A 72,089-nucleotide genomic window follows, 5' to 3' on the forward strand; every position below is an offset into this window, starting at 1 on the left:
TGGTTTGCGACAATGGCACCAACCTCCTCCCTGCCCTCCGACAGGGACAAATGACCCATGTGCCCTGTTTGGCTCACGTCCTTAACTTGGTGGTGCAGCGGTTCTTGGGCAGATACCCGGGCTTACAGGATGTCCTGAGGCAGGCCAGGAAAGTCTGTGTGCATTTCCGCCGGTCATATAATGCCAGTGCTCGGCTGGCAGACCTCCAAAAAGGAGTTTAACCTGCCCAAGAACCGCCTAATCTGTGACATGCCCACCAGGTAGAACTCAACGTTGGCCATGCTGCAGCGGCTGCACATGCAGCAGAGGGCCATCAATGAGTACCTGTGCGACTATGGCACCAGGAGAGGGTCAGGGTAGCTTTTTTTTTCCCCACGCCAGTGGGCCATGATCAGGGATGCATGCACTGTCCTGTCACCATTTGAGGAGGCCATGAGGATGGTGAGCAGTGACAGTGCATGCATCAGTGACACTGTCCCCCTTGTCCACCTGTTGGAGCACACGCTGCTTGGAATAATGGACAGTGCCCTTGAGGCAGAACAGAGGCAGGAAGAGGAGGACTTCCTTAGCTCTCAAGGCCCCCTTTATCCAGACAGTGTTCCTGCGTGCCCGCCGATCACACAGGAAGAGGAGAAGGAGGATTGTGTCAGTATGGAGGTGGAGCCTGGCACTCAGCATCAGCAGCAGTCTTTAAGGGATCAGTCCCAAGAAACACATGGACTTGTACGTGGCTGGGAGGAGGTGGCTGCGGACCATGTCGTCCTTAGTGACCCAGAGGACTCCGGACCGAATGCCTCAGCAAACCTACGCTGCATGGCCTCCCTGATCCTGCAAAGCCTACGTAAGGATCCTTGTATTCGTGGTATCAAGGAGAAGGACCAATACTGGCTGGCAACCCTCCTTGATCCACGTTACAAGGGTAAGGTTGCGGACCTTATCTTGCCATCGCAGAGGGAGCAGAGGATGAAACATCTTTGGGAGGCCTTGCAGAAAGGTCTGTGCAACGCGTTCCCAGAGACTGGAAGGTTACAAACTCCTGTTTCTGGACAACGTGTTTCTGAGGCTTCGGTCAGTCAAAGAAGGAGCGGTGGAGAAGGTGGCCGTCTGACCAATGCGTTCAGACAATTTTTTAGTCCGCAGCCCCAAGGTATGATCGGTTCCAGCAACCATCGCCAGCGTCTGTTTTACATGGTGCAGGAATACCTAGGGGCAAGATCGACTTGGACACCTTTCCCACCGAAAATCCTCTGGGTTACTGGGTCTTGAGGATGGATCACTGGCCAGAGCTTGCACAGTATGCAATTGAGCTACTGGCCTGTCCTGCATCCAGCGTTGTTTCGGAACGCACATTCAGTGCTGCTGGAGGCTTTGTAACCGATCACAGGGTGCGTCTGTCCACCGACTCGATCGACTGACCTTCATAAAAATGAATCAGTCTTGGATCACCACCAGCTACCAAGCACCTGATGCTGATGTAACCGAATAATTTTTTTTTGAAATCTCAGATCCCTTCAAAGACTGCCTATGCTGAGTGACTATCCTGAGTAATTATCCTCTTCCTCAATGATCACGCTGATAGCTTGTAAGAACATTTTTGATTCTGGGCGGCGCCACCAGTGCCTAAGGCCCAATTTTTCAGCCCCTGTTTAACAGGGGCATGTAATTACAATTTTTGACGCAATACTTTGCAGCAGGGCTCGTTCCTGCGTTCCAACTAGAGTATCTGTGAGGGGCTGCGGTGTTTTGGCACCAGTGCCTGAGGCCCATTTTTTCAGCCCCTGTTCAACAGGGGCATGTAATTACAATTCTTGATCTAATATTTCACAGCAGGGCCCTGTGAGGGCTTACAGTGTTGTGGCCACAACACCTAAGGCCCAAATTTCTGCTGAGTATATAGGGCAGGCCCCTACTTTCAAACATCCAACTTACAAACGACTCCTACTTGCAAACGGAAGGAGACAACAGGAAGTGAGATGAAATCTACCCCTAGGAAGGGAAATTCTCTCCTGTAAGAGTTAAAGTGGAGTTCCACCCACTTTTACAACTCTTCAGCATCCCTCACTAAAATGTGCACTGTAAACAAATTGGATATTTTTTTATTTTTTTTCTCAGCACCTACTGTATATCTGCTGTATTAATTTTCCACTTCCTCCTCCCTGGCCGCGGCCCATTGCATCATTTCCTGTTTGCAATGCATTCTGGGAAGGGGCGGCAACTTCCTCTGAAACTGCCGTTGCTATGGAAACCTGACCTGAAACCTAGTACACTGCTTGTGCTGCACTGAGCATTTGCGAGATCTGCAAGGATGAGATCCAGGAAGAAATACAGTCTGGCTTCAAATGCCCACACTTAAGATGGCCACGGCCTGCTGTAAGTTTATAAAATAACAAACTACTGCTATAAACTAACAAAACAGACCTTAGTTTACAGACTAACTTTACTAGAATACATTAAGCTTGTGTATTATAGGGGTATTTTTATTTAAAAAGTATAATTTCGGCCGGAATACCACTTTAATATGGGAAAAACATTTCTCCTTTCCACTGATGCTTTATCACCAATCCTTGTTTCACAAAAACCCCAAATTTTCAAAAAACATTTGTCATTGGGACAAAAAGTGAGGTGAAATCTTCTGAAGAGGAGCACAGACAGCAAAACAAATGTCACAGGGGTGATAACCCTTCCCTATGTTTTCCAAAAAGCTTAAAATAGATTTTTTTGGCTGGAGCTAAACACGTTAAAAATGTACCAGTTCAAAATTACAAACGGATTCTACTTAACAAACCTACAGTCCCTTTCTTGTTTGCACCGCCTGTATACTGCTGTTTCCATTTATAATTTGGGTGCGGGGTTCCCCTTAATATCCATTCAAGACCCAAAGGACCTGGTAATGGACTGGGGGGTACCCATGCCATTTGTCTCACTGATTTTCATCCATATTGCCAGGACCCGACATTACATTAAAGCCGCAAGCACTTTTAAATGACTTTTTTTCCTTTAAAAATGACATTTTGTGTAGGGACTGTTCTAAGCACGGGAAACACGCGCCATTTTACAGGCATACTATAGACAACCCCCAGGTACGATATAAGCATCATTAAAATCACTGCTCCCGAAAACGAACGTTTTTAAAAGTTGTTTTTTTTGCATTGATACATGTCCCCTGGAGCAGAACCCAGGTCCCCAAACCCTTTTTAGGACAATACCATGCAAATTAGCCTTTAAAATGAGCACTTTTGATTTTGAATGTTCGAGTCCCATAGACGTCAATGGGGTTCTAACGTTCGTGCAAATTTTCGGTCCGTTCGCAGGTTCTGGTGCGAACCGAACTGGGGGGTGTTCGGCTCATCCCTACTCCTCACACATTCTCAGACACTTACTGATGTGTATGGACGGTAGGGGTGCAAAGGATCGTCATCGATCCGTGATCCGATCCGCGGAGGTTGATCCGTACGGGACACCTCTGTGGCCTCGGCCATAGGAAAGGCCGCGGCTTTGGCCTAGCTCCGGAGCGGCGGCCATCTTGGTACACCCGGAGGCCGTTTAGCACGTCGAATGATGGAGCGATCACTTGTAACAAACCGGCGTCATGTCATGACGCCGGTTCCTCTCTCTCTCCCCTCTGTGTACTGATCTGTACAGTGGAGGGGAGAGATCAGATGGCAGCAGTGCCAATACTCTGCAATGCCCTACCAATACTCTGCAATGCCCTGCCGCAATACCCTGCTGCAATGCCCTGCCAATACCCTGCTGCAATGCCCTGCTGCAATGCCCTGCCAATACCCTGCCAATAGGGAGATTGTGGATATTACTGTGGGGGAGATTTTTTTTTTGTTGATCCGAAAATGATCCGAACCGTGACTCCTGATCCAAGGAACGATCCGAACCCTGAGTTTTTTGATCCGTTGCACCCCTAATGGACGGTGTACTGAGCTGTATGTGTGCTGCACTGTATTTCCTTATATGTAAACAAATAATACATTCTGTATGCAGGCCAACTAATCGGCTGGACAATTAATCGATGAAAATAGTTGACAACTAATTTTATAATCGATTGTGTCGGCCCTATTTATATGTATTTCTTAGTGCATTGTATTTAGCCTGGAGTTCAGTTTTATGTATTGAATAATGAAGATATCTGCTTTTACACTCATAAAAAAAACAAAAACAAAAAAAATCAGCAATGACTAACAGGTTCCCTTTAAGTGACAAGTACCAACATGCACTGGGTGAGCCCACAGTAGGCAAAAACGCAACCAATAACTCGGAACACCAGAACACTCAGAACCCGTTACATATAAGAAGTTGTTCACTCTTTATTTTGGATGACATTTTATACATTAGCTCTTACAGTGAAAGTTCGGTTACATAGCAACCCGTGAAGCCAATGACGAGAACTGTTGCGGCCCTGGCGGCAGGCGGGCAACATACTGAACCTCGGCAATGTAACATTCTGTCCATAGTAGAGTTCTTTTTTTAATTCATATTAAGCCATATATTTAAAAGCATTGTCCCGGCACTGAAGCTCCGACAGAACAAAATGAGATATACAACGTATACTGCTTCCATGGATTGTAAAAAAGGGGAGATACTTTATATGTAGAACTAGTAGCAGCTACCTCAAACACTGAAATACTTTGGACATTGCAAAGACCATCCTTAAAATGAAACTCTACTCAAAACATTTTTTTTTAAATTTTGGAGTCATGTGATGTCGGACTGAACCCTCCAGGGTCTAATACTGCGCATCACCCTGGACGAGATCTCTTTACCCTTGTGGATCCATGCTATCCTTATGTTTGCATACCAATGGTTCAGCTCCACCCTGACCCCTTAGGACAAACATTTCTTAGCCTATTAAATCACCCTCCTTTATAAGACAAGTCAAGGAAGGGTAAAAAAAGAAAAAAAAAAGTATGTGTGTGTGTATATATATATATATATATATATATATATATATATATATATATATATATATATATATATATATATATAGAGACCTGAGGTGGAAACCATGTCGATTCCACCTGAGAACAGAAAAGCCTGCGCACCAAGCTGGAGAGCAGAGAGGAAGAAGATGGGGCAATGATAATATACCAGGCCCACCATATTTCAGGGAACAAAGCTGGAGAGCAAAGAGGGAAAAAATGGGGCAATGATAATATACCAGAGCCGCCATACTTCAGGAAACCAAACTGGAGAGAAGGAGACAGGGCAACGATAATATACCAGGACTGCCATACTTCAGGGAACAAAGCTGGAATGCAGAGGGATAAGATGGGGCAATGATAATATACCAAAGCCGCCATACTTCAAGAAACAAAGCTGGAAAGCAGAGGACGATGGGGGACACGGGTAATGGAGATATACCAAGACTGCCAAGATCTGCCATGGAGAAAAAGAGGCAAAAGGGGATATACTGGGGTCATCATGAGACATGCATGCAACCATGGGCCACCATTTGAGGTCAGGCTTGTGTCCACCACCTCAGCACATAGAGGGCCCCTTGGATCAAGGAGATTTACTCCCAACTACCAGGTCTTTCACTCAGATGAGCAACACCTGATGGGGAAAAATACTTTAGGGGCAAATCTTTTTCTCAAAACTTTTCCTAGTGACACAGAAAAAAAAAAAAAAAAAAACACAGGAAGGTGATAAATCTTTATTACATCTGTCTCTTGCCCCTCTGCTTTCCAGCTTTGTTCCTCCAAGTATGGCAGTCCTGTTATAGCCCACTACTACCGTCACTTCCCCCTCTGCTTTCTAACTTGGTATTAGGATTTGCTGTACATAAACACAGGGTACTTTTGGTTTTCCTAGGTGGCATCTGACTTCGCTTCTGTCCCGGCTTCTCCCTACGGCAAATTATTTTACCTTCCCTGATGGTCCCATCATGATTTCAGATGGGAACACAAGGAATGAGGGTTATTTCACTCTAGGAAAGGGATGTCTTAAGGGGTCATAGCTGGCCCACTGGTATGTGGACAAGATGAGGCAGGAAAGAGGATTATCTTATAAAAGACAGAGCAAGTCTTTCAGGGTAGAAATCAAGGACACCAAGACATCGCCTCCCAGGATAGGAATAAAGATCCCCAATGGATCAATCCTACCTGACTGCAAAAAGAATGTTTTGGGCGTAGTTTCGCTTTTAAATTCCATATCAAAAAGAATAGATACAACAGCAAAAGAAACTGAAAGATTGTGACAAACAGCCCGTTACTGGCTTAGAAAAGACCAAAAAAATATAAGTAGAGGGTTTTATAGAAATGTTTAGGTACACTCAACGAGAACCAGATCCACTTCTCCCAGGCATACAATGTAAGCAGGGCTGCTAAATAGGAAATACAATCAAAACCTTCAAAAACAAGTCAAAACCTGTAAATAAAAAGAATGGGAAGATCTGCATTTGTCAATTGAAATTCGAGCAGAAAAAGACATAAACCAAAATATAAGTTAACACTAAGTTTAAGTCAGTTTAAGTTTTCAAGATCTTTCTACCAATTTGTTGGAAATGGGCAAACTACTGAAGAATTCAGGAGCCTTTTAGTTGAATCTAAGAGCCAAACGGCAGGTCATCCCTCATACTTCAGGGATATTGAATTCTGATAGTCCATCCACCATCATCCTTGTTTTTGTTGCTTCATCCACCTGATTAAAAGCTTTTTGAGGGCTTAAAGTTATTGTAAAGTCGTTTTTTACCTATAAAAATAAACATGTTATACTTTCCTGCTCTGTGCAGTGGATTAGCACAGAGAAGCCCGGATCCTACTCTTCTTGGGTCCCTCTTTGCTGCTCCTGGACAATCCCTCCTATTCAGTGCCCCCACAGCAAGCAGCTTGCTATGGGGGCACCCGAGTCACAGCTCCCTGTGCCGATTCAGAAGCCAAGCCTCAATCCGGCCCTCCTTCTCCCCTGATTGGCTATCTGACTTTGATGCGTCTCAGTCAACCAGGAAGGAAAATCTGAACGGCTGAGACACTCGTGGACATCGCTGGACAGAGGGGGGCCTCAGGTGTTAAGGGGGGCTGAGGGGTTCTGCTGTATACAGAAGGTTTATCTTAATGCATAGAATGCATTAAGATAAAAAACCTTCTGCCTTCACAACCCCTTTAATTTCACTTTTGGGGCTAAAACGTGTTAATGCACTACAATGCAGGGCAATGTACTGCAGATGCGTTGCCTCAGCTCACTGGAGTTCCATTCAGAATGATCACGCATTGCGACACCTGTAACCATGCATTATTGTTTTGTACGACCACTACCCAATTTTTTTTTTTTTTTGTACTAAAACGTATTTGCTTTTAGAAGGCTTCATTTGGAGAACATATACAAATTACCACATAATGCTCCAAATGTATGCTTATAACCTTCCACAAAATCAAACCACAAGTAGCTTAAAACAGATATGGTTCAGGTTTAAAGAAGACCCTTTGTGCTTTTTTTTCCCCTCTAATAAACAGCACTATAAACTACCCCCTCCCTCCTCCCCAAGAGTATAGAATAACTGATGAATTGTAGATAAAAAGCCTGAACAGGGATCATAAAATCTATTCCTTCTCCTTTCCTGATCAAGTTTTAAAAAAACAAATTAAAAATAAAAGTAAAATCAATCTGTTGCATGTACCCAATAAACATACGGGCATCTCCATCAATAAGAATGGCCAATATTAATTGCCAAGGAAGTGAAAGATGTGAATGCCTCCTGCATAAGTTATCAAATTATGGGCAGTCACATTTTTAGAAACTACAGCCCAAAAAATGTAAATGATAAAGAAAAAAAAAAAAAAAAAAAAAAAAAAAAAAAAAAGGAACCAGCATGTCAATGCGTAAAAGCAAAATTCCGGGTTCCCTCCTCCCCCCAGGTGCTTTTTGCGTTCTTAACTTTCCTTTTTTAACCACTTGCCGACCGGCTCACGCCGTTATACGTCGGCACAGTGGCATGGGTGCGCAGAACAATGTACCCGTACATCGATGCGTCACCCGCTGCTGGCGGCGTGCACACCTGCTGCGGGTTCCGCGGACTCGATGTCCGCTGGTGGCCCGGAGAGGCAGGACGGGGAGATGTAAACAAGGCGTTTCCCTGTTCTGCTTAGCAACATGACAGGGATCTACTGCTCCCAGTGATCGGGAGCAGTGATCTGTCATGTTCTAGAGAGCCCATCCCCCCCTACAGTTAGAACATGCTGAGGGAACACACGTAACCCCTTGATCGCCCCCTAAGGTTTAACCCCTTCCCTGCCAGTGACATTTACACAGTAATCAGTGCATTTTTAATAGCACTGATCGCTGTATAAATGCCAATGGTCCCAAAATAGTGTCAAAAAAGTGTCCGATCTGTCCGCCGCAATGTCACGATAAAAATTGCAGATCGCCACTAATAAAAAAAAAAAAAAAAAAAATTATAAAAATGCCATAAATCTATTCTATTTTGTAGATGTAGACGCGATAAGTTTTGTGCAAACCAATCAATATATGCTTATTGCAATTTTTTTACCAAAAATATGTAGAATACATATTGGCCTAAACTGTGGAAGAAATTTGTTTTATATATTTTTATATTATAGCAAAAAATATTGCTTTTTCAAAATTGTCGCTTTTTTTGTTTATAGCGCAAAAAAATAAAAAGCGCAGGGGTGATCAAATACCACCAAAAGAAAACTATTTGTGGGAAAAAAGGAAGTCAATTTTGTTTGGGTACAGCATCACACAACCGCGCAATTGTCAGTTAAAGCGACGCAGTGCCTTATCGCAAAAAAGGGCTTGGTCAGGAAGGGGGTAAATCCTTCCGGGGCTGAAGTGGTTAAATGTCTTCAGGTCATGCAATTCCTCTCCCCCCATGCCTTTGCTTTAAGCTAGGTGGTCCTTCATGATATAGTGAGCTGCGCTGACATGACCCCAACGATGCTCTGCACAATTACATAGTGAATGCACAGTGCCACTGTGATGCCCTGTACGCACAGTGTACTCTCATGTGTGGGAGTGTCGTCATCACAGCTCGGCCAGAGCCCGCAAACCTGGAAGGAAGACTAGGTGAAGGTGGAAGCCATGTCTGCGTTGACAGCGCACCGCTGGAGGGATTTGTTTTAAGGTGCGATGCATACTAGTACATTATGACATCCTGCAGGGGCCCAATTTCTTATTATATTTTCTAGTGGTTTACTACCACTTTAAGGAGAGCTAGCCTTTGGGTTGCAGATGTCACAACGTAGTTTAATACAATCAGTCCTACAGCCTTGGGAATACAGCATTGCAGAAGGAGGACTCATCTGCACGCACAGCCCAGCAACTTTACTTCCCCCAACTACTAGGTAAAGAGGGTACAGGGCAGACTTAAATTTCAGTAAGAAGGCCTACTTGACAGGTACGTGAAACTGACTGGTTCCCTTAACCACTTCAATACAGGGCATTTTCACCCCCTTACTGCCCAGGCCAATTTTTAGCTTTCAAAGCTGTCACGCTTTGAATGACAATTGCGCGGTTATACAACACTGTACCCATATGACATTTTGATCATTTTTTGTCCACAAATAGAGCTTTCTTTTGGTGGCATTTGATCACCTCTACGGTTTTTATTTTTTGTGCTATAAAAGACTGACAACTGACAGATTTATGGCATTTTTATTTTACTAGTAATGGTGGCGATCTGCGATTTTTGTCAGGACTGTGATATTGCGGTGGACAGATCGGACAGTTGACACTTTTTGGGACCATTCACATTTATACAGAGAACAGTGCTATAAAAATGTACTGATTACTGTATAAATGTCACTGGCAGGAAAGGGGTTAACACTAGGGGGCGATCGAGGGGTTAAATGTGTTACCTAGGGAGTGATTCTAACTATAGGGGGTGGGGACTGATTTGGTGTTCCTCTGCGCTGGGAACACACGATCGGTCTCCTCTCCCCTGACAGAACGTGGATCTGTGTTTACACGCACAGATCCACATTCCTGCTCTGTGACCAGCAATCGCGGGTGCCTGGCGACCATCGCGGCTGCCAGGCACATGCACCGGCTCCTGAGTGGCGTGGCGGGCGCCCGCCCCCTAGTGGCCGGGAAGCTGAGGACGTCATGACGGCAGGCAGGACTCAGGAACGCGCCCGCACGGGTGTCCACCAAGGAAAGCGCGGACGTGGACACCTGTTGCGGGGAGGAGCTGCCAGCGCCGCCGGGGGACCCCAGAAGAGGACGATCAGGGCCACTCTGTGCAAAATGAACTGCACAGTGGAGGCAAGTATGACGCTTGTTATTTGTTTTTTTAAAACAAGGGTTTAAAAACCCTTTAGGTAAATCTGCCTTTGACAAAAAAAAAAAAATTAAATTAAAAAAAAAAAAAATGCGGCAAATGTGACCTATTGATCAGTGTGCATTTACCAATTTGGTGCAATGAAGCCCGAAGGGCATTGCCCTATGATCAGCACATCATGGGTGCAGCTTTTGAGAAGTCTTCTCCCAGCCTCAGATCTGAATGGAGGTAGGGACCTGCTGGAGGACGTGCAGCTAAAACCACAGAAAAGGGAGGTGGGATTGCCAGCACATTATTATTATACAGGATTTATATAGCGTCAACAGTTTATGTAGCGCTTTACAACTTGAGTGTAGACAGTACAAATACAATACACTTTAATACAGTAGGAATCAGAGCACATTGTGCATAGTCCCTCTGCTGTAGTGGCACTTGCAATAACGGTTTACAATCCCAAGCTGAACAATGCAGCTGTGTGTGTGGAGCCACACTAAAATAAATAACAGACTTCTGCAGGAGGAAGCACCCCGATATTCAGGTAAGAAAGGGAGTAGGTGTAACATCACAAATGTGGATTTGGCCTTTAAAATCTGCTTACTGCCACCTAGATTGGACTCCTGAATTCTTCAGATAGCTTGCTGACTCCTATGCTGCTAACACAATAACGAGAGTAAATAGTTTAAGAAAAAAAAAAAAAAAAATGAATGTTAAGATTTTAGGTTTTTCATTTAACGGCCTTTTAACATATACACACACTCACGCTTCTGGATTTACAGTTCATAGGCTCTTAGTATCGGTTTATAATAGTTAAAATTCATGTTTAAACTTTAGTTTAAATTTTAAAAAAAATCTAATCCAGTATGGTAGGTACTCAGGACAATATATGTAGTGAAAAAAGGCACTGGGATCAATGTCTGGTTTGCAAGTGTTATACATAAAAAGGTATTGAAAGAATTTTCTTTGCAAATATTCTTCAAAAGAAGGAGATTACAGCTACGTGTATGGTGGCTTCTGTTCTCCCACTGCCATTCTTTATGTATAAAAAAAACGGAGAAAGATGCAGTACAGAGTAGGACTTGAATAGATAAAAACATTTCCTTATAAGAACCACTGTCACCACTGCACACCTGGCTAATTCAGAAACAGACCATAGACAACGAGTGGCGGGTCACGCTCATCTATGGTGCATTCTTTTGTGTTTTATTTCAGCAGATCTACAATTAAGGTGTTACATCCAATTGATAGTCCAGATACAATTCTATTTTAGTATATAGTGTCAGATAAAAGGTCAAAAGGGGAAGCCGATGCGTTTTGTAGGTCCAAGAAAAGCCGCCCTCGTTATGGCTTGCAATGGGAAACAATGACTGAATAATTAATAGTATTTTAATAGTTAATAGTATTTTTAGTTGCTCTACCAGTCACAGGTCTCAGCAGCAACTGGTTTAGCTAAACCTGGTTCAGTTCATATACATAGTTTTTCATTTTTAAGCCCTGATGAAAGTCAGCATATTTTTGGACCCACAAAACTCATTGAAATTGACTCACTAAAGGCAATTATACCACGAAGTGTACTGCAAGTGAGGTTGCTCTAGATCTGGGGGGAAGCTCTGAAATGAGGAGAAACTCTACGGATTTCTATCATCCAATTATGTGCAAGCAAAATGTGTTTACATTTTTCTTGCATGTGATTGAGTAAATTTTGCAAAGTGAAGCTTAACCTCTTTTACTAAGCTCTGTAGCAAGTGCAGAGTAGATTTGCCTTTAGTAAATCAACCCCATTAGCTTTTACCTGATCCTATACTGCACGTGTGTCAAACACAAGGCCCGTAAGCCAAATCTGGCCCACCAGGGCATTTCATGTGGCCCCTCGCATCTCTAGTGCAGCTGCTACAACCCCCTCATCTCTGCCCCCACCTTGTCTCAGCAGTAGAGGATGACAGAACTCCTCCACCAGATCCTGCGCTTCTCCATGCAGCCACAGAGAGGCTCATCTCTGCCCCCCTGCCCTGCCTTAGCAGCAGAGAAGAGGACAGAACTCCTCCTACAGATCCTGAGCACCTCCGCAACACCCCCCTCATCTCAGCATTCAGCAGACTGGCAGCTGACTCTATCCCTCCTCTAGACCCGGCACTTTTAGCTTCCCAGCTCCGCCACCAGCTTCTTCCCAGCAGCAGCACAAGGTAAGGGGGGAGGGGGTCAACTATGATGTAAGGTAGGGTTGGGAGACTCTTGACATCTGATCCAAGACATCTAGGTCTTACAGATACAAACTGGCCCTTTGAAGGCAACTTTGACACCCATGCTATACTGGAACAGAATTGCATATGGACTTTGATTTGTAACTTCAATCTTAGACCTGCTGTTCTGTAATACAAACCCAGGAAACTGTGGGAACCCCCTGGGTGTAGAAGCTGCCAGCTCAGAAACCAGACCATCTCTATTAACAAAATTATAAGACTACTGGACAGCAATACCAACAGGACAACCATAGGGTCCAGGGCTATCTATTGTCTTTCAGCTCAGTGTTGGTGGCCACAGAAGATCTGTTCATACATGAAATTATTATTCTGCATAAAGGGTCTATTCGGCACTGCGTCGCTTAACAACTTTAAAAACTAAAATAAAAAACACGACAGGGCGTCTCGCTTGTGTGTGAAAAACATCAAAATTGTTTATTTTTGGGGCTTTGCTAAAAAAAAAAAAAAAAAAATAAATAAAAAAAAGGTGGTTTGTGGCACACTCCAGTTCAAAAAAGCAGCTGACCAAAAATTTGGCTTCTGGTTAACCAATAAAATGACTGATTCAGGTCACGTCATTCATATTCCACATTTTGTAAGGAAAATGCCAGCTTTAGCCTAAAACGTGGGCTGTCTATAATGCCATAAAATGTCAACTACGAGAAAAAAAACAAAAAAAAACAAAAAAAGGAAGAAGAAAAACACAAAATTCTGTACTTTAACCATTTTCAAAAAGAGATATGGCAAGACGGCTAAAAGTGAATACAGTACATCACGGGAAGAAAAAAAAAAAAAAAGTCTTTGCAGGCAACACTGGCTGGAAATAGTAAAAACACTTAATGGGTAAAAAAAAGTGATTATCTAAATTATGTACAATATTATCTAATTCAGCCACTCTCAACCAAGGATCCTCCAGAGGTTGCGGCTGATTGGAGGATGGTAGACTGCCGCTGTAAGGGGGCATTTTTCCCAATAATCCACAATGGGCTGATTTTAGCAGGGTTTCCCCGAGACCCAGAAATAATTTAAGGGTTCCTCTGGGTTAAAAAAAAAAAGATTGAGAAAGGCTGATCTAAATTGGTTCACGACGCAAACCTGATCACGTTCGCAAGGCTGTGCGTCGTCATTCATTACGTTTAGTTTTTACTCCAACACACGAATAGATATGTAAAAATGAAAAACGTGAAAAAAAAATTACAGTATTTCCTTTTGAAAATGAAAGTATAAGCTATGTCCAATGTGGAATGTACTTACAATAACTGGTAACAGGGCTCTACAATAAAATTCTTTTATAAAAACACTATAATGCCCCCCCTCCCCCCCCCCATACACACTTTATCAACTTGCCACAAAAGATCGTCCAAACCCGATGAGGAAAGGGAGAGACGATTCGTTCGAACATCAGACAAGTTCTCTCCATCATAGACAATATTCATTCATGGTTCAACAGCAAACCCTGGCAGAAAATGCAATACAAGTCCGTAGAAGCCCGAGTCCTTATAAAGGACAAGAATCACTTGTTGAATTTTAACGGGTACCCAATGGCTTTTTCCAGGCACTCTACTAAAGAACCTGCAGAAAGGAAATCTCTCTCCACTTCAACAAACTTGATGTAGATAGTTTTTGGGGAGACGCCCGGCTCCACCTTGCAGTTCTGCGCTAAGAATCCGTTGATGCTTGCCCACTCTTTGCTCTGGTTCTTGACGGTGGACTGAAAGTGGAAAAACAAGCACTGCTGCAACGTGATGCTTTCGGCAATGCCGAGGTAGCAATAGTTAATTTTTGGAGGTACCAAGTCAGACTCCGAGGGACTGTCACAATTCCCATCGTTGACTAAATCCACCACTGCGTTGTCGGTAACCGGCTTGCTCCGCAATTCTTCATAGCCGATGGCGTAGAGACCCGGACATTTTGGAATGCCCCCAGGCAAGAGGTATTGGACGATGTCTCCTCCGATAGGCTTGGAGTGAGCAATGGGAATCCACTCTGTCTCTATGTGCAGCTCCAGACATCGAGCTTCGCTGATTGTGATCTCCAAAAATTTGTAATAAACGTTTTTCCAATTCATCTTCTGCACTCTGGTCATGATCACCCTCCCCTCCGGCTTCTCAGGATTGAAGTACTCACGGAGCCGCTTACCCAGCGGGACCTGGGAGCTAATCTCTGCGTAATGGTACCGTATATCCTCCTTCCACCTCGTGTTATAACCAATTCCGAATATTGCCAGTTTGTTAGAGAGGTGTAATCTGGAAAAATCTGTCCAGCTCTGAAACAGCTCCCACTTCAGCTGGACGGACTCCAAGATGTGCATTATAGTCTTCAGCATATCTCTTTTCCTGGAAAGAAGAAAACAGTAAAGCTAAAGTATAATGTATGCATACAATACCTTACTTTATTCCCCATCCCCTTGGATAAGCATGCTATTAAAATGTTTCAATCAAATAAAAAAAAAAAAAAATTAAGAAATACATTTTGAGACCCAATGATGTTATCATTAGGTCTTTCTGCTGGTCCTTGCTTCATGTGAAAAATGTAATCTGGTAAGAGGGTCCATCAAGCTCCTGTAAGTGGCACATTACCCTGTCTCCAGTGTTATATGAAAGTATATATCCCTTGGTCACTGGCTGCTGCAGACTTTAGCTGAACAATCTGCTGATCATTTGTTTGATTACACTAAAACAGAATGTAATCATACAACTTAGCAGACTGTACAACCAATTAGCAGCATGCATGTCTAAATGGATGCCTGGGATATGTTCTTTCATACAATGTTCAGCAAAAGCAGAACAGTAACTGATGTCAGCGCTAAAGATTACGCCCATACATGATGAAGAGCAAAAGTGATTAATGGCAGATAAAGTCAACAGCAGTGAGACCTAGATCAACGACCATATGAATAACTCAGGAGGGAGAGGGGATTGAAGCCGTTCAGATAGGAAATGAAGGTGAGCTCAAGACAGCTGTTATATTTTGGAGATGCGAGGTACAAGAAATTGGTAGTAATAAGTTCAAAAACAGGAGAGGACTTGCTACAAGTGTGGGGGGGGGGAAGGTAAAACTGGTTTGAGATTTAAGGTCTCAGTAAAAAAATCTAAAAGTTACTCGCTATACTAAAAAGGGTATACAACATTGTGTACTTTTTTTTTTTGCACTGAACTTATAAGAAAATACATGTTGATCCTGTTAGTAACTACTTCTTGCTTGTTAGCCATGGCAACAATCTGCAGGCTTGTCTACCCTCTGCAGCAATGCCACCACTCCAGATCATAAAAAAAAAAAAAAAAAAAAAAAAAAAATGCCTAAGGTTTATTCTGCTTTTACCAGCTTGGGTAGGGGATTGGTCTGCCCTGCCATGAAATGACAGGAGGAGCCAGTGTCAATCACTATGGGAGCTGGGTGGGGTGGGTAAGTGTTTGACAGTGACACCTCCAGTCCCATAGCTCCTGCACCAACAACTGCGATTAACATTGGTTGAACCCGCCACGCGTTTTTTGCGGTCTTCACCCCTAGCCCTCCAAGCTGCAAGGAGAAGAGGGGGACCAAGCAATCATGTGACATTAATGAAAAAAAAAAAAAAAAAAAAAAAAGTAAGTCTGCCTCTTTTTAATACATGAAAGAGCAGCAGAAAGGTAATGTCAGCGCATATGTGTTCACTGATCTTTGGCCTTTTTTACTCATCCAAAGCAGCACTAAAGTGATGTTCCAGTTCTGAGTCTTCTCCTGTTTACAGGAAGCAGGGTCTTTCTTGGGGTGTCCATGTCACTGCCCCCATAATGAGGACACTTCCATTTGGCAGTACAGTGACGGGGTCCTATCAGGATCCAGAAGAGGATTGACTGTCAGGGACCAGCCGGTATGCACATCTGCAGCTTTGGATTAGCGGTCCCCTGCACCCATAAAAGGCGAAGAGGGACAAGGACAGCACTGTTTTGTTTTTTTTTTCTGAAGCAAGATGTCCAGGATGATTTCACTGATAGACACGAAAGTTGCTAAGGACACAAATACAGGGATCAGTAAAAATACTGTACACCGACACTGTACTAATAAAACTGGCTGAGACAGTTAGCATTTGTCCAGGGATAGGCTTTAAAGAGATGGGTAGTTTGTAGAACGAGGGAGAGTGTCAAGGGATTTTGTGAGGAAAGTGTGGTCTGCTTTACACAGATCCTGTCAGTTTACCTCAAGGACTCCTTCACTCCAGTGTATTGTACTAAAATGCATGAGTTACTACAATGCACTGTGCAAGTGTTGAATTGCAACCCAAAGCACCTGTTCTGCAATGATTCACAAAGCACAGCAGTGCATTGCAAAAAAAAAAAAAAAAAAAAAAAAAAAAAGGGAGGAGGAGAGTTATGTCCCACTCATTTTAAATAGGAAGCCTAATGCAACATGCCCCAACAATGACAATATCTACGAGAATTGTGTAATACATAGAACATTGGCGATTTTGGCTTTGCTTCTTAGGAAGAGTGGACTTCTATGTTAACAGGGCATGAACACAGACACTTACATGACACTAGGCATTTTTCCCTTAATAGTACACCTCACGCATAGTTAATAAAAATATACAATTCTGGCACAGTAATGCAATCTGGGAGGCTGGGGTGCTACCACGGGAGATCAAGGAGATTAAGCAGAGCTGGGGCACTGGAGAATAGTTGCCAGCAGTGGAGCGGGTTACACACTGACTTTGACCAATGGATGACATGCGTTCATCAAAACTTCTAGAAGATGCATAAAGCAGCACTTTATTACAACTACTTACTGTATCTCCTCTACAGAGTCTTTGCTCTTCGGCGGTCTTTTGGGAATACTGATTTCTTCTAGATGAAAAGGCAGACAAACATAAAAAAATACATCAAGTTAACAAAAACTTTGAAAAAGAAGGTCATCTCTGCAATTTTTCTGTACCACAACTGTTATTTAGAAATTCTTCTAAATCTGAGCTTTTATCAGTTGCATTTCAGAGAACAAATGGTTTTATTGCTCATATTTCGTATTCTCTGCTTCCTCAGCCCTTTCCCCCAATCAACACTACAATTTTAAATAAAACCTCTCTTTTAAAAAAATTATGTTTTATGTATATATATATATATATATATATATATATATATATATATATATATATATATATATATATATATATATATATATATATATAAATATATATAAAATAGATCCAGTGACATCTCCAGGTCTCTGTGCTTTTACATGCAATGCAGGCAGATCATGGCTGGTGGGAGGGGCCAGCAGGGTGCTGTACAGAGCTTCCTGAAAGCATCACATCACCATGCCTCAGTACTCCTCTCAAGAGTCTTCAGTCCTGATGCAAGCAAAGGGCTGGCTCTTGGGAGGAGTTATACAAATATCAAAATGCCTAGTGGATGGTAATCTGGAGGCAGGGAAGTTCCTATGCAGGCTGTATTTGCATGAAGACCATCCTAGATGTCCTACAGCCAGAAAATGGGGGGGGGGGGGGTCTGACTTGCTGCAACTTCTACTGCACATTGTGAAATGCTCAGTGTGCAGCAAAATCAAAGTAAGCAATTTCAGTCCAGGAGAAGCCTGTACTAGGGAAGGTTTGAGGTCAGAATTTAAGAATTTGGATCAGACTCTTTATGCCAAAAATGATTTATTTGCCGTTTAATCTCCTTATGCGTTTGGACAAGGTTGCAGGCAGCTCAGAGCTTGTACCTAGGGAACATATTGACCTGAGTTTTCTTAGTCTTGGATTTAGGTCTACTGTATATAGCAAAGATCAACAGGTTTCTGTAAAACACGTGCCATTCCATGTGCATCCACTCATTTTACAAGTCACCCCAACACACTAATACAGTAGCAGACAACGTTCTAGGTTAGTGAATCAAAACCATCCAAGTGAACAGCCAGGCAACTAGCATGCAGGGTGCCACTTCAATTCTGACTATGCCCCACGCAAGTCTAGGAAGGAGAAAATGTCAGCTGCACCCCAGGAAACAAACTCTGACAACTTCCAGACAAACAAGCAGTCTCACCTGGGACCACCTCCTCAAGAATTTGTATCTTACTGGTGTTTAGATCCTGAAAACCTAATAAAATAATTGTAAAAGGCGGTGCCAGGCATGGACTCTGAAGTCACCAGTGGGCAGTCTGCCCATTTTTCTCCATAGCTCCCTGTACACATTGCTCTTACACAAAGCTCAGGCCCATGAAAACAGCCTCCAAACACTGTGTAATGCAACATGAATGGGGTACTCTATAAACACTGGAAGTACTCATAACATTCTAAAAAGAACAGCAGAGGTAATAACAGTGCAGTACCGTCATTAGGGGGACATGGCAATGGCTTCTTCTGGACCATCCAAGGTCCTAAAAGACAAAAAGAAAAGAAAGACGACTTAACAATGCTCATTAAACAATGCATTGCCAAGAGTACTGAAGAGGAAAAAAGTGCAGTAAGCTATTAAAACAAACCCACTGCATCTATCGTCATTTTAGGTTTTTCAGGACAAAGAGGCGTTCTGGTTGCTTAGCAAAGACAGCTCTTGTTTTATATAAGCTGAAATAAAAAGCCATACCCCTCCCAAGGATTAAATGTGCATTATTTTTGAAGCACATCATTAGCACCTGAGGCTCCAATTAGCTTCAAAAAGGTTGGGCTAGGGGTGTACCTGTGACATTAGCGAATCCACATTCGCTATTGTCTTCTTGCTTCTCCTCCTGGCCAATCAGGACAGGAAGTGGGTTCTAAGACCAGATTGGCCAGAAGGAGCAGCCAGGGAAGCCACCCGCAACCTGCATGGGGTAAGTGCAGACCTGGCAGCCAGGATTTGTCACCTCTTCCCTCCAGCTGGTGGGTAGGCCCTATAGCACCCTCACTTACACTGCAGGATAGATGGCCCTGCGATGCCCATCTGCAGTGCTGAAGAGAAGAGGCTTCATGGCGACAAGCACATGAAAGGAGAAGCCTTGCTAGCATGAGGGGGAAAAGGTGACAAAAAGTGATTTTTACTGTAAACCAAAGGAAAAAACTAGCTAGTCAGTAGTAGTTTTTTTCTTAAATATTCTCTAGCTCAGCTTTAAAGTGATTGTTGCTTCCCACAAAAATTCCCAACAATTGCTCCCTGCATTGGAAGACTAAATACTTACCACTAGGTGGCAAGTCCCAACTCCTGTGTTGCCCAGTTGCACCATCTGGAAAAATCTTCCACATTTGACACTTCCAGGAATAAAAAAAATGTTGAAGACTTTGCTGGATTGCGCAGCACTGACAGAAGTTATTGAACGTTTTCAGTCTTCTAATGCAGGGGTCAATTTTATTTTTTGGGTGAATCAGTCACATGAAATAAGTTGACTTGAATGTACAATAATCACTCTAGAACAGGTCAGGAAGTGCTAAAGGCAGGATCTCCAGGACTACACTAGTAAGCTGCAATATACATTTTGTTTTTGGTTTTAGCAATGCTTTAAGACTTTTAAGAATTTGAATGCGTGTTTGTAGCGCAAATTTACGCTCCTCTAGCGCACTTTAAATCAGACCTTGCATTTCATTGGTCCACTTATTCAAGGTGCCGCCACCCATTTAAAACACTGGATAAGAAAATATACTTACCTTTCACCAGCTTCCTCCACCAGCACCTAGGAGAGGAGTTGTGTTATCCGGCCACATCTTGGAGAATGTTCAGTAGCCCAAATCTCACAGGATTTGGAGTATTTTGCATTCCCATGGATCTTCTTGGCAGGAGAATGTCGTCACCTTCACTATGGAAGTATATTATTTAACCATTGACCCCCCCCCCCCCCCAGTGCATTTGAAGAGGGAAGAGGGGAACCACATTGAATAGATAGACCATGCCTGAAGTGCCAGGCACCAGCCCAGCACAGGCATCTGCCCCAGAGACGGTACTCTATAATTGGCAGTACTAGGTAACCTCTGAAGGTATGGGCTGCTGGGGAGGAGGGATACTCCAAAACACAGGACAGGCGATTTTAACATTTTGCTATGGGGCCAATAATGCGGTGTCAAAAAAAGGCATATTTCTTGGGGCGTTCAAAAATGACTGGACCACAAATGGCTTTTTAAAATTATTTCTGCAATAAATTTCACATATATCAAAAGCAGATGTCAGCCCTACACATTTCTGGTGCGGCTTGTTTTCTAGCAGCACAAACATTCCAATAATGGAAGAATCACCACACTCATTGGAATAGATGAGAATCTTTATTCATTCCAATACAACAGGATAAAAAGTTTTTATAGGTTTCATTCCGCTCTTATGACTAAACGCCTTGAAAAAGCAATGGAGTGTGAAATGCATAATATTTTTATACATTTAGCTGCACTGAAATAACTGAACATTCCCAGTTATAACTACTGAGCCTGTTAATTTTTTTTTTTAACACATCAGCTAGTTCCCCAATACATACCTATCCTGCAGTCTTTATGGCGGTCCGACGCTTATTCCTTAGCAGCAGTAAGCGGTCCCTCCTCTAGAGCTGAATGGTGCTCACGTCATTAGGGGTGAAAGCAGCCCCCTCGTCAACATTCTGATGACATTAGGTAATAAGATGTAATGAAAATGGGAAGTTTTATTTGAGACCAAGCAATGCTATCACTAATTTCTGGGATTCTCTTTGCAAAATCTCACAATGTGCATTAGAAGTTGCAGCAAATCAGAGCCCACCTTATTTGCAAAATCTCATGGTTGGTGGGAGGGGATGGCAGGGTGCTGTACATAGTTTCCTGAAAACATCACATCACCGTGCCTCAGCATTCCTCCAAAAGTCCTCAGTCTTGCTGCAAGCAGTGCACCGGTTCCTGAGAGGAGTTATGCAAGTATCAAAATGCCTTGATGGGAGAAAGTCAGTCTGAAGGGGTGGGCATTCCTGGGCAGGATGCATTTGCATGCAGACCACCCTAGGTAATATCCACATGTGAAGTGGAGCCTCCATGATTGAAAGAACTGAAATTCAATGAATGCAAGAGGTGAACAGTCGAGCTAAGTAGAAAAGACTTAAACAATGTTGGAAGTCCTCCAGCCATGAAATAAGGTGGGCTCTGATTTGCTGCAACTTCTAATGCACATTGTGAGAAGCTCGGTATGCAGTGAAATCAGTAATATCAGTACAGGAGAGGAGCTGGTACAACTGTGCAAGACTGAAGTGAAGGCTGGAGGTCAGATTTAAATGAGTAATCCTTATTTCACATGTGAACAGGGCCTCATACCATCAGCTGACCCATTATATATTTTTCACTGTGCATATAAAAGGCCAACACCCTAAACCCACTTAGGCCTGTATGCATTGCATACTAAAACTGGGAGGATGACAACAAACTGCCCATAGCAACCAATCATCCTACAAGCAATGGGAAAACAATCGCCTATCATTTGGAAAGCATTTAGGGCTCATTTACATGGGTGCACAGGTAAGTACACCCATGCAGAGGGCCATGTTTATCCACCTGAGCCCCACAGTTGATCGGTGCAGCCAGCCTGGTAAAATCAGTGACAGGCGGAGGGCTACACAGATTTCCATTGATCTTCATGCACGGCTCTGAACACAGCCTGTCTGTGTATATCAGTGCATTGGTCCTGCGTGGTTATAAAAAGGGATGCATGTGAAGATCAGTGAAGATCTGTGCAGCCACAGCAGAGACTTCTAAAGGATTTATTTCTCAGAGCTATAGTACACTACTCCGCCAGTACCTCACAAAACACCCCAACAGTAAAAAGGAAATGGGAAGTGGAGGTGGGACCCCTAGATGAGGACTAGTGGGAGGAGGCTTTACAGTCAGTGGCTATATGTTCCCTAAACGTAACCCAAAAGGCTGACACAACTATACACACTCCTGAGAGTATAATACACACCCCATAGACTGCATAATATGGGACTGCTGCCCACACCAACATGTACTAGGTGTAAAAGGGACCATGGGCACCATACCAGAGAAGCCCTTAAGAGGGCCCTCTTTATGGCCCGCAAACTGATAATGTTACATTGGAAGTCTGACTCACCCCCCCACGGTCAAAGAATGGATTACTGCAGTAGGTAATTCACTGAGAATGGATAAAGTCATATCAACATAGGGGATGCTCTGGAAAATTTGAAAAACGATGGGACCCAAGGTTGGGAACACCAGGACTTGCTCCGAAAGATCTGATCATGGATCATCTTTTGAGACTCAATGTGGGCTAAATGCACTGGTCTTACTGAACTACCAATAGATCATGGTGGACGTGGTGAACTGTCCCAGATTTTGGGTGTAAGGTACTATGGGATCTGACCTCAGGATGTATGCTAAATGATGATGGTGACCATAGTGAAAATTGAAATGTTTCCACTGTATACTGGAATGTATATAATTGCTGTATATGGACTAATTGTTGATCTTTGGACTTTATGTATTCAATTCTAAATAAAAACTATTTGTTTGGATAAAAAAAAAGGGATCTGTGCAACTCTAAGCCTGTCATTGATTTTAACAAGCTGGTTACACGGACCACCTGTACCTCCCCGGGCATCTATACATTTTCCCAACAAGGTTGTTAAAGTGGAACTTTAGTCAGAAAATTAAGTCCTGCTGGATCACTTCAGGTTGGCCCCTTTTGCAGGTATAGCCATGTAAAACATAACAAAATAAGTGCTTATACTGTTTAAAATCCAGTAATACACGGTCTCACCCTGCTCTGCATATGCTCACTTGCTCTTCATTTTTAGGCACGGCGGAGTTTGTAGAGGCCGATCTGCTGACAGCCTTAAAGCGGAATTAAACCCTCCTATCTTTTACAGCCATGGAAGCTGCTTCTATTTGATCTGCAACTGCCATGGTGCTGCATATGTCATCAGTTATGACACCAGCCATTGGATGGTTTTTACAGTTTGGTTGAGGAAACAAGCAAATGTGACGACAATGTAATTTTTTTTTTTTTTAAACTGTTAAATTGATGGGTTTAGTTGCACTTTGTGATTTACTGCTGTTCAGGGGCTCTGGGCTTCAACAAAATGGCAGCCTCCAGCATAAAGAAACAGAAGCAATGCTGGAGGCAATATACAGCAGACACTAATTTTGGTAGAATAAATATTAATGTGGAATGTATGTTCCTTGCTAAAGAACATTATTTTTTATTAAGTTCCACTTTGAAGCTCCATTCACATGTGTGCTACTTGTCATGCGACTTTGGACATCAAAGTTTCATGACAAATCGCAGCCTATTCTTTTCAATGGCACCTGTTCAAATTTCTGCAACTTAAGTCGCAGTGACTTTGAAAAGGTGCCTGCACTACTTTGATCCTGAGAATTTACAGTGGGATTAAAGTCGCATCAAAGTCCGTTCCAAGGTCACACTGGAAATCGTGTGAATTTGGAGTCGCTCTAATCTGATAGTTCTTTTGTAGTAAACATACACTCTGGGACCGATCACCCTACCTGCGCACTAAACCCCAGCGGATTAGTGTGCGGGCAGCTCACAGTTTGGGCTTCAGAGAGTCTCTATTGGGGAGCAGTGTGATACAGATGTTTCAGCACATCACACAGTTCCCTTTTTTTTTCTTGTCAACTTTATTTGAAGAGCAAAGTGACACATCATTCATGTCACCACACAACAGGGTGGTGCGTTGTGCTGATGTATGGTGGGTGACATGTGGTGCCTTCCTGTGCACGGTGATCAAATGAAGCATGTCTGCATTTTATCACAGCTCACCGCACCTCTGGGCTGTGTTGCAGTATGTATGGAACAATATGTGAAGAACGTGAGTGTCAGATCCCTGCCCTCCTCGCTAACTTGCAACGAAGGACCGGCCAACCTCACACCACACTGTCACTTACATAACAATGCCACTCTCAGCTGCGCCCAGCACAAAGATTTTCCAGCTTGCGGGACCACAATCTAGGTGCGAGCAGCCTGAGAGTGATTGTCACTGGGCTAATTACACAATTAACCCTTTCACTGCCACCACCCCCGACTTCTCTGCCTGGCTCCCCTACTTTCTTTCTTCTGAAATCCCCACTATCATTCTCAGGGACTTCAACATCCCTATTAATACTAACACTCCTTCCACTTCCAAACTTCTCAGCCTAACATCCTCCTTTGACCTGAAGCAGTGGATACATGCTCCAACTCACTCAGAAGGCAATATCCTTGACCTCGTGTTCTCTCACCTTTGCACTCCATGCAACCTCTCTAACTATCCATTCCCTCTCTCTGATCACCACCTTATTAGTTTCACTCTCTCCCTCTCCTTCACCTCCTCTCCCTTCAACCACCTTAAAGTTACCCGCAGAAACCTACGGCATCTCAACCCTTTTCTTCTCTACTCTGCTATCAACAACCTCTATGACAAAATCTCACCCCTATCCTGCACCAACCTAGCCACTTCTGTGTACAACGCTTCACTTAACTAGCCTCACTGAACTCACTTGCCCCCCTCACTACACACAGAATGAAGCCCAGACCTCTTCAACCTTGGCAAATAGATGATACTAGAAGTCTGAAAAAACGTAGTCGTGCTCTGGAGCGCCTGTGGCGTAAGACGAAGTCCCAGAGAGATTACTACCAATATAAATCTGTCCTCCAAAAATACAACTCCAGCCTCCTCTCTGCCAAGCAGACCTATTTTACCACTCTCATTAGCAACTTATCATCCTGTCCCCGTCAACTCTTCTCCACCTTCAACTCTCTACTTCGTCCTCCACCCGCCAACTCACTCACTGCACAGGAGATCGCCAATCACTTCAAACAGAAGATTGATACTATTCGCGCTGAGATCTCTACTGTGCCGACACCCTCCACGCTTTACACTTCATGCCCACAGGCACAATCATTATTTCCCTCTTTCAACCCCACCACTACAGACGAAGTTGCTAAACTACTTGCTAATGTCCACCTTACCACCTGCCCTCTGGATCCTGTTCCCTCACAAATGCTTCGTTCACCCTCTGGCCCTATACTACACTCTCTAACCCACATCTTCAATCTCTCCCTCTCTTCTGGCATCTTCCCTAACTCTCTAAAACATGCACTTGTCAGACCCATACTTAAAAAGCCCTCACTGGACCCATCCAATCTTAACAACCTACGCCCCATCTCCTTGCTCCACTTCTTATCCAAACTCCTTGAACGTCTGGTCTACAACCGACTGAGCGTCCACCTCGCTGATAATGGCCTTCTCGATCCCCTTCAGTCTGGATTTCGTCCTCAACACTCCACAGAAACTGCTCTCCTAAAACTAACAAACGATCTACTAACGGCCAAAACCAATCGACACTATTCTGTACTCCTACTCCTGGACCTCTCTGCTGCCTTTGATACGGTTGACCACCCCCTCCTCCTCAAAAAACTACACGCCTTTGGTCTCCGTGACTGTACACTTCGCTGGTTCTCTTCCTACTTATCCAACCGCACCTTTAGCGTTTCTTATAACTCTACTTCCTCCTCTCCTCTTCCTTTCTCTGTTGGGGTCCCTCAGGGTTCTGTTCTTGGACCTCTACTATTTTCAATCTACACTGCCTCCCTGGGTCAACTGATAGCCTCCCATGGCTTCCAATACCACCTCTACGCTGATGACACCCAAATCTATTTCTCTACCCCTCAGCTCACTCCCTCGGTCTCCTCACGTATCAGTAATTTACTCTCAGATATATCAGTCTGGATGTCACACCACTTCCTTAAACTCAATCTAGCCAAAACCGAACTTATAATTTTTCCTCCCCCATATGCCTCTTCCCCTGATCTCTGTCAAAATCGATGGCACAACTATAAGCCCATCCCCACATGCCAAGGTTCTAGGTGTAGTCCTAGACTCTGAACTCTCCTTCAAGCAACACATTCAATCACTGTCCAAATCCTGTCGCCTCAACCTCCGCAACATCTCCAAAATACGCCCCTTTCTAAGCAATGACACAACAAAGCTCTTAATTCACTCGCTGGTCATCTCTCGTCTCGACTACTGCAACTCCCTTCTCATTGGCTTACCTCTACATAGTCTATCACCTCTTCAATCCATCATGAATGCCGCTGCCAGACTCATCCACCTTACCAATCACTCGGTGTCTGCCACTCCTCTCTGTCAATCCCTCCACTGGCTTCCGCTCGGCCAAAGAATTAAATTCAAAATTCTAACAACTACGTACAAAGCCATCCACAATTTCACCCCCAGCTACATCACTAGCTTAGTCTCTAAATACCAACCTACTCGCTCTCTTCGTTCCTCTCAAGACCTCCTGCTCTCTAGCTCCCTTGTCACCTCCTCCCATGCTCGCCTCCAGGCCTTTTCCAAAGCATCTCCAATCCTATGGAACTCCTTACCCCAATTTGTCCGCTCATCTCCTACTTTATTAGCTTTCAGAAGATCCCTGAAAACCCTGCTCTTCAGAGAAGCCTATCCTACCCACACCCAACAACTGTACTTTCATTTTTTTTTCCATCAGCTCATCCCCCACAGTTATTACCTTTTGTCTCCACTTGACCCTCCCTTCTAGATTGTAAGCTCTAACGAGCAGGACCCTCTGATCCCTCCTGTATTGATTTGTATTGTAAGTGTACTGTCTGCCCCATGTTGTAAAGCGCTGCGCAAACTGTTGGCGCTATATAAATCCTGTATAATAATAATAATGGTAATATATTGTTTTCCCTATCGATGACTGCCATTCTTCCAGTGCAGAAACTGCACTGCACATGTATGAACAGGCACTAAACCTGCCAATAGGTGATCTTTCAAGAAGATAGGGGAAAAGAAAAACACAAGCTACACATTTTATAAGGTAGAGATATGTATAACAAGCATTGTAAGACTTCTAAAAGCAGTATTCTAACATTGACCAAATATTTACTGCAGGCCAATCAGGTGCATGTGTTGTAAATGACTCGCCATGAGTGAATGTTTGGTGAAAGTCACATTCACTGCTTTATTTAAATGCAGTACTGTGTCTAATCTGTGTTCGAGTTCACACCTACAGTATGCATGGGTTATTGTTGTGCCTGTTATGCATTTTATGTGCTTAAATTGGAGTTCCACCCACTTTTACAACTCTTCAGCATCCCTCACTAAACTGTGCACTGTAAACAAATTGGATATATTTTTTTTTTATCAACACCTACTGTATATCTGCTGTATTCATTTTTCACTTTCTCCTCCCTGGCCGTGGCCCATTGCATCATTTCCTGTTTGCAATGCCTTCTGGGAAGGGGCGGCAACTTCCTCTGGCACTGTCGTTGCTATGGAAGAAACCTGACCAGAAACCTATTACACTGCTTGTGCTGCACTGAGCATGTGCGAGATCTGCAAGGATGAGATCCAAGAAGAAATACAGTCTGGCTTCAGATGGCCACACTTAAGATGGCCACAGCCTGCTGTAAGTTTATAAAATAAACTACTGCTAAAAACTAACAAAACAGACCTTAGTTTACAGACTAACTTTACTAGAATACATTAACCTTGTGTATTATAGGGGTATTTTTATTTAAAAAGTATAATTTCGGCCGGAACACCACTTTAATTTCAACTGCCCCCAAAAAGTATAGATGTGAACCCAGCATTAAAGAGAACTGTTCTTGTTACTTACAACCAATTACATTGTTCCTTGCCAAAACACCTGATAATTGTCAAAGCCCAGGCATTCATCAAGCACTGGAGGCTGCGACTTCCCAACCAGTGGAAGAATCAAGAGATCACTTACCCATGCTAGTGCATAAATTAAAAAAAATATCCTTCATTACCATAATTCAGCGGTCAGCAACATTTTCCACATGAAAAGTCAATTCACCAACATTAGACAACCTGTATGCTGGTGAACAATAGTGCACTTTAGCGGTTTTTCAACCCCAAATCCTGCATCTTCACACCTCAGATCAGCCGCAATTCCTGCACCTTCACCCCTCAGATTACCCCAATTCCTGCACCTTCACCCCTCAGATTACCCCAATTCCTGCACCTTCTCCCCTCAGATTACCCCAATTCCTGCACCTTCTCCCCTCAGATTACCCCAATTCCTGCACCTTCTCCCCTCAGATTACCCCAATTCCTGCACCTTCTCCCCTCAGATTACCCCAATTCCTGCACCTTCTCCCCTCAGATTACCCCAATTCCTGCACCTTCTCCCCTCAGATTACCCCAATTCCTGCACCTTCTCCCCTCAGATTACCCCAATTCCTGCACCTTCTCCCCTCAGATTACCCCAATTCCTGCACCTTCTCCCCTCAGATTACCCCAATTCCTGCACCTTCTCCCCTCAGATTACCCCAATTCCTGCACCTTCTCCCCTCAGATTACCCCAATTCCTGCACCTTCTCCCCTCAGATTACCCCAATTCCTGCACCTTCTCCCCTCAGATTACCCCAATTCCTGCACCTTCTCCCCTCAGATTACCCCAATTCCTGCACCTTCTCCCCTCAGATTACCCCAATTCCTGCACCTTCTCCCCTCAGATTACCCCAATTCCTGCACCTTCTCCCCTCAGATTACCCCAATTCCTGCACCTTCTCCCCTCAGATTACCCCAATTCCTGCACCTTCTCCCCTCAGATTACCCCAATTCCTGCACCTTCTCCCCTCAGATTACCCCAATTCCTGCACCTTCTCCCCTCAGATTACCCCAATTCCTGCACCTTCTCCCCTCAGATTACCCCAATTCCTGCACCTTCTCCCCTCAGATTACCCCAATTCCTGCACCTTCTCCCCTCAGATTACCCCAATTCCTGCACCTTCTCCCCTCAGATTACCCCAATTCCTGCACCTTCTCCCCTCAGATTACCCCAATTCCTGCACCTTCTCCCCTCAGATTACCCCAATTCCTGCACCTTCTCCCCTCAGATTACCCCAATTCCTGCACCTTCTCCCCTCAGATTACCCCAATCCCTGCACCTTCTCCCCTCAGATTACCCCAATTCCTGCACCTTCTCCCCTCAGATTACCCCAATTCCTGCACCTTCTCCCCTCAGATTACCCCAATTCCTGCACCTTCTCCCCTCAGATTACCCCAATTCCTGCACCTTCTCCCCTCAGATTACCCCAATTCCTGCACCTTCTCCCCTCAGATTACCCCAATTCCTGCACCTTCTCCCCTCAGATTACCCCAATTCCTGCACGTTCTCCCCTCAGATTACCCCAATTCCTGCACCTTCTCCCCTCAGATTACCCCAATTCCTGCACCTTCTCCCCTCAGATTACCCCAATTCCTGCACCTTCTCCCCTTAGATTACCCCAATTCCTGCACCTTTTCCCCTCAGATTACCCCAATTCCTGCACCTTCTCCCCTCAGATTACCCCAATTCCTGCACCTTCTCCCCTCAGATTACCCCAATTCCTGCACCTTCTCTCCTCAGATTACCCCAATTCCTGCACCTTCTCTCCTCAGATTACCCTAATTCCTGCACCTTCTCCCCTCAGATTACCCCAATTCCTGCACCTTCTCCCCTCAGATTACCCCAATTCCTGCACCTTCTCCCCTCAGATTACCCTAATTCCTGCACCTTCTCCCCTTAGATCATCCCAATTCCTGCACCTTCTCCCCTCAGATCACCCCAATTCCTGCACCCTCACACCTCATATTACCCCGATTCCAGCAGTTTGAGATTTTTATCTCTCTACCTCTCAGGTGCAAAAATTGTCCTGAGGACAGGAAGTAATGTGGACCTAAATAGCATGTATGAGTATGAAAAATGGGCCCTGCCTTGAACTAGTTTTGGCTTCCAAAGACACAGGAAGTGGTGGTCTCTAGCACTGGATGGAAGTGTCAGCAGTGGTAGTCGCTATTTTGACAGGGCTGCTTTAATTCTCTTGGATGCAGGGGGCAACAAGAACAGTTCTGCTAACAAACACTTCAGCACATGATTCCAGTTACAGTCAACCAAGTCACCGAAAACGTGTAGAATAAAAAAAATATAGTGTGAAAGCCAGCACCGTTTTATCAGAAAATTAAAGAGTGGGAATCACCTGGTAACGTCTGGCCTGGCTCTTCGGACCTCTTGCCAATCTCCTCCACTGCCTCATTGACTCCATGGAAGACTTCACTTTGCAGCTCTGGTCGTGTGTGTAGCTCGCCAGCATTGCGGTGTGGCGCAGGTGCCAAGTATGAAATGTTAGACTTTTCTACTCCTGTGCAAGTGTGAGAATGTTTTTATACCATTTTATGTTAACTACTCTATTCCCCTTTCTAAGGGCAATTTATTGATATATATATATATATATATAGTCAGTTTGAGCATAAACAGTTTTGTAGGGTCGCCTGGCAGGATGGACATGGTTTGGACCATAATGCCATTTGAAGATTGTTTAATAGTTTGGTGTTGGCAAGACACAGAAAATGTGCATGAACGCACACCAGTGAGTCTGGCAACTAGTGGACTATGTACAAACCAAACATAACAAAACTGTCTAGTAATATTTTGTATTTAGACTTGCATCTTACCCAGTTCCTCCCCTGGAAAGCCCTGGAGCTCTTGGCTGTGATTGCCCCAATCCTCCTGGGAATAGTCCTCCATGGTGCTGCCGTCAGACTCCATCTCCTGGTACAATCCACTGCTGTTTATTAGCACTGGTTGGCATGGCTGTGTGTCCCATCCGCCCTGGCCAAACACTCGTTCTAGCTGTTCGAAGGTGTAGCTGCTTTTCCTTTTCCCAACACCACGCTCTTTCACACGACTGTAGCATCTGCGGAGAGTCTGAAGTAACAAACAGATTTCAAACTCTGATATCTGTACAGAGGAACTCCATCAATTAGATCAGAATCTGAACATTCATGATTCAGAACACATGCACCCTTTAAAAGAAGAAGCACAGCCAAAGCTTGTTTGGATGTACTTCTCTCCTGTGGATCACATCAGTGCAGTTTGTTACGCACTCCTAAGACCCATTTTCAGCAGACAGTCGGCAGAAGCGCACTGTCGGCCCGGTGTCACAGAGCCAGTCAAGGCTAGGGAAAGATCGCGACCAAATGGTTGGGACACACCCAGAAGCCTGGACCGGCACCCAGTTTAGCCGCTGGAAGCCTGAGTCGGCTACTTCCACCCCCTCCACAGCCCAGCGCTCCAGTGAATGTGGGGGACAGAGCAGAAAGCAGAGACTGACAGGCACCTGCTCTCTGCTCCAGGGAGCACTGAGCGATCAGCAGTGTTTGATCGCTCAGTTCTCAGCCTTAGAGCAGGCAGGGGACAGATGCTGCATCCATCTAGGTAGGTATGATTCCAAAACAAAAAAAAACAAAAAACAACACACACAACCCTGAACTTTTTACGTTTCAAATTAGCAATAAATAATAAGGGACAGAATCTGACTGTTACTGCAAATTAACCCATTAGCCAACCGGAAGCCTCTGCCAATGTGGAACTTGCATTTCCACTGACGGTAATATTTATAATACAAGGTAATAGATACATTTATATGATGGGTATATAAACTAGGTGCTACACTTAAAACCTGAAACTTCATGAAGGTGGTGACAAGTCATCTCCTCTCTCTTTTAAGTGGAAGAAAGCCAACTATAACTATTCTTAAAATTTCACTCTCCTTCTCTTCACTTTCTAGCCAAACCTTTATAATAAAAAAAAAAAAAAGAAAAGGTGCGCGCTCACCTATTTTTAATAAGCTCCGGTCCGGTCACGTGATCCCGCAGCTCCGGCTCCTCTGTGTCAGTAAGAGGCTGCTGCAGGGGAGAGGAGGGACCGCCGACAATGGCTAGGCCATGGGAGCCTATGGGTGACATAACTGCTCCCGGAATTCACATCCGTTGTAGAGTGCTCCCAGAAGCAGATTGAAAATAGGTAAATACATAGATTTTTTTTATACAGGTTAGGTAGGAGGAGGGTGGAGGGATTGTTTTTAGGAATAGTTATAGTTGGGGTTTTCTTCCACTTTAATCAGTTTGAGAAGGGACACAGTAAGGCTTAGAGCATTACCACATTGCACTGCAACATGTTCTGGTGTGGTGGGGTGCCATTAATTCTGAATGATACCCAAATGTACCTTGCAGTGCAGCTCAAGACAATCCACTAACATGTTGCAGTATGCTGCTAGAAATGGTGCGTGTCAATGCATAGTCTAACACACCTGCTTTTAATGCACCACGGTGTGAATGGACCCTTACATACATTTTTTTCAGAGCTGACAAAAAAAAAAAAACATGACAAATCCACTGAATTGTTGCACTACCTCCAAATTCTGGTACTTGATTTATACAAATGCTTCATTTAAAAGCCAAAATAAGGAAAAAAAGACAAAAACAAATCTAAACTCAACAAAAAATGTCATATTGCAGCTTACCGGAGATGTGATAGCTGCATTCACTTTCTCTGTTCTGCTTTTCTTCCTTATTTGCACCTGGTGATCCTGCCAGTAACACTTCCTGCCCTAGGGTGACAACACTCACAGTATTTGTATCTAGGACTGCAGAACATCTGCTCTTCTAATCTCCCGGCTCACAGAGAAAACTAAGAACAATTCTGACAAGAGTGCAAAGTCAGAGAGCACAGGAAGTTATTAGCTGGCAATATTCCTGCAGGATCAACCGTTTTTTTTTCTATTTTTTGCACTTTTCAAACAGATAAGAAAATGCTTATTTGGTATATTTAACAAGTAAAAAGTTATAAGGCCTGCCATAGACTATGCAATTTTCTTTCCTTCAACCACAGGTTGAAGGAAAGAAAATCTCTCGATCCCTCCATCAACACAGTCAAGTGCTGATGTGAAAATCCCACCCGTAGCGCTATTGTGTTCTAATAGCCGGAGGTTTCTCAGCCGTCTGAATACAAATGCTCACTGCTGGCAACTAACCACTGGTAATGATCGTATGAAAGAAAACTTGACAGGCTAGTTGTACTGAAGTCGACTGATAAATCAATTTCAGTACAACCAGCTTGCCCGTGGATGGATCAAAATTCAATCCTTCTGGCCAGCTTAACTGTTTATCGTTCGTATTTAAAAAAACAAAACAAAGACACCATAGACTAGGTCCATGAAGCATAAATTCTATAAAACTACCGAAGAGAAGTGCATTTAGTTTACAATTGTTTTTTTTATGGCACAGCGGCAAAGTGGTTAGTACCTCCACCTAGCAGCACTAGGGTTGTAGGTTTGAATCCAAACCATGACACTACCTGTCTGGAGTTTGCATGTTCTCTCTGTGCCTTTGTGGGTTTCCTCCGGGTACTACGGTTTCCTCCCACACTCCAAAGACATGTTGGTAAGTCAACTGGCTCCTGTTTAAACTGGCCCTAGTATGTATGACTGAGTTAGGGACCTTAGATTTGCAAGCTCCTTTAGAGCAGGGGCTGATGTGAATGTACAATATACAGTATATGTAAAGTGCAGTGTAAATTAAAAGCGCTATACAAGTACCTGTAAATCAATAACTAGGCCCTGCATGTAGAATGCAGTCATCTTCAATAAAGTTTGGTCATTTTTTAAAATCCTTGCAATGCATAAAAGGTTCACCTGGCAGTTCTTTCCCAACCTAAACTGGAGATTAAAGTGTTACTAAACCCAGGACCTGGCATTAACTATATCTGGTCTCCCAAAGTACACAGAACATGGAAAAACAATTATTTTTAGTAACTATAAACTGCTAAATACCTTTTCTCATCAGCAGTATATAGCAGTCTTGTGACTTCTATCAGTGTCTGGCTTGTAGGAGTTTTCATTCTACTCTGACTGTCCTATGAGGCTGCAGGACTCCTGACCCTCTGTCTGAACAGTGCTGATCACATGCACTCTCCCATGGGGAAAAAACAAAACAAAAACACACACACACTAGCAATACACACCATACTGAGCATGTGCAGCTTGTCCCCAATGTTCTGTTCTATCAGGAGATTTGGGGACTGTGGAAGAAGGGAAGGATCAGAGAAGAAAGGATCAAACTGCCTTTTTAAACAGAGGATTAACCCCTTAGGTTCCACAGTGAGTATAACAAGCATGCTTTACTGCATATACAGACTGATTTTACTGTTGAGAGTTTTAGTAACACTAACTGTAAGGGCCCTTTCACACTGGGGCGAGGGCGGCGTCGGCGGTAAAGTGCCGATATTGTTAGCGGCGCTTTACCGTCGATATTCGCCCGCTAGCAGGGCAGTTTTACCCCCCCTGCTAGCGGCCGAGAAATGGTTAAAAACCACCGCAAAGCACCTCTACAGAGGTGCTTTGCGGGCGGCATAGTCGCGCTGTCCCATTGATTTCAATGGACAGGAGCGGTGAAGGCGCAGTGTATACACCACTCAGAAGATGCTGCTAGCAGGACTTTTTTTCCCGTCCTGCTAGCGCACCGCTCCAGTGTGAAAGCCCTCGGGGCTTTCACATTGGAGAGACTGCAGCGGCTGTTTCGGGTCAGTTTGCAGGTGCTATTTTTAGTGTGAAAGGGGCCTAAAGGATAACTTCAGTTTTACAGAAGTTGTCCTTTAAGAACATTCCTATCTCCCCAGGTGCAGTCCATCTGGAATAGCATCTTTAGTCCCAGATTCAGCATTGTCGTTCCTCCAACAATGGTCCAGGCTGGCTCCTTCTCATACTGTGCCTTGGCCCCAATCCCTATGGATAAGCTGTACTCATTACTAAAAGGCAAATAGGCAGTTCACTTTGTAAGGGTAGGGCATCTTAGCAATCTAAATTTTACCCAGAGCCTAGTGAGCGTGGTGAAATGTCACTTAGCAAGCAATACCCAAGTACACGTATGGGAAAAAAAGAAAATTTTGCTTGCACATGACTGCACCATAGATGTTAGCAGAGCTTGAACTCATTCACCAAGATCTGGGTAAAATTCCCTTGCAAACCCATGGTGTCATGCAACGACTTAGCCATAGGAATGAATGGGGTCACATAGTACATGAGCATTTTGAAAAGGAGCTGGATGGAACCTGGTCTGAGGAAAGTTAGCTGGATCAAGAATGAAGGCAAGTATAATTCCAAGAGGGCTGCATGTAAGGATGGGGGGGGGCGCTAAGTGTAACATTCTAATAATATTTGTATAATGACCTTTAGAAGTATTGACTGCTTTAAAGTGAACCTGTGCTTTGCTCACACCCCCCACTGCTCCATTTAGCCATAAGGAAAGTCTTGTGTAAACTAAGTCACTCAATTGGCCCAGCTGTGTTAGGGCTTGTTCCAATTTGCAACTGGTGGGCATTAAAACCAGGAGGTTGAGTCTCGGTTTTACCACCTCCTAAACATACAGCCCCCTTGTGTCATTACACATGCAGGCAATTGCAATATTTAAAGGGTAGAATCATGCAGTGAGGGAGTAACATCCTCACTGCCTGTCACACACCTCTGAAAAGTGGTGTAGATCACTTTTCAGAGGAGCGGCATCTGAACAAGACCTTACACCACTGGAAGTACCAGGGATTTTCTTTGGCTTCTGGCAGAGAAGCAAAGGTAATTATATGTTGGGAGAAAGTGGAGGGAGCCAACATACACACACACACAATTTGCTTTGCTCTCAAAGGGTCAAGTACAGATTTGTCTTAAATATTCTGGGGAAAAAATGTGTGCCAACACTACTCACTGCTTGAGAGCAATTGTTACTTATTCTTTTAGCCTTTTCCAGGTTGTTGAATTTCAGTTGGATAAGAACTGCACAATGTTTCTCAGTGTCAGCTTGTCAAATGGATCAATAATCTACAATACCAGTGAATGAACTAGGAAAATGGTACCAGTGTTAGAAGATGCTAGTGTGCACAGTGGTTGATGCCCTGACCGGAAAATGTGTGAACCCCCCTATTAGTTGAAGCACCGAGGACAAGGAACTCCCAGGGAAGACCATCGGCTGGGACTATATGGTGGTTGTTCATTGGTATAGCTAGTATGCTAATGGGATGAGAGAGTTCTGTATAATGTAAATACAAAAGACCTTGAAAAGCTCTAGAGAAGGACTCTTGCAAAGACACGATCCAACCCTAGTCTGAAAGACGGCCGTCTCATTTACGGGATCATTTAATCCACGTCATCTTGAACATCCTTGTTGTAGAGCCTAGACAAATACGGAAATAGCTTTACAGCGAGGGAAGAAAAGTATTTGATCCCCTGCGGATTTTGTACGTTTGCCCACTAACAAAGAAATGATCAGTCTAAAATTTTAATGCTAGGTTTATTTTAAACAGTGAGAGACAGAACCAAAATATCCAGAAAAACGCATTTCAAAAAAGTTATAAATAGATTTGCATTTTAATGAGTGAAATAGGTAGTTGGTTCCCTATCAGCAAGATTTATGGCTCCCAGGTGTCTTCTATACAGGTAACAAGCTGAAATTAGGAGCACTCTTAAAAGGACTGCTCCTAATCTTAGCTTGTTACCTGTATAAAAAAAAAGGCACCTGTCTACAGAAGTAATCAAATTCCAATTTTTCCACCATGGCCAAGACCAAAAAGCTGTCCAAGGATATCAGGGACAAGATTGTAGACCTACACAAGACTGGAATGGGCTACAAGACCATCGCCAAGCAGCTTGGTGAAAGGGTGACAACAGTGGGTGTGATTATTCGCAAATGGAAGAAACACAGATTAACGGTCAATCTGACTCGGTCTGGGGCTCCATGCAAGATCTCACCTCGTGGAGTTTCAATGATCATGAGAGCGGTAAGGAATCAACCCAGAACCACACGGGAGAATCTTGCCAATGATCTCAAGGCAGCTGGGACCATAGTCACCAAGAAAACAATTGGTAACACACTACATCGTGAAGGACTGAAATCCTGCAGTGCCTGTAAGGTCTCCGGCTCAAGAAAGCAAATGTACAGGCCTGTCTGAAGCTTGCTAATTAACATCTGAATGATTCAGAGGAAAGGTGGGTGAAAGTGTTGTGGTCAGATGAGACCAAAAATCGAGATCTTTGGCTTCAACTCAACGCTCAGTTTTTAGAGGAGGAATGCTGCCTGTGACCCCCAAGAACATCATCCCCACCGTCAGAGGTGGAAACATCATGCCTTGGGGGTGTTTTTCTGCTAAGGGGAAAGGACTACTTCACTGCATTAAAAGGGACGATGGACAGGGCCCATGTACCGTCACATCTTGTGCAAGAACCTCCTTCTCCCAGCCAGGGCATTGAAAATGGGTCATGGATGGGTATTCCAGCATGACCATGACCCAAACCACACAGCCAAGGCAACAAAGGAGTGGCTCAAGAAGAAGTACATTAAGGTCCTGGAGTGGCTTAGCCAGTCACCAGACCTTAAACCCATTGAAAATATTTGGAGGGAGCTGAAGGTTTGAGTTGTCAAACATCAGCCTCAAAATCTTAATGACTTGGAGAGGATCGGCAAAGAGGAGTGGGACAAAATCCCTCCTGAGATGTGTGCAAACCTGGTGGCCAACTACAAGAAATGTCTGACCTCTGTGATCGCCAACAAGGTTTTTGCCACCAAATACTAAGTCATGTTTTGCAAAGGGATCAAATACTTATTTCACTCATTAAAATGCAAATCAATTTATAACTTTTTTGAAATGCATTTCTGTATGTTTTTGTTATTAGGTCTCTCGTTGGTAAAATAAACCAGGGTATGAGGGAGTAACTGACAGCACTGGGTCAATCACACAGCACCAAAACCGTCATATAGGGAGGCGTACATAGACCAGCGTAACTGGGCACCAGACCATTTTTCACGTTTTCTACAAACAGATTACAATCTAAGGCACCTTTCATATGGGGCAGAATCTGATTTGCTCAGCAGGGGATCTAACCACGGATCCTATATTGAGCAGAACAGGCAAATAACTGGTCAGTTTCCGGTTAGTTTCTGCAGAGCAGACACGGACAGAGCCTGCTCCGCTCTATAGGTGGCTGGGTGTAAAAGGACCGGCTGTAAACGTTTACAGACGTGGCCAAAAGTTTTAACAATGACACAAATATTCATTTTTACAAAGTGTGCTGCCTTGGTTTTTATGATGGCAATTTGCATATGCTCCAGAATGTTATAAAGAGTGATCAGATGAATTGCAAAGTCCATGAAAATAAACTTAATCCCCAAAAAAATAAAGTTTCCACTGCATTTTAGCCCTGCCACAAAAGGACCAGCTGACATGTCAGTGATTCTCTCATTAAAGCGGAGTTCCACACAAAAATGGAACTTCCGCTTTTCAGAACCCTCCCCCCCTCCGGTGTCACATTTGGCACCTTTCAGGGGGGAGGGGGGTGCAGATACCTGTCTAAGACAGGTATTTGCACCCACTTCCGGCATAGACTCCTATGGGACGCGCAGCGCGACTCGCGACCACTTGGGACGCGCAGCGCGACTCGCGCATGCGCAGTAGGGAACCGGGAAGTGAAGCCGCAATGCTTCACTTCCTGATTCCCTCACCTAGGATGGCGGCGGCAGCTGCCGAGAACCGAGCGGGTTCTCGGCGTCCCCTGCCGACATCGCTGGACACCTGGGACAGGTAAGTAGCCATGTATTAAAAGTCAGCAGCTGCAGTATTTGTAGCTGCTGGCTTTTAATATTTTTTTTTTTTTGGCGGTGTGGGTGAACCCCCGCTTTAACACAGGTGTCAGTGTTGACGAGGACAATGCTAGAATCCACTCTGTAATGCCGACAGAGTTAGAATAAGAGACTGGAAGCTTTAAAAAGGAGGGTGGTGCTGGAAATCATTGTTCTCTGTTAACCATGGTTACCTGCAAGGAAACACGTGCAATTATCGATTTGCACAAAAAGATCACAGGGAAGGATACTGCTGCTAAGATTGCACCTAAATCTACCATTTATGGGATCATTAAGAACTTCAAGGAGAGAGGACCAATTGTTGTGAAGAAGGCTTCAGTGAGCCCAAAAAAGTCCAGCAAGTGCCAGGTCTGTCTCCTATAGTTGATTCAGCTGCGGGATCGGGGTACCACCAGTGCAGAGCTTGCTCAGGAATGGCAGCAGGCAGGTGTGAGTACATCGGCACGCACAGTGAGGAGAAGACTTTTGGAGGATGGCCTGGTGTCAAGAAGGGCAGCAAAGAAGCCACTTCTCTCCAGGAAAAACATCAGGGACAGACTGATATTCTGCAAAAGATACAGGGATTGGACTGGGCTAAAGTCATTTTCTCTAATGAATCCCCTTTCTGATTGTTTGGGGCTTCCGTAAAAACTCTTGTCTGGAGAAGAAAAGGTGAGCGCTACCATCAGTCCTGTGTCATGCCAACAGTAAAGCATCCGGAGACCATTCATGTGTGGGGTTGCTTCTCAGCCAAGGGAGTGGACTCACAAATTCGCCTAAGAACACAGCCATGAATAAAAAAAATTTTTTAAAAATGGTACAAAGACATCCTCCAAGAGCAACTTCTCCCAACTATCCAAGAACAGTTTGGTGATGAACAATGCCTTTTCCAGCATGATGGAGCACCTTGCCATAAGGCAAAAGTGATAAAGTGGGCTTGGGGAACAAAAATTTGAAATTTTGGGTCCATAGCCAGCAAACTCCCCAGACCTTAATCCCATTGAGAACTTGTGCTCAATCCTCCAAGATGTGGGTAAACAAAAAAAAAAAAAAAAAAAAAAAAAAAAAAAAAAAAAAACGCCACAAATTCTGACACACTCCAAGCATTGATTATGCAAGAATGGGCTGCCATCAGTCAGGATGTGGCCCAGAAGTTGATTGACAGCATGCCAGGGTGAATTGCAGAGGTCTTGAAAAAGAAGGGTCAACAGTGCAAATATTGACTCTTTGCATAAACTTAATGTAATTGTCAATAAAAAGCCTTTGACACTTATGAAATGCTTGTAATCATGCTTCAGTATACTATAGTAACATCTGACAAAAAGATCTAAAAACAAAGAAGCAGCAGACTTTATGAAAATTAATATTTGTGTCATTCTCAAAACTTTTGGCTATACAGCCAAATGCCCTTCGATCCACCTAGACGAATGGTGTTAGAAATGTTATCAGCACACCAATGATTCCTCAAAAGGGTCCAATGCTTTACTCACATGGTACAAATACGGCAATGTTTTCGGAGCCACGCAGGGCCCCTTTGTCAGGCAAGTGATGTTTGGACCTAGACGGAGGGATCCCCTTCCATTTTTTCTTTTAGTGGACCAGATTGGAGATAGGTGGGTATAAATGGTTTCCATCAAACTAGGTCGATTGAATGTACCCAAGTCGTTCCATCAAATCAATTTGGTTACAACCAGCATTTTGAATTTTTACATGCAATTACTGCCAGCAGCTATAGCCACTAGCAATAATCATTGTGTTCTCCTGGTAGGGATGGCTTCCTGCGCCCCCCCCCCCCCAGGAGAACACAATAGCACAGCAGAAGAAATGCCCCATCAACACTGAATGTATTAATAGGAGAAACGTGCAATGTTCTCTTCTGCAACCGTGGTTGTAAGGTCTATTTATAAAGGCAGTGAATGTGACTTTCCCTAAGAGCCCTTGCACACTGGGGCGGTTTGCAGGTGCTATTGCGCTAATAATAGCGCCTGCAAACCGACCTGAAAGTGCCGCTGCTGTGTATCCAGTGTGAAAGCCCCGAGGGCTTTCACACTGGAGCGATGCACTGGCAGGACGGTAAAAAAAAAGTCCTGCCAGCAGCATCTTCGGAGCGGTGAAGGAGCGGAGTGTATACCGCTCCTGCCCATTGAAATCAATGGGACGGCGCGGCTATACCGCCGGCAAAGCGCCTCTGCAGAGGCGCTTTGCGGTGGTATTTAACCCTTTCTCGGCCGCTAGCGGGGGGTAAAACCGCCCTGCTAGCGGCCGAATACCGACGGTAAAACGCCGCTAATAGCGCGTTTTACCGCCGACGCCGCCTCCGCCCCAGTGTGCAAGGGCTCTAAGAATTCCCTGATGGAGAATCAATTACTGTCATTTAAACCAAGTGAGCCTAGAAAGATTTTCCTGCAGAGTGTTAGCTGAAGGTCTGATTCACAGCTTTATAAATTGTGCCCATAGATGTTTGCCCCATTCATGTTTCCAGGTTGCAGCTCATGCACACATTTGCAGCATTTATGACCTTCTACCTCTGCTTGCTTCTGGCTGGATTCACCAATTAACATTCTAACCGGCAGAGCCTATTATTTCCAAGACAGTTACATACAGCACCTTGCAAAAGTATTCTCATCTTTTACCATTTTCTTAATTTTACAGAAAAACAAAGCATTGTCTCCCTGCATTACTTTATTCAGACCTTGAGGTCATCCCTCTAAACCTCAGCGAATCAGAGGAAGATTTGTATTCACTGATGAATTAAAGGCTTCCTGTGAATGGTTGAGCTGCACTTAGCCTGACTTGATTGTATTCCAGGAGCGGGACAAGAAGTCCCCATCCTGATGGTGACCACAGTGCTGTATACTGTATGTAGCTGATCCTACGGTTTATACAGCGCTCACAGCGGGCCCATCAGTTAGTTCTACGTTTCTCAACTCCAGTCCTCAAGTACTCCCACCAGGCCATGTTTTCAGACTTTCCATTTTTTTGCACAGGTGATCTGATCAGTGTCACTTCCTTAGTATTACCACAGCTGTTTTACCCGAGGGAAATCCTGAAAACATGACCTGTTGGGGGTACTTGAGTTGAGAAACATTGCATTAGTGAGGCAAATAGTTGTTTGAATCAGTTTTTTCCAAATGAAGGAATTTAAAGTCATGAGAAATCCGGCGTTCTGCTCTAAGTGAACTCTGTGCTTTGTCAGGGAAATCCACAGGTTCATTTTAATGCGCCCCCTTCAGCCGCACCTACCTGCTTTCCCATCACACCTCTGCCCCTCCTATATGAGAGGACAGGGTGGGACCCAGTGTAATATGAAGAGAGTAGTATACAATATGCAGGGAGGAGATACCTTCATCCTCTCATAACACTGACTGGGAGTCCCTAATGGAGGAGAGAAGGAAGGTAATAAAGAAACTAGTATGTACTACTGCCGCTGGTTGTTGGCCTATTAAGAGGCTGTAATATAGCAAAGAGGGTAGATTAAAAAGTTTTTCATCCACTGGTGGCACCGGCTGGGGGTCTCATGCATAGGAGGGTGGTATGGAGGGGTACTAATAGGTCACCTTAATCCTCTGGTGACACTGGCTGGAGTCTCTCATGGAGGAGAGGGTAACTGTGGGTATATATCCATCCTATCACATCACTGACTGGGGGTCTCTGATGGAGAGGTGGATGTTTTAGAGCACAGGGGTTACTATGGTGGTATCCCCAGTAATTGGTACTATAAAGGGGAGGGGGCACATTCAACCTATCACACCACTGGCTATTATAGGGGTACCGTAATCCTCTCATGGTGGAGAGACAATCTAATGCAGAGAAGGGGTTATATACACAATGTAAAGGGATACTGTGGTGGATGTGTAAAGGAAAGGTATACTGTGGGGGGGGGGTGCCTTTATTTGATAAAGGTGTGGGGGGGCTTTCATCCACTTTTAGCCCTGGCTAGGAGCTTCTTATAGAGAAGGTGATCCTATTTGGGGGGGGGGGGGGGGGTATACTACTGCAGTACCTTCATACTCTAGAGGCACTGGCTGGGGGGGGGGGGGGGGTGTCACAGAGATATCTTCATTCACTGTTGGCACTGACTGGGGTCTCATGTATGGGGTAAGTTCATCCTCTGACCAGGGGTATAGACAGGAACGTATTATACAATAATGGTGGTACTACAGAAGAAAGGAGTACTATGTGGGTACCTTTATCCTCCCGCAGCATTGGCTGGGGGTTTCTCTTGGAGGAAGGGCATATTATAGAATGAAGAGGGTAGTATAAGGGTACTATTGGCATCCTATAGAGCAGTGGTCATCAACTCCTGTCCTCAGGACCCTCTAACAGGCCAGGTTTGCAAGATAACTGAAATACATCACAGGTGACATAATTTGCTGCTCAGTGATTGCAGTATTCTAGTCTGTATCTCCCCAAGGTAATACATAAAACCTGGCCTGTTAGTGGGCCCTGAGGACTGGGTTGATGACCACTGCTATAGAGGTATCTTTATTCTCTTGCAGCACTGTGTGGAAGTCTCATGGTGAAGGTAGTGCAGAGGGGAATAGAGTACTATAGGGCTAAATTCATCTTCTCAGATGTGGGTGGAGCAGAATAGGGGTATTGTACTCCTCTTGTAACTTTGTCTGGAGGCCCTGGTGGGGGAGAAGGGGAGGTGGTAGTAGTAGTACAGGGGTTGGTACCTTCATCCTCAGGGCACTGCTTGGGAGTACCCGATGGGGGGAGTAAATAGTATAGGGGTACTGGGGGGGGGGGTGCCTTACTCCCTGGTAGATCTGGTTGCTAGACCCTGGTGGGGCGGGACACTAGTAAAGAGAGGTAGTAGTAATAGGCGTGTTGGTAACTTTATCCTTTTGCAGCACTGGCTGGGGGCCCCCAATGGGATAGCAGCAGTATGATGGGGGGGGGGGAGAATAGTATAGGGGTACTATGGAGGTCCCTTCCTCTTCTGATAGCCCCTGGCTGGCAGTCCCTGATGAGGAAGGGGTGGTAGTAAAGAGGGGGAGGGGTGTGTATCATTATCCTCTCACCACACTGACTGAGGGTCCCTAATGGGGGGATGGGATAGTATAGGGGTACCTTCCTACACTAATAGCCCTGGTGGGGGAGGGTGTAGTACATAGGAGGAGTAGCAGGCGGGTTGGCACATTCATAATCTCATGGCACTGGCTTGAGGTCCCCGATGGGGGGGGGGGGATGCAGTATGGGGGGAGGGGGTAGTATAGGTGTACCTTCCTTCTCTTATAGCCCTGGCTGGCAGACCATGGCTGGTGAGGGGTTAGTAGTAATACAGAGGGGGAGGAGGGGTAGTAGTACTTGCTCGGTGTCCCTGATGGGGGAGGGACATAGTACTATGGGGGTCCCCTCCTCCTCTGGTAGTCTTGGCTGGCAGTACAGAGGGGGGGTAATATAGGAGCACTATGGGGGTCCCCGCCTCCGTTAGTCCTGGCTGTGGGGAAGGGAATAGTATAGGAGTAGTATGGGGCCCCCCCTCCTCTGGTAGCTGTCTGGCAGACCCATGTGGGGGGAGGGGATAGTATAGAAGTATAGTACTATGGGGGTCCCCTCCTGTGGAGGGAGGGGATAGTATGGGGGTCCCCTCCTGTGGAGGGAGGGGATAGTGTGGGGGGAGGGGATAGTATAGTACTATGGGGTACTAAGGGGAAAGGGATAGTAGTATGGGGGAAGGGATAGGGGTACTATGGGGGTCCCCTCCTATGGATGGAGGGGTGGTATAGTAGTATGGGGGTCCCCTCCTGTGGGGGAAGCGATATTATGGGGGTCCCCTCCTATGGGGGGGGGAAGGGATATTATGGGGGAAGGGATAGTATAGTACTATGGGGGTCCCCTCCTGTGGGGGAGGGGTGGTATAGTAGTATGGGGGTCCCCTCCTGTGGGCGGAGGGGATATTATGGGGGTTCCCTCCTGTGGGGGGGGGATAGTATAGTACTATGGGGGTTCCCTCCTTTGGGGGGAGGGATATTATGGGGGTCTCCTGTGGGGGAAGGGGTGGTGTAGTATGGGGGTCACCACCTGTGGGGGGAGGGATAGTATAGGGGGTCCCCTCCTGTGGGGGGAGGGATAGTATAGGGGGTCCCCTCCTGTGGGGGGAGGGATAGTATAGGGGGTCCCCTCCTGTGGGGGGAGGGATAGTATAGGGGGTCCCCTCCTGTGGGGGGAGGGATAGTATAGGGGTCTCCTCCTGTGGGGGGAGGGATAGTATAGGGGGTCCCCTCCTGTGGGGGGAGGGATAGTATAGGGGGTCTCCTGTGTGGGGAGGGGTAGTATAGGGGGTCCCCTTCTGTGGGGGAAGGCATATTATGGGGGTCCCCACCTGTGGGGGGAGGGATAGTATAGGGGGTCCCCTCCTGTGGGGGGAGGGATAGTATAGGGGTCTCCTCCTGTGGGGGGAGGGATAGTATAGGGGTCTCCTCCTGTGGGGGGAGGGATATTATGGGGGTCCCCTCCTGTGGGGGGAGGGATATTATGGGGGTCCCCTCCTGTGGGGGGAGAAGGGATATTGTGGGGGTCCCCTCGTATGGCCGTGTACCTTCATCCTCTCCCGGCACTGGCTGGGGGTCCTCTCGTAGCCCAGCTCGGCCAGGGCCCGGGACACTCGGTCATACATGGCGGGCCCCGGGGCTTTGGTACCGAAGATGGTGCCGGCTCCCTCCAGTTGTTGGTAGCGGGCCTCCACCAGCCTCTCGTTGCCCCACACGGCGATGAGCGCGTTGGTCTCGGCGGGAGTCCACGACATGCCGCGGCAGGCGGTAGAGAAGGAGACAGAGGGGGAGGGGGCCGGGCCGCCTGTCACGCCTGCGGTGAGTGGGGAGGAGCGGCTCGGGGTGGACGGGTTGGACAAGGAGCGCTGGCCGTCGCTTAGACCCGGGGAGGCCGGAGATAAAAGCTCGCTCTTGGGGATTTTCAGACAAGACGAAGCCTCGGACGGAAGCTCCGAATTACAGGGCGCCGCCATCTTCCCCCTTGTGTGCGGCCGGAAGTGACGTGGGCTGAGGGGCGGGGCCCGGGCCTATCACCGCCAGACCAAAGGGAGCCGCTGAGAGGATGGAGTGGAGCTGAGGACCAGGAGGATGGCCGGGGGAGGCCCCGGAGTACTCAGCACACTACATCCACTCTCCCGCCAACACACTCATGTCCTTCAATCACTGAGACCATCGTTATATCACAATACATGATGTATACATTACCTCACACCAGTATATCACCAACTACCTCACACTGATCCCCTGTGTGCTGGTTATATCAATACCACTCCATAACTATCATATCTAGATACTCAGTAGATCTGATATCCCCTCATAAATAACCATTTGTTTTATCAGTATTACCTCAGAGACATTATAGGACATCAGTGTGATCAGCATATGAGAACCTTCTATCACCGATTACCTCATAAACATCTATCAGACCCTTTTCATATGGAGACGGTTTTTAGGCGTTTTAGCGCTAGAAATAGCCTCTAAATAGCGCCTGAAAAAACCGACTCCCATTCATTTCAGTGTGTCTGTTCACAGTGGGGGCGGGGCACTTGCGGGACGTTCGGAAAAATTCTACAAGCAGCATCTTTGGGACGGTTTGGGAGAACTGTATTTAGTGCTTCTAAAACGCCCTGCCCATTGGAATGAATGGGAAGCACCACAACACAGGCATTTCTTTCTTCTTTTGGGGTTAAAAGTGCCTTGCTAGTGGCCGAAAAGTGCAGCTTAAACAGCGCTAAAGCCCCGCTAACGTGCCCGCGGCCCCCAATGTGAAAGGGGTCTTATTACCTCAGAATAAGGCCTAGTTCGGACAGACATACTTAATGCGGCATTCAACCCGAAAGGGGAAGCTCCCGCTCTGCTTGTTTGCTTCTCCCCCCCCTCCGCTGCCACATTCGGCACCTTTCAGGGGGGAACAGGTACCTGATTTTGACAGGAACCCATCCCCCCACTTCCGGGTGACCTCGCCGCGGCAAAGTCCCTGCAAGTTCGCCCCCCTTCCTCCTTACCCACCTCTGGGCCATTCACAAAGCACAGCGAGCTTTGCATGCGCAGTAGGGAACCAGCTGTGGAACCGTAATGCCCCGTACACACGGTTGGACTTTGTTCGGACACTCCGACAACAAAATCCTAGGATTTTTTGCCGACGGATGTTGGCTCAAACCTGTTTTGCCTACACACGGTCGCACAAAGTTGTCGGAATTTCCGATCGACAACAACGCGGTCACGTACACCACGTACGACGAGACTAGAAAAGGCCGGTTCAGAACCAAGCGTGGCACCCTTTGGGCTCCTTTTGCTAATCTCGTGTTAGTAAAAGTTTGGTGAGAGACGATTCGCGCTTTTTCAGACTCGTGGCTTTCAGATCGTTTTCTGCCGTTCAGTTTGTGCTTGTGGGTTTGTATCTGCTCTTCAGTGCATGCAGTCAGTTCGTATCGGAGTTTTCTGTGTGATCTTGCCTGCTCGTTGCTATTTTTCAGGTCGCTCTTCACAGGCCTTGCTGTTCTTCAGTGCGTTCTGTTACTTCGTTCTGAGCAGCCGACCGTTTTCTAGCCATGTTTCGTATGCGTACTCCTCGTACAGTTCGTGCTGTGCGGGGGCTTGGTGTTGGGGTCCTGACCTTGACACAAGTCCAGTCCATGAACAGGGTGGGAAGGAGTTCATGGACCAAGAATTGGTTGCTTCAGCGTCACCAGTTCTCTCATATGCCTTTGCTCCGGGAGATCCGTGAGAATAATCCTGATGATTTCAGGAACTTTCTCAGGATGACGGACCCCGTGTTTCACCGTTTGTTGGCTTCGCTGACCCCTTATATTAGCAGGCAGGATACCTGCATGAGGCAAGCCATCACTCCGGAGCAGAGGTTGGTCGCTACCCTGCGGTATTTGGCCACAGGGAGAAGCCTGCAGGACCTCAAGTTCTCGACAGGCATCTCCCCCCAGGCTCTTCTTTGTGGACATTTACTGCTTGTGTTTGTTTGAGCTGACCCTGACAGAAATGTGTGGAGTGCAGAAAATGTCGTGATTGTGTAACCTTATACAAAGCACTGTTGGCTGTTATTTACTAAATGCAAAGACACTTTTCACTACAAGTGCACTTGCAACTGCACTGAAACTGCACTTGTAGTGCAAAGAGGATTTGCCCTTAGGAAATAACCCCCATTTTCTCATAAAACAACAATTACATCACCCCAAAAGTGTTGTAGCGTGAGACAATAATCCACACATTCTTGATGAACAATCTTTGTAATACCTGCACAATCACATGTGCATTTACCAAAGGTTTTTCTGACAAACCAACATGTTTGTTGTATAACAATTTTTGTGGTGTCATTATCCAAAATCAAAATGTGCATTTTATAGAAAACAGGCCTGTGTAAAACCAACAAGAAAGACACAAATCTTGATCTTACAAAGTTCACATTTGGTAGAACTGGAAGGCAATATCAGACATGAGTATTTAGGAACTGTGTTTGATATAGCGTTCAGATGGGGGGAAATCACTCCAGGAAAAGCCAAATTTGGAAGATGCACACAAATTTCACAATGTCAACATGTGCTATCTGCAATCACGGGGGATCAAGGGACGTGTTTTGGGGGAGAAAGCCCTTCCTCACCGCTACTTTGTTGAGGAAGGGGTTGCACCCCCAAAACGCGTCCATTGATCTCCCGTGATGGCATATAGCACATGTTGGCACACTGTGTGCATCCTCCAAATTTGGCTTTGGGAAAAATCACAAAAACATTTTGCACATTGTAGCACACAAAAGAAGAAAGTGATTTGGAGGGGTTTTAAACTCGCCCCAAAACATCAATGATGTTTTTATATTTTGGAATAACATCATTGATGTTTTGCTTGATGTTTTCCAATTGTAAATTACACCCCATGATCTCCCCGATCAGGATCTGGGCACTTTCGGATGTGAAAGGATCTTCATCCACAACCTCACGATCACCTAAAAAGAGAGGAACCCCAAAATAAATTAGGTTTCAAAAAAATGCCGCAATCCATCTCTTATCTGAGCCTGTGGTTCCAGACACTCACCTGTTGTGGTGACTAGTTCCACCACGTCTTCTTCCTCCTGCTCATCTTGTGTTGGGGGGATTTCCCCTTCTTCCAGAGGGGGGGGGGCTCTGGTCTCCTCGGATGAGGGGTGTCCTCCTAGTCTTTTCTCCCCTATGTAAAACAAAAATGGTATAATTAGCACACAGATATTTAATGTCAGAACTATAAAGATGAAACATTGCTTGGAAGTGGGGTACAATTGTCTATTTTAGCAGAGTTCCAACATGTAGCTTTTTTAGTGTCCTTTGTCAAGCTGCAATACTTTACCTGTTTGGTAAAAGCTTCACAGATGTAGCCCCCCCTATAGTATACACTGGAGCACCTGTGTGGCCCCCTAATAAAAATGGTGTTCTGGGGTCCCACACTAGTGCTCCAGTGTCCAGATGTGAAAACAGCTGCTCAGTGTCCTCTCCTTACACAGAATCTAGTTTGCATTTCATTCTAGTAACAAAGCCATCTACACAACCCAATTCTTTGAAGACAAGTATAGGGCGTCAAAATGGTGGCCAAATGCATATGGCCTAAACAATGGTATTTTATCGTCCGAAATAAAAATGTTTGATCCGAACGAATAATGTGCCCATGAACATGAAAGTTGCCATTTTAAACTGTACAACAGTTCCTAAAAGCACATGGAGCAGCACGAACGTCATAAACATAAAGAATAGGAACACAGCACAACTACTTACTTTTTTGCAGCACTCTCCGGATCTTTCTGTACTGCTCGTGTTCTCGTAATTTCAGGTCCGACCACCGCTTCCTGAGCTGATCTTTCGATCGTCGTACCCCGAATTTCCGGTGCAGACTCCTGACCACTTTCGCCATGATCTTGGCCTTGCGGACATTGGGGTTGGGGTAAGGCCCATACTTTCCATCATAGTCGGCCTTCTTCAGGATGTCCACCATCTCCAACATCTCCCCAAAGGACATATTTGAGTCCTTTAATCTCCTTCTGGATCAGGACGTTTCAGGCTCCAGCCTTTCCTCCTCCTCCTCCTCCTCGTTGCTACAATTAGCACGATCCTGCTGTCTATCCGCCATGTGCTCTTCCCCCACTGTGCCGAACGAAAAGGGGCGGGGAATAGACTAGAAAGAACGTCAGGGGCGGGCGGAGTTATACGCATGCGCAGTGTGTATAAATCGTAACGCGCGCGTCTTACGTACGATCTGTGAGCGGAGGAAGGAGCATCGGAGACGCCGATCGTGCTAACGAAGGTAGGATCTAAACTTGGGCCTATACTGCTTCGAAATGGAAGCCTATATTGTAACAAGATTAGGGGAGTTTGGCCTGACATTAGGCTTTGTCTTGTGTTGTGTCTTACAGAGAAAATGGATGGGTTCAACGACCACAATTTCCTGCCCCTGTTCATAGACAAGTACAGGGAGCTGCCCTGTCTGTGGCAAGTGAGACACCCCCACTATAATCACAAACAGAAGAGGCAGGCAGCGCTGGAGAAACTGCTGGAGTTAGTGAAGCCGGTGGTCCCCACAGCAACCATCCCTTATTTGAAAGCTAAAATTGGTGGCCTGAGGAGCACATATCTTAGGGAGCGCAAGAAGGTCACAGATTCCCAGAGGTCCGGAGCTGCAGCAGATGACGTTTATGTCCCCAGGCTGTGGTACTATGAGAGACTGCGATTTCTGTCAGACCACACTGAAGTCAGGGAATCCCTCTTTACTCTTCCTTCCACTCTTCCTTCCACCCCAGCTGAGGCTTCCGATGTCCAACCTGGGCCTTCCAGCCAGAAAGAAGTGGAGGAGCCCAGCTGGAGTCAGGTATAGCATTCTTCTACTGATTTCTGGGCAATAAATAAATGATGTTTATTAGATGTTATTATTGATCACTAATTGCTGATTAAAAAAAGTGCTTTACATATCAATAGACAGTAGTGAGCACCCAAAATTGGGAAAAGAATGAAAACTGCTGGGCTCAGAAGCATAGTCTGTTATATTTGTTAACATTCAATTTGCAGCAGTCAGGAGGTGAAAATTGTGTGTGATTGATGACTAAAAAACTAAAACTATGTCCCTTTTTCATACACAGGAAGACCTCAGCCAGGAGGAGGCTGTGGAATGTGGCAGTCAGGAGGAGGCGGGGATTATTAGTGTCAGCCAGGAGGAGGCGGGGATTAGTGGCAGCCAGGAGGAGGCGGGGCTAAGTGGCAGCCAAGAGAAGCCTGGGACAAGTCGCAGCCTGACTGAGTCTCAGATCCCTCCCCTCCGCCTGCCATATAAACGAGCCAGGAAGGCCACTCCGAGTCCCGTGCAGGATTCAGCGTACAGGCTGATCCAGGAGGCTTCGGCATCCCTCCGAGCCTTCCCCAGTCCTGAAGAGGCCTTTGCCTGCATGGCTGCCACAAAATTGCAGGGCATGCAGGAGGGTCAACGCAAGATCTCTGAGGACCTGATTTATAAAGTCCTTCGTAAGGGGGAGAGTGGGGAACTAACACACAAGACGGATGTCATGGAGAGGGACGATCCTCCTCCTCCTCCTGCTGCCACAACTCCACCACCACAGCCAAAGGCTGTAAGGAAGCGTGGAAAGAAGACCAAAGAGTGATGGCCCTGGGTTCAGTCTGGTCTGACAAAAGCTGCAGTCTCTCGTATGACCACAGCCTGGGGACACAGATGTCATCTGCTGCTGTTCATGATCTCTGGGACTTCTGGACCAGACTGCCCTCCCTTAGATAAGGACTCCTCAGGCCACCAATTTTGCTTTTAAATAATTGATGTCTGCCCTGGGGGTCCAAGGCTTCGCCCACTTCTGCAGTTTCTCCAGCGTTGCCTCCCTCTTTGTTTAGTTGTGAGCCCTTGATAAAATTTTTGGGTAAATTCTACTCTCCTGTGTGTGTTTTCATCCAAAAAGGACAGTTTGTTGGTGACGATTCAGGTACATTTCTAAAGTACAATAAGGGACAACAACACCAAACAATCTCCTACAGATTAAATAGAACAACATATTAGTGGTGTTGTGGGAACTTGTCACCAAAAACACACACAAACATTTTCGGGAATACAAATCAAAATCACCAAAAAAAAAAAAAAAAGAGAAACACAAAAAAAGAATCTACATTAAAGTCCAAAAAAAACAAAAAATTTTATTGTCAGATGTGAGAAATCAAAATATATTGAGGGAATCCCGATAAATAGTAACGAAATAAGTTTGTGAGAAGTGTGTGTGAATATGAGCAGCAAAACTACTTAATTCTTGTCACATTATAAAGAAGAAGAGAGTGCGCTGTATTAAACCATTTTAAACATTGCAGCGTGACGAAAGTGCTGTATCCATTCCGAACGCTACGTTTACCAGAACGAGCTGTCCCGTGTCGGAATTTCTTCTGAGCATGCGTGGCACTTTGTGCGTCGGAACAGGCCACACACGGTCGGAATTGACGCGATCGGGTTTTGTTGTCGGAAAATTTTATCTCCTGCTGTCCAACTTTGTGTGTCGGAAAATCCGATGGAAAATGTCCGATGGCGCCCACACACGGTCGGAATTTCCGACAACACGCTCCGATCGGACATTGTCCATCGGAAAATCCGACCGTGTGTACGGGGCATAAGGCTTCACTGCCGGTTACCCTTACAAAAAATGGTGGCAGCACCCGAGAGCTGACTGAAAAATCGGCTGAGGTGCTGACATCGCAGGATCCATGGACAGGGAAGTGTCCTAATATTAATACTACAGTATTTGTAGCTGCTGACTTTTAATTTTTCGATGCGGGGGATGGAGCTCCGCTTTAAAGTGGAACTAAGCCCTTCTATTGTTTTCAGCCAAGGAGGCTGGCTGCCATCTTGGCCTCTGTTTAATCTTGAACTGCCATGGTGCTGCACATGTGATCACTTATGATACCAGCCAATTGATGGTTTGACCATTTTGGTTGAGAACACAACCAATGTGACAGTTACATTCCCAGTACTTGTTGGGAATGTAACTGTTATTTTGAAACTCTAAAGTGGGGTACACATTATAAGAAAATCAGGCGAATGTTCATCCGATTTTTCTTGTTGTTTCACAGCAAGCAAGGAAGAAAAGAATGTACGAAAAGTCTCGTAGGACAAAGGCTTTTTTTTTGTTGTTGTTTATTATTTCTGATCATGCGCTGTCTGTCTTTTCAGTTTTTTCTTTTACGAAAATCGCACGAAAATGACACACATTAAAAGAAAGTCATTCATTCTATTCCCGTACGAGAAACATTTTGGAGTTTGTCCCTTTGTAAATTCTCATTTGGAAGGTCAGAATCGGTAAGTACCATTAGTACATTATTTTTCACTGATCAATGTTTTAGTGTCACTTGCGACATCAGATAGCATCAGGGTCAGTTAGCGTCCTTCCCAGCCTGGGTCAGTTAGCTTTAGATTTCCTGCACACTATTGTAACCATGCTATAGGGTGCTGATCACCGCCATTACTAGTATAGTATTTGTACAGATCAATATATTGATCACAAACAGAACTATACTGGTGTCCCCAAAAATGATGCATTAGCAGGATCAGCCCCAATAACTGCTAGCACTTGCATTTAGCCCCCCCTCAACAAGTGTGGTGTCAGTCGATCGCTGTCACCTGTGATACATTGCACACAAAACCACTGCGTTAGCAGAAACAGGACTGATCTCTGCTAGCACTAGCAGGTAAAATGTATTTGTAGCGGTTCAAGCAGTCCCTGACAGCCAGGTGTTTTTTTTCCCCGTGAGTTGCACTAGGTACCTGTAAATGTAGTGGCCAAAATGTCCAGAGAAAGGTACACTAGTGAAGAAGCCTACAAGATTCTGAGCAAGACAATTGAGAGCGATGGGGAAACCTCTCTGACAGAATCTGCCTCAGAATACGAACCTGTAGAGAGCAGTATCACCCTGACAGATAGCTCAGACGATGGAGAAGAGGTTCTTGTTATGATCAGGCGTATGCGACCCAGGTAGCCGAAGTCCTAGGAATGCATGACAAGTATTATTTAGTACTGCACTACCTTTTGGTGAACTGGCAGGCACCAGCGGCCTGGTACATCCTGGCATTTTACACATCAACGTTGCAGTATCTCATGGTGACATGGCAGGTCCCGGAAGTGCAGTCCAAGCTGGTGCGATGACTAGCACAAGTAGTGTCCCACAGCCACCAAGAATTCGCGCACAGGCCAGTAGAGCCCATAGTGTTCTTTTAGATGTGCTTGCAAATCTAATTTCAGATGTGCTTGCAAAACCTGGAATTCAGGTGTAAACAGCAAATGTAATAACTCCCTTGATTTTTTTTTGAGCTGTTTTTCACAAACAAACTATATAAATTGATTTTGGATAAAAGCAATTTATATGCACAACAATGCATTACCGCCAATCTAAATTCAACTCACAATTTGCATGGAAACCTATCTCAATTTCTGAATTTAGGACTTTTTTGGGCTTAACCCTCAACATGAGCATTACAAAAAAAAGTAATTGCCTGGCATATTGGTCCACAGACCCGATTCATCATATGCTTATGTTCTCTGATGCAATGGCCAGGCATAGATATGAGACAATAATGCATTTTATGCATTTTAGTGCTAGCACACCAGGTCGTCCTCAGGGTGACCCTGAATATGATTGGCTCTACAAAATTCGGCCCCTCATAAACTACCTCTCAGAGAAATTTGCAGACATGTATACGTCCCCAACAAAGTTACTGCGTAGACAAGTCCCTCATACATTTTACTGGCCACCTTGCAATCAAGCAGTATCTCCCTAGTAAGTGTGCCAGATATGGGGTCAAACTGTATAAGCTCTGTAAGAGGGCTGTAATGGAACCTCCCACAGTCCGCTTGAGTGCTTCCATCAGTACACTGCTTCCTCCAATCTGGACCTTCAGATATCATAGCTGCATATTACAACAAAGAACAAGGCAGGACTTGTTTGGCTGCAAAGCTGGAACATGAACTGTTTATTTGAACATAGGTATAGAGGTATACACTAGGAGGACTGGAGTTCTCGATCACCTTGTGCCCCTAATAGACACAGGTTAACTTACACATAGGAGGGGTCGGGGGAGCTAGACAAGGAGTTTCCAGAGCTCTCCAAAGTAAGCTGGGTTCCACAAGCCCCCCACCCAAAGTGACTCCCGTCACAAGGGCCACAGGCTAAACATACAGATTTAGAGTTTATGAGAGAAAAGACAGTGAAGTGGACCCCCGACTGCCCAGACTACATAGGGAGCAGTGACAAGATACTATGGGACTTGGTGTCTCCCTTGTTCCAGAAGGGGTACCATTTATATGTGGACAACTTCTACTCAAGCGTGCAATTATATAGACACTTATTCAATCTTGGAATTGGCTGCTACGACACCGTGCAACCTAATCGTCGGGGCTCCCCCCATTGGCTCATTAATACCCGACTTACAAAGGGGGAGAAAGCCTGCTTGCGAAATGGTGAATTACTCGCAGTGAAGTGGAAGGACAAACGGGATGTTTTTGTCCTGTCTTCCATTCACGCAGACACGACGGTCCAAATAAGAATGGCATCTGGTGTTGTTGAAAAGCCTCTCTGTGTCCATACATATAACCTTAACATGGGAGGGGTAGACTTCAACAACCAAATGATGATGCCGTATTAATTTCCCACAGGGTTTGACACTGGTACAAAAAGGTGTCTATTTCATTTGGTTATATATAACGCTTTTGTACTTTACAAAGCAACTGGAAGAAGTGGATCCTTCCTAAAATTTCAGGAAGTGATCATCTTAGCCCTTTTATATCTAGAAGCTGCTATGGCCCACACCCCAAATCCAGATGCAGTGAGCTGGCTGCATGAGAGGCATTTTCCGGATGTCCTCTCTGGTACTCCAACCCAAAGGTCACCCCAAAGAAGATGTCATGTCTGTAGCAGAATAAGACGAGACACCCGTTTTTTGGTTCCTCCTGTCCTGGACAATCTGGTCTCTGCCTCAAGGACTGCTTCCGTTGCTACCACACACTAGTGTAATATTAGTCTAGGGTACAGCACAGCACAGTCTAGGGCACACAAGGGTCGGTCTCACATTATGTTAGATATTTGCATTTTCAGAGACCCTAAAATCAAAGACTGGAATGTTTACAAAAGTTACAAAAAAAGTGTGGGGGAAAGTGTCCATGATAATCATATGTGAACAAATCTCCTTGTGTATGCTCCAACACCGTGAAAAATAAAATGCACACGTGCTTCAGTAAACTTGCTTAAAGGTGCTTCACCCGAAGTGATAACAAAATACGATCATCAGACTGCCCCGGCCACACAGTGACCTCAAAGCATGACTAATGGGAAGGACTCCTTGGTTCAGTGCTGTAGCTCCTTTATGCATCCCATTCCAATCAAGCAATCATATATGGAGGAAGCTGGATCCCAATCCACTTTGCAGGTATACAAATGTTGATGTCTTCACCTTATAACATCTCTCCACTGCATATATCAACTTGCATCCACTGCATATATCAACTTGCATCAAGTAGGTCTGTGAAATAGCTCCCCAACAAAGAGCCACAGAAGGCAGGATATAGTGTAATACCACTTTTATGTGTTATTGCTTAAAAAGAGCACTTACATAGTCCAGCATGAAATTACAAACAATCTGCTCAGGGGGAAGCAGAAACTGGTCCGACACCGGTATAAAACTCGCAATGTGTGTGGTGCATCTCAGCTGTGCAAGCAATAGTAAAAGGCACCTATAATTGTAAGCGTCAGGCCTCACCTCTATGCATTTCACGCTAGAGCACGCGTCACCACTTCCTGATATATATATATATATATATATATATATATATATATATATATATATATATATATATATGTATATATACTTCTTGAAGGGTGTGGTATGGATTTTGGGGGGACCCCCACACTGTTTTTTTAAAAAAAATTTGGTTCGGGGTTCCCCTTAATATTCATACCAGACCCAAAGGGCCTGGTAATGGAGGGGGGGAGGTGAACCCATGCCGTTTTTTCAATGAATTTTATCTATATTGCCGGGACACGACAATTCATTACAGCCGCAAGCAGTTTTAAATGACTTTTTTCCTTTAGAAATGTGATTTTGCTCTGGTACTGTTCTAAACATGGGAAAACTGCTCCATTTTGCAGGCTTACTATAGAAACCAAATATAAAAAATAAAAGTGTAGCGCTATATATAGATATATAGATATATATCTATATATCTATATATATATATATAGATATATAGATATATATCTATATATATATATATATAGATATATATATATATATATATAGATATCTATATATATATATATATATATATATATCAAAAGGTCTTACGTGTATAGAAACAATGAATAAAACCTAATCATCCCTTGTAGAGCAAAGGTATGAAGTGCATAATGAAGTGACACTGTGTGATTCAAAACAATAATTGAAATACAATAAATATTGATAACCAATAATAAAGATAATAATAAATTGAATCTGGAAAACCATACAAATTTGGCAAATCAACCACTCAAGTCCGTATAAATCCAAAATATGTGTTGATAATAACTTAAAAGTCTATGGGGGTTGTGCGTTGAAAATGATTGAAGTATAGCTTCCAAATTCCCTCGTAGGTGGGATTGGTCACATCTGGCAGGTGAGTAGACAATGAGACAACCGCAGGTGGACAGAGGGTCTAGGTGGGTGGCAGGACCATCACCGGAACATCAAGAGGACTACCAGAATTTTATGACTTGAAAAGACCTACGTCTTACAAGTCAGAAAGGCTTGTTAACCAACCGGTCTGGACAAGATGACTAGTCAAATATCCTCAGCTTACAATGGGAGGAGGGGTATCACCACAGCTTTCAACATCCACAAACAATCCAATAGGCCAAATGGATATTTCAAATACCATGCGAGAAATAAAACTTACATAGCGTGATAATGTTTAAAAACACTAATTTATTAAAATAATCACATGTTAGGAGATCAAAGACAGCTCAAAAAAGGTCAAATAGCGGTAATCATGAGGGATCCACCTGACATGTTTCAGCTACAAAGCCGTCATCTGGTTTTTCATTTAGTGTCCCATAAACTTTAACAGTGTTCCGCGGCTTTCGAATTTGCCACGAACACCGCATAATGTTCGTTGTTTGCTGAACGTCCGAACAACCAAAGTTCAGCCCGAACTTATGCTCGGGCCGAACCGTTCGCCCATCCCTAGTGAAGAGCCCCTTCAGCCATGGACAACGGAACAGTCTCATGAGTCACATGGGCAGGATGTAGAGGCCTTCCGTCAAGAGCATTAATAGCAAGTGGAGTGTCACACAGCTACAGCGAAATCCAGTGCTTCAATACAAAGGCAGCATCAATGAACAGGCCTGCAGCCCCAGAGTCGATTAGAGCCTGTATCTCGACAAACGACTCAGGGGGTTATCCTTCTGGATAACTGGGAACGAAACAACGCCACCTAAGGTCTGTCCGTGACAGGACCTCATGGTTCAGGCGTTCCCTGGACGGGTAGGACAAGACTTCAAAAAGTGACCTGCCTAGCCACAATAAAGGCAGGGGTGGGAGGTGAGGTTGGCAAGGGTGGGACTGCAAAGTTTGTAGACAAATGTACAGGAGGCTTCTGCAAGCGCTCCTTAAAAGGGAGTCTTTCTCTGAGTCTGGAGTCAATGAGGGTGGCAAACATGATCAACCTCTCCAGCTCAGTGGTTATATCTCAGACTGCTATCTCATCCTTGATGGTATCTGAGAGACCATGAGAAAAAGCAGCCACGCGGGCCTCATTGATCCAAGCAACCTCTGCTGCCAGAGTACGTAATTCAATGGCGTAATCGGCAACAGTTCTCGTGCTCTGTTTGATGGACATGCGGCACTTGGCAGCAGTACGTCAAATACCCTTTTAAAAGAAGTCACAAACTCAGGGTAACTCAAGACAGCAGGTTTTTGCGTCTCCCAGAGAGGGTTTGTCCAGGCCAAGGCTCTCTCAGAAAGCAAAGATATCACAAAACCTACTTTGCTTCTGTCCGTGGGAAACACCTGGGGCAGCATCTCAAAGTATATCTCAACCTAGTTGAGAAACCCTCTGCATTGGACTGGATCTCCCCCAAATCGCTGGGGAAGCAGAGCAGAACCAGACATACCTCTTATAGAGGTAATACTCGAGGCGGGTGCCTGCACAGGTGGTGATCAAACTGTTGTCGCCTTCATTCCCTCACTCATGTATGTAAAGTCCACAAAAAACTCTTGCTCAAATGAGTCAAATGGTATCTCCGGGTCTTTGGACAGAAATTCATCCACTTCAATGATATCCTCCAGTGATTCCTCCTGTGGTTCCTCAAGAATAGGCTCTGATATACTTGGTACACGTGATGGTCCTTCTATTTCTGCCCAGTCAATCCTATTAAAGAAAGGGTGTGATCGGAGATTGCGCACTAGGTACGCACGTTCTTCTTGGTCTTGCCATAAAAGTTTGTGTATGAGTTCATACAGGGGAAACTCCATGTACTCTGGGAAAGTGGTTGACATGTTGTCAATGAGGTCAGCCAACTGCTCTCTATTCTCTCGTCCAGTATAAAAGGGAAGAAACCCTACGGCCATCTCATATATAATATTATCTCAAATGAGAAATAGTCTGCCGGGTAATAGTATGGCCTACGAGCATTGACTTCAGGGGCCATGTAAGTCGGTGTCCCCACACGCTCTCCGACTCTGTTGGACTCCGTGATACAAGATGCTGCCAAACTAAAATCGGTAATTTTGGCATGGTCATCGTTATCCAGAAGAATGTTCTCTGGTTTTAGATCCCTGTGAAGGATCTGAAAAGAATGAAGGTGTCACAGTCCACACAGAATATTGGCAATAAGATATTTTAATGTTTCTTTATCAAATGGAGCCTTTATGAATGCTTTGAGATCCCCTCCACCCAGGAACTCCATAGCAAAGATCAGACGAGTCTCTGTTTGAAATGAGCAGTAGAGATGTACAAAAAATGGGGAGCTGCTGCATGTTTTCATTGCGTCACGCTCATCAAAGGCACACATGGGCTCACCATTAAATAGTTTTCTTTTTTGCACAATTTTCACCGCCAACGTTTTGTTAATGATGGGATTAGAGGCCAAGAACACTTTTCCAAAGGACCCCTGTCCAAGCATTCTATGGAAGGTGAAACTTTCATGGTAGGTTTGTCAGACTTGTAGGTAGGTGAAGTATCCTCGCCTTCACTATTGGCTGTTTTTTTGTCCTTGTTGGATTTAGCCAGTGTAGCCTCCTCACCCTCATTGGTGACTGTTTTGTTGTCCTTGTTGGATATAGTCAGTGAAGGCTTTACGACCTCACTGGGGATTTGTTTGTTGTCCTTCTTGGATTTGGTCAATGAAGTCTTTACACCCTCACTGGTGATTTGTTTGTTGTCCTTGTTAGTTGTAGCCAATGAAGTCTTCTCATCCTCACTATTGGCTGATTTTTTGTCTTTGTTGGATTTGACCAGTGAAGCCTCCTCTTCCGCACTGGTGACTGGTTTGTTGTCCTCGTTGGATATGGTCAGTGAAGTCTTTACAATCTCACTGGTGACTTGTTTGTTGTCCTTGTTAGTTGTAGCCAGTGAAGTCTTTTCCTTCTCACTATTGGCTGATTTTTTGGTCCTGGTTGGATTTGGCCAGTGAAGCCTCCTCACTCTCACTCATAACTGAAGTTATGGGAGGTTTCTTGTCCTCCATAGATGTAGCCGGTGGAATTGGCTGAGTGTCTCCATTGGATGAGATAACATTTTTGCTTAGAGAGAGAGAGAAAAAAAGTATTACTTCTACTTGCTTTTCTATGAAACAGAATCTGTGGCCATTTCAATGTGTTTCTTTTTCATATGTAAGTGAATTTGTGTTATGACTCTAATGTTGTGTCACACGTTTCTCTTTATGGCAGTTCTATACATACATGGACAATATGGTGGTTCTCAGCCCTGGGTATCTATTCTCAGTGCATGGCTTTTCTAAGTCCTCATGACATCCCTAACAGCTATTAAACACTGAGTAACTATACTTAACCCTCTCGCTGCTAGGTCCGTACATCATTTGGGCCTGACTGTAGAGGTTTTACACACACTTCCGGTGGCTGCAGCCACCGGGAGTGTTTAATCCCCCTACTGTCAGGTCCATACGATGTATGGACTTGCATATCTGACAAGCCGACTTCCTGCTGTCAGACTGAAGCAGTCCGGCGCCTAGGTAATATTACTCCCCACCCCCCACATTGTTCATGTTTTCTGTATCCAGCACATAAAGAAATCATTTTATTTCAGTCTACGGACACAGTTCACAAAGCTTTAACATCAGGACAAAGATCTATTTTTAGCTTGTAACAGTCATGTTCAGATCTGCCGGATCCCGACTGAAGTTACTGATCATGTGATCTTATCCAGGTGATGAAAATTCAGATTTTTTGGCCATATAGTATTTAACCCCTTGAGTGCCAGTCTGTAAAATTATTCCCTCATTATCAGGACATTGTTCAGATTTCAGCGCTGTGATGACAGTTTGAATGACAGTTGGTTATGTAACACTAATGGATTTCATTTTTTTTTTTTTTTTTTTAATAAATATAACTTACTTTTGGTGGTGTTTAACCACTTTACGCAAAATCACGTACCTGTACGTAATTTTTCTTCACCCCGGTACTGTTTTTTAGAGCTGACGGTCGGCTTTCTCATGATAACAACCAATGCGGCTAATGAGCCGCTCGGCCATTATCACAAGCAGCAGGAGGGGACGTTCCCCCCCCCCCCCCCGCGCTTTCCACTGCTCCGCCTGGGTCTCCTGTCGCACCAGGAGACCCGAGCGACCAACCGACACATCCGTCGGCTGGCCAGAGACCTGAATGAAGCCGGAGTCGGCTTCGATCAGGTCTCCGATGTAAAAACTCAGGAGCGACATCACAACATCACTTCCGGTTTACTCAGCTGCCAATGGCGCATATTTAAAAAGATACTTTTAAGTATGAATACTTTTAAGTGCCAAGGAGGGGTTTAGGAGTCCTTTAGACCACTGATCCCTCCATAAAGAGTACCTGTCACTGCCTAGTACTGTCACAAGGGATGTTTACATTACTTGTTATAGCAATAAAAGTGATAAGAATTTTTTTTTTTCTAAAAGGAACAGTGTTAAATAAAATGAATAAGACATTTTCTTTTTAAGTGCCCCCATCCCCACGTGCTCGCGCACCAAAGAAACCGCATACGTAAGTCACGCCCGCAAATGTAAACTATGTTCAAATCACACATGTGAGGTAGAGCAAGAGCAATAATTCCAGCAAAAGACCTCCTCTGTAACTCAACTGGTAACCATTAAAAAAATTTAAACGTCACCTATGGAGATTTTTAAATACCGTGGTTTGTCGCCATTCCATGAGTGCGTGCAATTTTAAAGCCTAACATGTTAGGTATCTATTTACTTGGGGTAACATCATCTTTCACGATATGCAAAAAAGAAATTGGACTAACTTTACTGTTTTCTTATTTTTTAATTCAAAAAGCTTATTTTTTAAAAAAAAATGGCGTTTGGAAAGTGCTGCACAAACAGCTAGGGGTTTGCACAGGCAGGGATTGCATCGGCAACTATCATCTAGCATAAAGTATTCATATTGGATTAAATATTACACCTTGGCTCAGCACTTCAGCGAATGCACAAAACGAAAATCCACAACAGACTTCTGCAGAACACTAAACAGATTACAGGTGACCCAATTCTCCATCAAACTTTTTCATCTCTCATCCAGGCTTCCTCTCAATCTCACCACTCTGTATCATGCACTCCCTACTTTTCCTTCTCACAGTTGCATCCTCTCTCCTTAAATTCTCTCTCCTTCAGCCATCTTCTCCACCCCACAGCTTATATATATCACCCTCACTCCTTTCTTTGCCTTATTACTGCACGTATCAGCTCCTGCTAATTCTGAACCCATATACCAATAAAACCTGCAGGACATATGTCCCCCCACATAAGTCACACTCCCATATCACCTCTCTCACCCTTCTGCTTCTCCTAACTTCTGGAGATATTTCCCCAAATCCTGGACCGCCATTATTTACCTTCGGCCAACATACCCGGCACCCCCCATCCTCTGATAGCAGCCGCAATCCAGACAATCTCATTTGTATTCCTCTTCAGCCTAGAACCAGCCTCCCCTTTACTGTGCCCTTTGGAATGCTCTGTTTGTAACAAACTCACCACCGTCCATGACCTATTTATCACAAACTCCCTGAACCTACTTGCAATTATTGAGACCTGGATTCAAGAATCTGACCTTACTTCTCCTGCTGCTCTCCCCTGTGGACTCACTCTCCCAGGCCTAGTGGACGGAAAGGAGGTGGTGTTGGAATCCTCCTATCCCCTCAAAGCACTTTTCTGGTTCCTCAGCCACCCCCTTCTCTGTCCCTCTCCTCATTTGAAGCTCACTGTATTCATCAATTTTCTCCAGTTTCATTGAGAATTGCTATGATCTATCGGCCCCCTGGACCGGTATCAAACTTCCTTGACGACTTCTCTGCCTGGCTACCCTACTTTCTCTCTTCTGAAATTCCAACAATCATTCTTGGTGACTTCAACATCCCTGTTAATCTTAACACTCCTGTCTACAACAGTTCACTGTCATCCACCCTGGAAACCTTTGCCCCTTCACTACACACAGAATCAGGCCCCGACCACTAAAACCCTGGCAGACAGACAATACCAGAAGCCTCAAAAAACGTAGCCGCTCTCTTGAGCGTCTGTGGCGTAAGACTAAGTCACAACAAGATTTCAGACAATATAAATCTGCCCTCCAAAAATACCATTCCTGCCTCCACACTGCCAAACAGACCTACTTTATCACTCTCATTAACACCCTCTCGCGCAGTCCTCATCAACTCTTTTCTACTTTGACCACTCATCCTCCATTACCTCCACCCACTAACTTACTGCCCAGGAGATTGCTAATCACTTCAAAAATAAGTTTGAGACAAATCTCTCAAGATCTCCGCTCTACAGATATCTCCCTCACTTTACACTCTTTGCCTTCCTGCACAATCAATACCGCCCTCTTTTAACCCAGCTACTATAGAGGAAGTCACTAAACTTTTTTCTAACGCCCACCTAACCTCCTGCCCCCTGGACCCTGTTCCTTCTCAAATACTACAGCCACCATCTGACTCTATCGTACACTCTTTAACTCATATCTTCAACCTCTCACTCTCTACTGGCATCTTCCCCATCCCTCTAAAACATGCGCTAGTCACTCTTATACCAAAAAAGGCCTCACTGGACCCCACCAATCTTAACAACCTAAGACCCATCTCTTTACTCCCTTCTGCATCCAAACTCCTTGAACGTTTAGTCTGGATTTCGCCCACGGCACTCCACAGAAACTGCCCTCCTAAAACTCACAAACTACTTACCAACAGCCAAAACCAACGGTCATTATTCCGTACTCTTTATCTTGGATCTTTCCGCTGCCTTTGATACAGTTGACCACCCCCTCCTCCTCAAAAAACTCAATTTGCTTGGTCTCCGTCGCTGCACTCTCCGTTAGTTCGAATCTTACCTATCTCATCGCACCTTCAGTGTCACTTGCAACTCCACTTTCTCCTCTCCAACTCCTCTTACCATTGGGGTCCCCCAAGGTTCTGTCCTTGGACCTCTACTATTCTCAATCTACACGTCCTCCCTGGGTCAGCTGGCTTCCACTACCATTTATATGCTGATGACACCCAAGTCTATCTCTCTGCCCCTCAGCTCACCCCATGAATCTCCTCACACATCACTGATTTACTTACAGACATATCAGCCGGGATGTCAAACTGAAGCTATCTAAAACTGAGCTCTTAATATTTCCTCCCCCACGTGCCCCTTCCCCTGACTTCTCTGTCAAGATCAGTGACACATCTATCAGTCCATCTCCACATGCCAGGGTGCTAGGGGTAACCTTAGACTCTGAACTGTCCTTTCAGGCCCACATACAATCCCTGTCCAAATCATGCCACCTTAGCCTCCGCAACATTTCCAAAATATGCCCCTTTTTAACTAATGACACCACCAAGCTTCTAATTTACTCCCTGGTTATCTCTCGCCTCGACTACTGCAACTCACTTCCTCATTGGATTACCTTTACATAGACTATCCCCCACTTCAGTCCATAATGAATGCCGCTGCGAGACTCATCCACCTTACCAACCATTTAGTGTCCTCCGCCCCTCTCTGCCGATCCCTCCACTGGCTTCCAATCACCCAACGAATAAAATTCAAAGTACTAACAATAATTTACAAAGCCGTCCACAACTCTGCCCCCAGCTACATCACTAACCTACTCCCAAAATACCAACCAAGCCTCTCTCCTTGGTCCTCCCAAGACCTCCTGCTCTCTAGCTCCCTTGTCACTTCCTCCCATGCTCGCTCCAGGATTTCTCCAGAGCTTCTCCCATCCTTTGGAACTCCCTACCCCAATCTGTCTTACTGTCCCCTAATCTATCCATCTTTAGACGATCCCTGAAAACCCTTCTCTTTAAAGAAGCCTATCCTGCTTCTAACTAACACTGTTTTTCTTCCTCCATCAGCTCATCCCCCACAGCTATTACCTTTTGCATCAATTGACTCTCCCTTTTTAAATTGTAAGCTCTAATGAGCAGGGCCCTCTGATTCCTCTTGTACCAAATTGTAATGTAACTGTAATGTCTGCCTTTATTTTGTTAAGCGCTGCACAAACTGTTGGCGCTATATAAAACCTGTATAATAATAATAATAATAATAATAATAATAATAAATACTGTGTGATTCAAAATATTGCAATGACTGCCATGTTATTCTCTAGGATCTTTGCTAAAAAAACGATATATAATGTTTGGGCGTTCTAAGTAATTTTCTAGCAAAAAAATACTGATTTTAACTTGTAAACAACAAGTGTCAAAAATAGGCTTAGTCTTAAAGGGGTTGTAAACCTACGTATTTTTTCACCTTAATGAATCCTATGCATTAAGGTGAAAAAACACCTGTCAGTGACCGGCCCCCCGGCCCCCCAGCCCCCGCATTTTACTTACATGAGCCCTCGAACTTCACCCACGGGGACACAATGTGTCTCTGCCCAGCTTTCTTGGCTCTTGATTGGATAGACTGATAGCAGCGCAGCCATTGGCTCCCGCTGCTGTCAATCAAATGACACGAGCGCTAGGGGGCGGGGCAGAGTCCTGCATTCGGCGGCTATGGATGCCAAATGCTGATCTCGGGAGCACGCCTGCAAGGTAATCCCCCGGGGGAGCGCTTCTCCTAGGGGGTTATCTGATGCGGGGAGGAGCCACGAGAGCCGCCGGGGGACCCCAGAAGAGCAGGTTAGGGGCAACTCTGTGCAAAACGAGCTGCACAGTGGAGGTAAGTATGACATGTTATATATACAGCGGGGAAAATAAGTATTTGATCCCTGGAGATTTTGTAAGTTTGCCCACTTACAAAGAAATTAAGGGTCTGTCATTTTTATCATAGGGGTATTTTAAATGATAGAGACAGAATATCAACCAAAAATCCAGAAAAAAAATCACTTAAAACAATTGCTATAAATTAAGTGAGTAAAATAAGTATTTGATCCCAGGGCAAAACATGACTTAGTACTTGGTGGAGAAACCCTTGTTGGGAAGCAAAGAGGTAGGACGTTTCTGGTAGATGGTGACCAGGTTTGCACACATCTCAGGAGGGATTTTGGTCCACTTTTGTTTACAGATCTTCAATAAATCCTTAAGGTTTCTTGGCTGTCTATTGGCAATTCGATTGTTCAGCTCCCTCCATAAATTTTCTATAGGATTAAGGTCTGGAGACTGATTAGGTCACTCCATGACCTTAACCACCTCAATACTGGGCACTTACACCCCCATCCTGCCCAGACCAATTTTCAGCTTTCAGCGCTCTCACGCTTTTAATGAACAATTACTCAGTCATGCAACACTGTACCCATATGAATTTTGAGTCTTTTTTTCACACAAATAGAGCTTTCTTTTGGTGGTGTTTAATCACTGGTGGGTTTTTTATTTTTTGTGCTATAAATGAAAAAAAGACCGTAAATTTTGTGAAAATTTTGTAAAAATTTTCTTTGTTTTTGTCATAAAATTTTGCTAATTAGTAATTTTTCTTCATAAATTTTGGCCAAAATTTATAATGCTACATACAGTGGGGACAGAAAGTATTCAGACCCCCTTAAATTTTTCACTCTTTGTTATATTGCAGCCATTTGTAAAATCATTTAAGTTCATTTTTTTTCCTCATTAATGTACACACAGCACCCCATATTGACAGAAAAACACAGAATTGTTGACATTTTTGCAGATTTATTAAAAAAGAAAAACTGAAATATCACATGGTCCTAAGTATTCAGACCCTTTGCTGTGACACTCATATATTTAACTCAGGTGCTGTCCATTTCTTCTGATCATCCTTGAGATGGTTCTACATCTTCATTTGAGTCCAGCTGTGTTTGATTATACTGATTGGACTTGATTAGGAAAGCCACACACCTGTCTATATAAAACCTTACAGCTCACAGTGCATGTCAGAGCAAATGAGAATCATGAGGTCAAAGGAACTGCCTGAAGAGCTCAGAGACAGAATTGTGGCAAGGCACAGATCTGGCCAAGGTTACAAAAAAATTTCTGCTGCACTTAGGGTTCCTAAGAGCACAGTGGCCTCCATAATCCTTAAATGGAAGACATTTGGAACGACCAGAACCCTTCCTAGAGCTGGCTGTCCGGCCAAACTGAGCTATCGGGGGAGAAGAGCCTTGGTGAGAGAGGTAAAGAAGAACCCAAAGATCACTGTGGCTGAACTCCAGAGATGCAGTCAGGAGATGGGAGAAAGTTGTAGAAAGTCAACCATCACTGCAGCCCTCCACAAGTCGGGGCTTTATGGCAGAGTGGCCCGACGGAAGCCTCCCCTCAGTGCAAGACACATGAAAGCCCGCATGGAATTTGCTAAAAAAAAAAAAAAAACACCTTAAGGACTCCAAGATGGTGAGAAAAAAGATTCTCTGGTCTGATGAGACCAAGATAGAACTTTTTGGCCTTAATTCTAAGCGGTATGTGTGGAGAAAACCAGGCACTGCTCATCACCTGTCTAATACAGTCCCAACAGTGAAGCATGGTGGTGGCAGCATCATGCTGTGGGTTTTTTTTTCAGCTGCAGGGACAGGACAACTGGTTGCAATCGTGGGAAAGATGAATGCGGCCAAGTACAGGGATATCCTGGACGAAAACCTTCTCCAGAGTGCTCAGGACCTCAGACTGGGCCAAAGGTTTACCTTCCAACAAGACAATGACCCTAAGCACACAGCTAAAATAATGAAGGAGTGGCTTCACAACAACTACGTGACTGTTCTTGAATGGCCCAGCCAGAGCCCTGACTTAAACCCATTTGAGCATCTCTGGAGAGACCTAAAAATGGCTGTCCACCAACGTTTACCATCCAACCTGACAGAACTGGAGAGGATCTGCAAGGAGGAATGGCAGAGGATCCCCAAATCCAGGTGTGTAAAACTTGTTGCATCTTTCCCAAAAAGACTCATGGCTGTATTAGATCAAAAGGGTGCTTCTACTAAATACTGAGCAAAGGGTCTGAATACTTAGGACCATGTGATATTTCAGTTTATCTTTTTTAATAAATCTGCAAAAATTTCAACAATTCTGTGTTTTTCTGTCAATATGGGGTGCTGTGTGTACATTAATGAGGAGAAAATGAACTTAAATGATTTTAGCAAATGGCTGCAATATAACAAAGAGTGAACAATTTAATTTTTTGTAAAAATAACCCAAATTAGTGGATATTATTTGGTCTTTGTGAAAGTTATAGAGTCTACAAACTATGGTGCCAATCACTGAAAATTGATCACATCTGATCAGGCCTTCAGTACATCAGGTGTATCTCATTTCTTGAGACACTAACAAGTCAGGAAAGTACAAATACCCCCCAAATGGCCCCTTTACATTCCAAGGTATTAAGTAAGTAGCATGGTGAGTTTTTTAAGTTGTAATTTTTTTCCCACAATTCTTTGCAAAATGAAGATGTTTTTATTTATTTATTTATTTTTTTTACAAAATTGTCATATTATCAGGTTATTTCTCACACACAGCATATGCATACAACAAATTAGACCCCGAAATACATTCTGCTACTCTTCCCGAGTATGGCGATACCACATGTGTGAGACTTTTACACAGCCTGGCCACATACAGAGGCCCAAAGTAGTACCTTCAGGCATTCTAGGAGCATAAATTACACATCTCATTTCATTCCTACCTATCACACTTTTGAAGGTCCTTGAGCACCAGGACAATGGAATTACCCACAAAATGATGCCATTTTGGAAAGCAAACACCCCAATGTATATTCTTTGAGGCATGGGCTGCAAATAGGTACTCGGGTACTCTGATGGGCTGCAGATAGGTACTCGGGTACTCTGATGGGCTGGAGACAGGTACTCGGGTACTCTGATGGCCTGGTGACAGGTACTCGGGTACTCTGATGGGCTACAGATAGGTACTTGGGTACTCTGATGGGCTGGTGACTGGTATTCAGGTACTCTGAAGGGTGGTGACAGGTACTCAGGTATTCGGTACTCATATGAACTGTGACAGGTACTCGGGTACTCATATGGACTGTGACAGGTACTCGGGTACTCATATGGACTGTGACAGGTACTCGGGTACTCAGATGAACTGTGGCAGGTACTCAGGTACTCAGATGAACTGTGACAGGTACTCAGGTACTCTGATGGACTGTGACGGGTACTCTGATGGACTGTGACAGATACTCGGGTACTCAGATGCACTGTGACAGGTACTCCGGTTCTCAGATGAACTGTGACAGGTACTCATATGGACTGTGACAGGTACTCAGATGAACTGTTCTATGTTTACATTTAGTGGATCACAGCCGATCACGTGGTAAACAGCTGCCCGCCAATGGCTGTTTACAAGCAACGTTGACGAGCAGTATTCCCAGAAACACGCCACCACCAACATGCACGCGCAGAGCGCTCGCGCGCATGCGCCATGCAAAGTGGTTCTCATCCAAGATTTTACAATACATTGACCCATCTATTGACCCCGCAATGCAGCAAAGTCGGCCTGTACCTTTAACAGAGCAACAGCCCCAAAGCATCTGTATGACTGTAGGGATGGTGTTCTTAGGGTCATAGTCAGCATTTTTCTTCCTCCAAACACAGCGAGTCGAGTTAATGCCAAATCATTTAGATGTTCATTGGCATCACTGTACATGTGCCTTCATGAGGAGGGGGACTCGACGTGTTTGGAGGAAGAAAAATGCTGACTCATGACTCTAAGAACACCATCCCTTCAGTCAAGAACAGAGGTGGAAACATTATGCTTTGGAGCTGTTTCCCCTCCTCATGAAGGCACATGTATAGTCATGCCAATGAACATCTAAATGATTCAGGGAAGGATTGGGATAAAGTGCTGTGGTCAGATGAGACCAAAATTGAACTCTTTGGCATTAACTCAACTCACCGTGTTTGGAGGAAGAAAAATGACTATGACCCTAAGAACATCATCCCTACAGTCAAGCACTGAAGTGAAAACATGATGTTTTATGGCTGTCTCTCTGCTAAAGGAACAGACCAACTTTTGCAGCGATGAGGGGCCCAAGGACGGGCCATGTATTGTAAAATCTTGGATGAGAACCTTCTGCCCTCAGCCAGAACACTGAAGATGGGTCATGGATGGGTCTTTCAGTATGACAATGACCCAAAACATACCGCCAAGACAACAAAGGAGTGGCTCAAGAAGAAGCACGTTAAAGCTGAGTTCCACTCGTTTTTGTGTTTATTAAAAGTCAGCAGCTAGAAAAAGTGTAGCTGCTGACTTTTAATAAACACACACTCAGGGCTGTATTTGCCACAAGGCCACCGAGGCCAGGCCTCGGGGCAGCAGTGGTGCAGGGGCGGCGCCGCTCCTGCGGCGACTTCGCGGCCGCCCCCCCCCCTTTCGGGCTGCTCGTTAAAGTTGATTAAGGGCACCGGTGCCCTTAGAAAAGATGGCCGCGAGCGGCCCACTACTGCGCATGCGCAGTTCTGAAGCGGCTGGGCTCGGGAAAGCTTGTATGCGCTCGGCCGGGCGGCGCATGAGCAGTAGCGTGATTTCGCCGCCTGGCGCCATTTTTGAAAAGATTTAGAAGTAATGTCAGCGGTGCGGCGGCGGGGGGGGAGAGAGATGACATCTCTCATTGCCAGCACCACTGTTCCGCCCTCCTTCATCTGGTGGCAGACAGGCAGCATGGCAAGTGACATCAACATCTGGTGGCAGCGTGGCAAGTGACATCAACATCTGGTGGCAGCATGGCAAGTGACATCCCCATCTGGTGGCAGCGTGGCAAGTGACATCCCCATCCGGTGGCAGCGTGGCAAGTGACATCCCCATCCGGTGGCAGCGTGGCAAGTGACATCCCCATCTGGTGGCAGCGTTACAAGTGACATCAACATCTGGTGGCAGCGTGGCAAGTGACATCAACATCTGGTGGCAGCGTGGCAAGTGACATCTCCATCTGGTGGCAGCGTGGCAAGTGACGTCTCCATCTAGTGGCAGCATGGCAAGTGACATCCCCATCTGGCGGCAGCGTGGCAAGTGACATCCCCATCTGGTGGCAGCGTGGCAAGTGACATCCCCATCTGGTGGCAGCGTGGCAAGTGACATCCCCATCTGGTGGCAGCGTGGCAAGTGACATCAACATCTGGTGGCAGCGTGGCAAGTGACATCAACATCTGGTGGCAGCGTGGCAAGTGACATCTCCATCTGGTGGCAGCGTGGCAAGTGACGTCTCCATCTAGTGGCAGCATGGCAAGTGACATCCCCATCTGGAGGCAGCGTGGCAAGTGACATCCCCATCTGGTGGCAGCGTGGCAAGTGACATCCCCATGTGGTGGCAGCATGGAAAGTGACATCTCCATCTAGTGGCAGGCATAGTGTCAAGTGACAAGCGATGGTGGCAAGTGACACGCTCAGGGCTCCCAATGATTCTGCATTATGGTGAGTTGAACTATTTCATTTTACATTACACTGTAATGATAGAAATAATGTGTTTCAATCATCCTGACACCATACCAACCATGGTGCCGGGGATGATTGAGGCACTAACACCAGCAATTGCCCTGAAAAATTGCCCGCGAAAAATTGTTACCCCGCGCGCTTACCCTGAAGTACAATTAAAGCCAGTTGTTTTCAGTGTT

The 72,089-nt window shown here is 45.0% G+C and overlaps 1 protein-coding gene across 7 annotated transcripts; it reads right to left on the reverse strand.

Moving 5' to 3' along the window:
* Positions 1-13,808: 13,808 nt before the first annotated feature.
* MSANTD2 (Myb/SANT DNA binding domain containing 2) lies at positions 13,809-45,848 on the reverse strand. 7 transcript variants are annotated; one of them, XM_073603227.1, is made up of 6 exons: positions 45,398-45,848; positions 30,865-31,117; positions 30,390-30,551; positions 18,781-18,828; positions 17,246-17,300; positions 13,809-14,816 (listed from the first exon to the last, which is right to left on the reverse strand). In XM_073603227.1, exons 1-6 carry the CDS (start codon positions 45,821-45,823, stop codon positions 13,994-13,996), a joined length of 1,767 nt encoding a protein of 588 aa, XP_073459328.1. In that variant the 5' UTR covers positions 45,824-45,848; the 3' UTR covers positions 13,809-13,993. The 7 variants fall into 7 exon arrangements, with proteins under 7 accessions (XP_073459328.1, XP_073459327.1, XP_073459333.1 ...); XM_073603226.1 differs by having other exon boundaries at positions 17,246-17,303; XM_073603232.1 differs by lacking the exon at positions 45,398-45,848 and adding an exon at positions 32,027-34,518 and having other exon boundaries at positions 17,246-17,303.
* Positions 45,849-72,089: the final 26,241 nt, after the last annotated feature.

Source organism: Aquarana catesbeiana, linkage group LG10 (assembly GCF_042186555.1).
Source record: "Aquarana catesbeiana isolate 2022-GZ linkage group LG10, ASM4218655v1, whole genome shotgun sequence".
Taxonomy (NCBI): domain Eukaryota; kingdom Metazoa; phylum Chordata; class Amphibia; order Anura; family Ranidae; genus Aquarana; species Aquarana catesbeiana.

Coding starts and splice junctions, on each gene's coding strand:
- MSANTD2 (XM_073603226.1), bottom strand. CDS start 45,823: ATGGCGGCGCCCTGTAATTCGGAGCTTCCGTCCGAGGCTTCGTCTTGT. Junction 17,304..18,780: donor GCCATGTCCCCCTAATGACG/GTACTGCACTGT, acceptor CTTTTCATCTAG/AAGAAATCAGTATTCCCAAA. Junction 14,817..17,245: donor GACTCTGTAGAGGAGATACA/GTAAGTAGTTGT, acceptor TCTTCTTTCCAG/GAAAAGAGATATGCTGAAGA.